Source organism: Silene latifolia, chromosome 2, assembly GCF_048544455.1.
Source record: "Silene latifolia isolate original U9 population chromosome 2, ASM4854445v1, whole genome shotgun sequence".
NCBI lineage: Eukaryota > Viridiplantae > Streptophyta > Magnoliopsida > Caryophyllales > Caryophyllaceae > Silene > Silene latifolia.
In genome coordinates this window covers 70,846,851-70,918,939 of record NC_133527.1, presented here as the reverse complement: position 1 = coordinate 70,918,939, position 72,089 = coordinate 70,846,851, and the positions used below count along the sequence as shown (strand labels likewise).

Sequence of the window (72,089 nt, the reverse complement as noted above, 5' to 3'; positions counted from 1 at the left end):
TTAGAGGTTCTTACCCAAAATGACAAAGAAGGTTTCACCGACTTCCTAAGTCGGTGGAGGAAGACTAGTACTCAACTTGTTGAACGTCCAGATGAAACTAACCTCGTGGAGAAGTTTGTGGACAACCTCAAGCCCATCTATCCAAGCCATTTGAGGTACCAAAACATTAAGACCTTCAAAGACTTAACCGTACTAGGAACAAGGATCGAAGATGACATCCGTAAAGGGCTCTTGTCCAAAATGGTAGGTCGTGGATATCAAGGCTCAACAAGTCGTTCTTATGGCCCTACTAGCAAAACTGATCAAGTTAACCTTCTCGAGCCATCTAAGAAGAGTACCCCACCAAGGAAATTCACAAATCTTGGGGACACATATTCCAATGCTCTAAAAAGGTTGATGAAACTGGGTAAACTTCAACCAATAGGCCCTACATCTGAAGCAGAAAAGAAATCAAAGTTCTGGGATGAGAATTCGTACTGCGAATACCATAGAGGCAAGGGACATGATACAGAGAAATGCTACAAACTGAAAAATTTATTTCAAGACATGATTGAAGACGGTCGCCTACCAATACCACCTGGAGGTAAGCCTAACAACACTCAGAATCTTCTTGGAATTCTAGTGATTACAAGTGAAGAATCTACCATAGATTGTTCACACCTCATTTCTCCAGTCGAAGATGAAATTCATGCAATACAGAATGAAGGGAACTACTCTACCATTTCCCCAACCATCACCGATTTCATTGCATAGGCAAAGAGTGTGAATAGGCAAGTCATGGAACTAGAGAGTGCAGTGGCAACCCTACGTGATCCCAACGCAACACCTAAAGAACATGCACCACTAGTCTTCTCTTAAAACACTACAATGCAAGAAGTAGTAGCCATGGTTGATGAACTAGTCGACCAAATTATCCAATTGGAGGCCAAAATCATAAGAATGAGGGAACTTGCTACTGTCAATGGAATATGGGCCGATGATGATGAAGACGAGTATCTCACTAAACACTACTTAGTCAAAGTCAATGAGGAAATAGTTCAAAATTGTGAAGATCAGGATGTGGACCACCTTACTCATTCGGGACGCCCATACCAAAACACTTCTCAAAATGGTCCTATAGCAAATGGTCCAACCAATGTGGTCACACCAAATGATAATGAAGATGGCTCCACCGACCATTTGCTAAAACAACTGCAGAAGACAAAGGCTGATCTTTCAGTCTGGCAACTAGTGGCAAGCTCATTCCCACATCGCCAAGCTTTACTGCAAGCCTTGGCCAAACTAAATGTGGCACATAACTCCACACCCGATGACGTAGTCAACTTGGTCTTCCAAGAATAACCAAAGCTAATAATCCTATCACTTTCTCGGATGAAGATTTGCCACCCTTTGGTGCTAGTCATAACTTGGCTCTTTATATCACTGTCATTTGCTTAAAGAAGAATATGCCAATGACTTTGGTAGATGATGGCTCTGCAGTCAACGTCATACCCTTGAAAACGGCATACAAATTGGGCATGAAAGAATCGGATTGGACCCCTACCAACCAAGTGTTCGCGCATATGGTAGTAGGACTTGTTAACCTAACCATAGCCACATGGCCGATTGAACGAAAAGTCAACTTCCAAATAGTGGACATTGAAGCATCCTTTAACATTCTTCTGGGAAGACCTTGGATTCACGCTTCCAAAGCGGTAACATCCACCCTCCACCAGAAAATCAAAATCCCACTAAATGGTAAAGTGGTGATGATCACTTCGTCGCCCATCAAGGCAATAATCGAAAAGAAGTCAAGTAATCAAGTCCTTGCGGATCCAGTACATGAACTTGGAGGCTTCCATATCATAAATGTCATAGAAAGTGAGTTGGCACCCTTATACTTTAATCCCTACTCCAATTTAGTGGTCAACCACATGCTCAAATCCCAGGGATACTTCCCTGGAATGCCTTTGAATCCTACCCGAAGAAACACATTTGCACCCTACAAAGAAGGCAACTCACAAAGAACACTACTTGGACTAGGATACAAACCCACTAAAGAGGAAGTTCTCGAGATGCTTGCTCAAGTTCAAAACCGCAAGAATGTGGGAATCCAAATGCGACCCTACCTCCCTACCCTAAATGGATACTTCATTAGGGAAGGAAGTCAAGATGTCTTTCATGGATTTCCCGAACCTTGGCACTATCTCGAAAAGAAGCTAGCCGAAATCGAGATCTTTCACGATTGCTACTTCATTCCTCCGGAAACGGTTCCTACTGTCAAGACTCGTCAAGCACCTTGCTTAGATGAACATGCTGTTAGTCTAGTATTTGGGGAAGATCGATTTGTTAGAGCCGCGTAGGATGAGATCATTACCATGATACTTCAAGACGATCACTTCAACCCTACCGCCTTAATCACAGAAACCAAAACCAATCAGCAGAAAGGATGGATAAAGTCGATAGTGGACAAACAATCAAGGAAGACTCTTCAAGCTCACCACTGGAGAAGGAGAGATGTTCAAAGGAGAACCAGAAGACGATGAATTCGACTCAGAGTCAGAGTCGGAGTCAGAGTCGGACTCTAGAGAAGTTCCTAGAGAGTCTCCTCCTATCGTCATTCCCACTCCCCTTGTTTCTCCTAGCTTAGTATCAAGTAGTAACAGTAGTTCGGGAAATGTCCCAACGGCTGTCCCTTTACCGCCACTGACTATAGATCAGATGTCTTCTTTGTTTCAACTTTTCTCAAACTTTAATATGAATAAATCAGGTTCTGCTTACTCTTCGTGTTATCTTGAATGCAATTCTTTTTACGATGATAATGAGGATGACCCAGACCCAGACTCAATACCTCCCTATATAGCCAAAGAAATACTACAAGAGGGGGAAGGGGGACCTGTAATAGAAAAAACTGAACCCATCAACGTAGGAACTGAACTAGAACCCCAAGAACTTAGGATAGGGACGACCTTGAGCCCTACCGAAAGGGCCAGTTTCACAGACATCCTGCACGAGTTGAAAGACGTTTTTACTTGGTCCTACAAAGACATGCCAGGGATCGACATGGACATCGCAGAGCATAGAATCCCAATCAAACCAGGTTTCAAACTCGCGAAATAGAAGCTTCGTCGAATGAGGACAGAATGGGCTCTCAAGATCAAAGAAGAAGTCGATAAACAGTTCAAAGCCGGGTTCATCAAAGTTTCCGAGTACTCAGACTGGGTAGCTAACATAGTACCCGTACCCAAAAAGGATGGGAGAATCGTGTTTATGTTGATTTTAGAGACTTAAACAAAGCAAGTCCTAAGGATGACTTTCCTCTACCACATATCGACATATTGGTGGGTAATACAGCAGATCACGCGTTACTATCCTTCATGGATGGATATGTAGGATATAACCAGATTAAGATGGCCATAGAAGATATGCATAAGACCGCCTTCGTCACTCAATGGGGAACCTATTGCTACACGGTTATGCCGTTTGGCTTAATTAACGCCGGAGCTACATACCAACGCACCGCAACTACGCTCTTACATGACATGATGCATAAGGAAGTTGTGGTATATGTAGATGACATGATTGTCAAGTTCAAGGATAGAGAGGGGCACATTGCAAACCTTCGCAAATTCTTCTCAAGGCTACAGAAGTACAATATGAGACTCAATCCTCAGAAATGCGCATTCGGAGTAACATCTGGTAAACTCCTGGGATACGTTGTTAGCCAACGAAGAATAGAAATAGACCCTTCTAAGATCAAAGCTCTAATCGAAATGCCTCAACCTCAAACGGAGAAATAATTTAGAGAATTCCTAGGCAAGGTGCAATACATAAGTCGATTCATATCGAAACTCACCATGATCTGCGAACCTATCTTCAAGAAGTTAAAGAAAACAGATCACACAATGTGGGATGATGATTGTCAGAAGGCTTTCGACCGAATCAAGGAAATTTTAGCCAAACCACCAGTGCTCATGCCACCTCAACGAGATCAACCTCTTGGTTTATATCCCACCGTAACCGAAACGGCCATGGGCGCCATACTAGCTCAAACCGTAGGAAAAGAAGAAAGAGCTATCTACTACCTTAGTAAGAAGTTCTTGGAGTACGAGTGCAAATACACGCCACTCGAGAAGACATGCCTCGCTCTTGTGTGGGCAACAAAGAAGCTATGTCATTACATGCTTAGCTACTTCGTCAAAATATACTCTAAAATGGACCCTGTCAAATACCTCTTCGAGAAACCCGTTCTCAATGGACACTTAGCAAGATGGACTTTGATGCTCTCAGAGTTCGATCTCAAGTATGTACCTCTGAAAGTTATAAAAGGGCGCACCGTTGCCGAATTTTTCGCAGAAAATCCCATTAATGATACACAAACGATATACACCTGGTCATTTCGGATGAGGATATACTCCAAACCGATGTAGACTCCTGGGACCTTTATTTCAATGGAGCATCGAACTTAAGAGGATTTGGAATATGAGTGTTGCTCATTTCTCCTGAAGGCGAGCATACACCAATCTCTGTCAAACTCGACTTCGAGGTGACAAATAACGCTGCAGAATACGAGGCTTGTGTCATTGGATTGTAAGCGGCAGTAGGTTTAGGCATCAAGAATCTTCGAGTGAATGGGGATTCATCTTTGATCATCAACCAAATTACGGGATCTTGGAAAATCCGAAGTGAAAGCTTAGCACCTTATCAAGCCAGAATAGACCAAGTAGCCCAATTCTGCAATCAAGTAACCTACCTACACCTACCTCGAGAGGAGAATAAATTTGCAGATGCTCTTGCAAAACTTGTATCATTGATTAATATGCCGAACAGCATGGTAGAAATGCCTTAATGCATCGAACGATGATCAGAGCCAGCTTATGTGCACAAAATCACCGATGAAGAGGAAATTACAGAAGAGCCTTGGTTCCAAGAAATCCTAAACTTCAAACTCAACGACACCTATCCACCACAAATGGACATAAGGGGATAACGCGCTATCCGTTTGCTAGCTTCCCAATACGTCCTCATGCAAGGAGAGTTATACAAAAGAACACCTCTTGGTGTCATCCTAAGTTGTCTTGATCATTCACAGGCACGAAAAGTGATGGAAGAGGTACATGATGGAGAATGTGGCCCTCACATGAGTGGACCCATGATGGCAAAAAAAATCACACGTTTAGGATATTATTGGACCACGATGGAATCTGATTGCATCAAATATGTGAGACATTGCCATAATTGTCTGATCTTCGGGAATGTGCAAGATCACTCCAGCCGGAACAGGAGGTCACTGTTTCATCCTAGTAGCAATAGATTATTTCACCAAGTGGGTAGAAGCTGCTTCCTACACCAGTCTTATAGCCAAGAACGTGGCAAGGTTCATACAAACCAATATCATCTGTCGATATGGTTGCCCACATGAGATCATCAGTGACAATGGGTCACATTTCCAAGCTGAGACTGAACAATTGCTAGCCAAGTACAAAATCAAGCATCACCACTCCTCGCCATATAGACCACAAACCAATGGCACGGTAGAGGCAGCAAACAAAAACGTTGTCACAATTCTCAAGAAAATGATTGACAACTATAGAGATTGGCCAAGTAAGATACCCTTTGCTTTATGGGGATACCGTACATCCGTTAGGACGCCCACTGAGGCCACTCCATTCTATTTGACCTACGGCATGAAAGCCGTACAACCAGTCGAGCTAGAAATACCATCCTTGCGTATTTTACTCGAAAGCCAAATACCCGAAGCCGAGGGGAAGAGGGATAGATATGAAGAACTCATCCTCCTAGATGAACAAAGGTTGCGTGCATTACATAATGTGTAGGCATATCAGGCGCGTATCAAACGAGCCTTCAACAAAAGGGTTAAGCCAAGGAACATCAAAGAAGGAGACTTGGTCCTCAAATCCATTAGGGCTCTTTTACCTGTCGATCCACGAGGAGAATTTAAACACGAAATAAGCGGCCCTTGGTCAAGCTGAATCAAGCTAATGTCATCTTGCTCTTGCACTTTGACAATTTGTCATTCTCATATCATCAAATAAACTAAATTGCATTCTCAGAGTAAGTAAACCACATGCTTACTTTCTAAAGTTCATTACAAGCTCTTGCTTAGAACAATTATTCTTTTACATTTACTCGAACTACGCACAAGGGTTTGATTTCATTCTTTTAATGAATACGTAGGCAATCCTTCACGGGATACAACTCATTTAATCATTTTAAATGTAAATAGAAGGACATTTGCAAATGCATTTGAAATTCGACAAGAATAACGAAAAGAAAATCACAACGGTTTCATAACCAATCAACCTCTTTTATTTCATTAATAATAATAATACGTTACATAATAAAATCATAATAAAAATAAATAGGCTAGGATTCTAAAAATCCCTTCTTATTACAATAATAATAATAATAATAATAGATAATAGTAAAGACTTAGGCTACTCTTCCATTTTCCCTTTGCTTTTGTCATTCTTATCATACTTCTTATCACGACCTCGAGCGGGACGCTCCTGTGCCACTTCCGACCTAATCACCAATGGTCTCTCTCGGGGTCTTGCTTTGCCATTCTTGTCAACCACCATCTCGACGGCAGGATAAGTCTTCGACTTCTTCGAAGGATGAACAACTCGAAACCCGGCTTCTTCCTCTCCCTCAATCAGATGCGTCTCCTTCTCCTTTTCCACCTCACGAACCTTGTAGTCAACATGTTCACGCTTCCTCAGTCTCTCGCGCTCCTCCGGAGTGGTAGCTTTCCTCCACCGTATATTTGAATCTGACACCCATAGAGCACTGACAGAAGAATTCAAGAACCAAACATTCCTCTGAGCCCATTTGATGGCCCATTCTCGCCGACTCTCAGTAGTAAGCGCCACGGCAGTCTGCGGAAAGGAGTCGAGCTTCAGGATCCTCTGCTTCAATCCAACCTGCCTCATCAACCTCTCCGGGAAAATGCATATCATAAACTCCAAGCCGGGAACGCGAACAGATCGGGTAGGATCCAGGAAAGATACTCCAGTGACAGATTTAAGGTGCCACCATGGTACTGTTAGAATATGTGTCGTCTGACAATAATGCGATCACAACTGTTGATCATGATGATCACATGTTTAAGTCTCATTATAAAGAATACAATTGGGAAGTAATATTTTTACTGTCAACTGGTCCACACATATCGGTAGTGATTGGCTGACTAGAGTTTGACATTACTGTCGTGCGACGGTGGTGATCAGTTGATCCCCTAGGTCATACCTATAGGGCAACACTCTTAATCGATCATTTAATTGATCGTATAATGTTACGAGTCAATTAAATTATTTAAAATTGACGGACGATTTTGGAAGTCATATTTACGTGTCTCATTGAAATTTGATTAAATGAGATACGGTCTGAGTAATCGAATTGTTTCATTACTCTGATGAGATTATTGTTTAAGGAAACAATTAAATTGAATGAATTATTATAAATACAAGTTATTGTGATTTATAATTGGTAAAATATTTTGGTACAAGTAATTATGAATTACTAAGTCGATTTTTGTATATGACGTATTTTTATTAATACGTTGATTTTTAATATGTTAAAAATACATAACAAATTTATGTAACATATGACATGTGACATAAGACAAATTGACATTTTGACAAAGATAATATGGAGTCCATATTATCTATATGTGCCGAAATTAGGAGGTGGATTAGGCAAAAATTAAGTTGATTTTGTTAGTGGTAAGCACAATGATTACCTACTAAACTAGCCATGCAAACTAGTTGTCATTGTGAAGACAAACTCAAGCATGCATTGGCTCCCCTCCCTTCCTCTTACCCGGTTTTGGACAAGGGTAAAACCAAGGGTTTTGCTTTATAATTTAAGATATACACATGATAATATCTTAGAACATATTCATTCATTCACTCATAAAAAAAAATATTTTAGAGAGATAATCTTTGGTAAACAATTGCCCGTAATATTCACACATAATATTAAGGAAAACCAAATTATTCCGTTATTCCATAAACTAAACACGAAAATCTTTCTTCCGCAGGAGGAAACCACCTGGGAAAGGACGCAGCAGGTGCTGCGCCTCTTCCAAAAGACGCAGTGCCTGCTGCGCCTCTTCCCAAGTCCTTTTCTGCGTATTTTTCGTATCTTTTTCATATCTTTTCGAGATTCACTTCCAAAGTTTCTCCGAAAACCCTAATTTCGTGATTTGTATAAATAGAGACCTTCGGTCTCACATATTTCTCACGCGAGTGTCCTCCCTTCTCTTCTCCCTTTGCATTCTAGACCACGTTCTTACTTTTTGGCGTCTACGTGCTTGAACTTTCGACCACGTAAGCTCGGATTCTTCTGAGTACCAGCCTCGTTTTGCATGACCGACCAATTTCACCAACTCTACAATAATCAACTTTAATTAATCTTAATCGTTTTCCTCTTACGAGGGCACTTTCGTTTACATTCGAGTCGAGCATCACTAATCGTAAACGTTGTTCATCTCGTTTCGTCAAAAATGTAAGTCTGAGGGTGTAAATCTCTCTTTTATTTATTGTTCTTTATTTTTGTAATGATATTGTAAGATTTATGTTGAAAATATAATTAAAACCGATTTCTAAAACCCTTTGTTTAATCCCTTTTTACGGATTAACAGGAGACAGACGTCGAGAAGGGACGCGGCAACAGCTGCGCCTCTTGGAAAGGACGCAACACTTGCTGCGCCTCTTCCTGAGGTTGCCGCCGTTCCTGCTTCTCTTCTTCTTCCTTCGTCTTCTGTTGATTTTGTCCTTTTGTTTTCTTTCGTCTTAGTTTGTTCCTATTTCATTCACATGATAATTTAACATATTGTTCATCATCGTTAACATATAATCCATCATAAATTCCCGACTTAAATCTCAAATAACCAATATTTGCGGGTTTTCGTCATTGAAGTCAAACCGGGTTGTAGAAATTCGATTCATTCATATTGAGTTTCTGGAATTCGACCTTTGATATATTTCCACATGTTTATTATCATGTTCATCATTAGTCCATCATTAATTCGCCATATTTAATCTAATTAGTTCATCAATTTGCTCATTAAACCTCCTTAATCTTGTAATTAATTCGTATTAATCGGTTTCATCCATGTTTATTGCTTTTATGACCGTCAATCATATGTAAATAATCTACTAATCACTTCCATCCGAGTAAATATTATTAATCAATCATTAAATTCACCAACGAACATTAACGACTTGCAATTCCGGCTTCACAGCCAGAACTGAGCCAAGGAACAGACGCAACGACTACTGCGCCTCTTCCAGAGGACGTAGCTCTGCTGCGCCTATTCCTGGTTGATTTCTGTCTCAAAACTCCCATGTTGCCTTGACTTAGTTTTTTAGTTACGTATTAATTAACTATTACTCGTATTATCACCCTTAATTCCTGTTCGTTAATTCCTTTATTCTTTCTTTTTCTCAAATTATCCGTTTTAAAGGTATTTTCGACATAAATCATTAAACCCGTTGTAATTATTGTAATTCTCCATTATTGTATCTATTATTGTATTTCTTTATTATATATCACTTGCATGCCTTCACATGTAATTGAACTTAAATCCCAACTTTGACCCAAAAGCATGTTAAATTACGTGTTTACCGACTTAGTCTAATTCTTCACATGTTAGGATTAAAACGTTGGATGTTGCATTGCATGCATATAATCGACAATATATCGAGTATAGACAATTTCCCTAATCATTAGTAGAGGACTCTATCGAGGCGGGCGGGATTAGGTGTTCGATCAAAAGAGCTTCCTAATACGTACCCTCACCCCTTACTCCAGATCTATGTGAACATCCGTGTTCATTGACATCCACGAGAGTCATTCTAGACATAGAATGCTAAGGGTAACGAGTTCTTGGTGTTCATGTCACTACTTTGTGTCTTGACATGACACGAGGTATTCGAACGGTTTCCAATTTTCCACAATAAATTGATGGCGACTCCACGAATGCAAACGCTTTTTCTTTCCTAAGCGCCCCCGTGGGCCCATTGTCCACATGTGGTGTATAAAGAGCTTAGATTGAGTTATGCAGAGATGTGGGTTTGCAGATAACGAGTGAGTTTGGGAATTTGTATTATCAAGAGGTAAAACTAATGTGTGATTTCCTTGGACAAGTAACGGTATGAAATGGTGATGGGTGATCAGTGTGAGTGATAACATGAGATGGTCAGGACTGATTGGTGATAACTGTGAGTGATAGCATGATAAGAGAGGATCCAGGGTAAGAAGGAGTGAGAAGATATCGATAAGAAATAATAGGATTTGAGTTTGGAGAAATGAGAAGGTAACCGGAGTACTAAAGAGTTAGGAAGAAGTAATAAGGAGTTGAATGGTTAATTGATTTTGTCGAGTGTAAAAGAAAAGAATGAGAGGAGTAAAACTAGGAAAATGTCCACCGAGGTTATGTGATATAAAAGTAAGGAATCGTCGAGATGTGTAATACTATCACGAGGATGCTAGTTAATGATTATATAGGAGTTTCAGGACAACATGAAAATCATGCGTTTTGAGGAATTAAGGAAAGTAAAGGTTGGGTAAATTATTTGCATGATACGAGGTTTTGGTGGAGAGTTAGATGACGATATAATTACGAATAGTATTGGGAATGATGTTGAGGTAATTTTGTTGAGGGGTTTGATGTCGTGATTTAGGATGTTAGCCAAAGATAGGAAAGAAATCATAATGTTTAGAGATGGGTGTAGGAGGTTTGATGTCTGAACGGTGGTAGTGTTGAGGTTTTGTTGCTAGTGATTAAGAGCGATGATAGATAAGAAAGATGACAACTCTAAAGAGGTTGATTTTGTAGAGGCTGGATTAATATGTACATTTAGGAGGGAGTATAAGATGTGGTTATATGAGGTGGGTGATTGAGATGAATATTAAGGGCATGGTTATACTTGGCATGAGGTGATGGTTATGCGAAAGGGAGAATATGTTATGAGGGGCATATGAGTTAAGCTCGGGCGACAGGTAACCTTTATCGAGTGGTAACTTACGTGATTAGGATTAACTAGTTGGATGTCATTATGGGTCTAAGATGTATATAAATGTTGGTGTGAGGTTCTGACCTCACGAGAAGCGGTATTGTGTGATAGTCATAAAGTTGTTATCTGAATGCTCTGTAATATATGTTGGATACGGTTACTTAATGGAATGATGTTCAAAAGTGATAGTTTGGGTGATTTGGCATGACTGGTTATACTTGTATGTGTATTCATGATATATGTTTATTCCGTAAAAAGGTAGGGATAGTATTCATGAGATTCTTGTCTATTTATTCCGTATAATATATTGTGTTGTGATCTAGTAAAGCAGTCTTGAGTAAGTTTTATTGTCCGGAAAGTTATTCTGAGTCAGTGTTTAGGGGTAATTGTATGTAGTTGTGATGTCTATCGATGTGGTTGTTGTGCCTCGGGTGGTGATCCGAGCACGATACTTAGTGTTGTGATGCGGGTATTTTCGCACTGCGGTGTGCATGTTGGTGGCGATGTTGCGATGCCGTCACCGGTTGTGGTGGAGTAGGCGAGATGATTATGACACGAGTTCTCAAAAGTACATATCAATTATACATAGATTGTTGTTTTGTTTGATGTTGCTCCCTGTGAGTTTCAGTTTGTACAGATAGACAGTTGTTTTGTTTATTGATGTTTCTTGCAAGTTTCAGTTTGAGAATGAGTGTAGAGTATGATATAAAAGAGAGTTGTGTATGTTTTCGTTGTTGTCATGGTATAGTAATATTCTGTTGATGGGACATAGTGGTGAGAGGTTGTTACAGTAATTTTGATATTGTTTTAAGATGAGGCATCGATAGACATAGTCGTGGTAAGCTATTTGTGGAACATGTGTTGTACTGATCTGAAAGCTGCAGGTGATTCATAATCTTTTGTTGACACAATGAGTGTAGGGTGTTGGGAGTTAGTTTCATGTAAAGTTTTGTATGAGTTTTGCGGTAATGAAAGAAAAGAACTTGAGGATTTAGTGTGAGTGTACGTAACAAGTGTGGATCGTGAGTTATGCTTTTGGCGATAGGAGTTTTATATAGTTTATATAGAGAGGTATGTCGTGTAGCGGTAATGTGGATGAGTTGGAGTGTTGGTTATGATAAGGATTTTGTGGTATTTGTTAGATGAAGTGCAGAATGAATTGAGGTGTGAGAACTGTTTAAGTAAGAGAGCCTTAGAAATAGGAATGGTTATAGGTGTTGAGGTCTTAGGTGGTTATCCTTGACGTGTGGTGGTGATGAAGATAATGAAAAGATATAGCTAAGGATCTAGTATTAGTGAGTTACGAGGACGTAACATTTATCTTAAGAGGAGTAGGATGCGACAAAGAGAGTTTAATGGTTGTACAGGTTGTAGTAGATTTGGAAGTTTGAGTCTTGATGTAGAATAAAAGATTGATTTGTGTTGTGGTTGATTTTGTTGAAGGTCATGACCGTGCTTCTAGTGGTGTGATGTCTAGGAGTGCGAGAATACTTCGATAGTTTTGGCAGTTGGATGATGATGTTTAGGAGTGTGTGTAAACTTCGAGGACAAATTTCCTTTTAAGGGTGGTAGAATGTAACATTCCGTTTGATGTCTATGAGTGTCTTGATATTAGATTTGCTAGTGGATGATATATTACGGAGCTAGCAGCGTTTGTGGACGGTAGTTGGTAGTGTATGGAGTTAGTGTCGAAAGAGATATAATGTGGTTGATACGATATCGTGAGACATGTTGTGGAGGTAGGCATAGTTGGTGGAGTTGGTGTTAAGAGTTCATGTGTTATAGGGTGAGGTTTTGTTTTGAGTTTTTAGTTGCGTTGTTCTGTCTTAATCGAGTACGTAGGTTTGTTTTTATGTATGGGTTGAACTTCAGGGACGAAGTTCTTTTTAAGGAGGGAAGACTGTAATACTACAGTTTTATGAGTCTTTGGGTACTCTATCGAGTAGGGCTTACTCTGTCGAGTAAGTAGTTTTTGACGCAAATAAGTAGTCTGCCTGTAGGGTACTCGATCGAGTAAGTTGGGTACTCGATCGAGTAGGGGGCACTCGATCGATTAAGTTTGTTTGACGGGTTTGTTTTGACGGGGTTTGCTAATAACGCGAGATTAATATAAAAGGCTTCCGTCATTTTCTTTAATCACTTTTCACCTTTCTAAACCTTTCAAAAGAAAAAGAAGTTACGTAGTTCTCTCTCGTCGCATTGTTGGCAAATCCTAAGGGCTAGAGTCATCGGATCGTTGTGTTCTTTACGCCGTTGAGACCGTCGTATTGTGGGTAATGTCCTAGTACAATTTTTATGTTGATTCATTGATTTTAGTTGAAACCCTAATTGGGTAATTTGGGGGTTTTGGGAGTATTGTGTTTATTAGATGTTGATTGTATGATTGTATGTTTGATAGGAGGTGATTGTATTGAAGAACGATTTTGATTAGCTGCTAGACCGTCTGTGGTGGTTACATTCCAGGTAAGGTTTCCTTACTCAGTATTAGTTACATGATGTGTGTGGTGGTTGTGCTGTAGTTAGTGATTGTTGATTGATTCAGACGGTTGTGATTTCATATTGTTGATTGATTAAGACAGTTGTTGATGTTGTATTGTGGTTGCTGTTTATCTGTCTATGTTCTTCGGGGTGCGTCCCTGGCTGAGTGGAGTCACTTGCGGGAGTGGCTTCACGCCCTTGATTCGCCTTCTGTGGAACCCGCCACAGAAGGGATGTGAACATTAATGAACATGGGTTTATCGCTCGATGGAGATGAGCGAGGCTTAGGTGGGAACAACTGCGGTCCCCCACTGGCGGCGAGGAGTATCTGTTGCGATGGGTACTCTGGCAGGGCTATACACTTTAGTGTGTATTCAGTTACGAGGTGATTGGAGATGGAGACTTGGATTGTGTGTGAGCTGTTTGTATGATTGTTTCAGTGTGGCTTTGATTGTCTAATTAGTACTGACCCCGTTTAAATGTTTTAAAAACTGTGGTGATCTTTTCGGGGATGGTGAGCAGTTATTGAGCAGGTATGATATGACGCGTATGGGATAGCTGGGATGAGTCATCACGTGGCATTTAGAAGTCTTCCGCTGTGTCAGACGATGTTTTATAGCTTTGATAGTTTTATCACTAGACCGTCTTAGAACCTTGTATTTCAGTTTAACAGTTTTGGTGTTGAACATGTAATCACTTTAAACTATATTGTTATTTAAATTATGTTTCTTCATTGTCATTTGATTATCATTGCCTCGGGTAACCGAGATGGTGACGTTCTCATACCTTAAGTGGTCCTGGTAAGGCACTTGGAGTATGGGGGTGTCACACCCGCTCGAGCAGAGCTCAGGTCGGGCGTCCCCATGGCTTAAGAAAAAATCCCGATTCAAAATCCGCCCGTCCCAATTAGGAGCCGCCCGTCCCGGCCTGCTCTTATACCAAAAACACGGGACCTTTACTCTTCATTCTTCATTTCTATCTTTCTTCAAACATAAACACAACAAAATCCCTCACTATAAACATCAACCCCATCATCCAAAAACACTAATTTCTCAACCAAATTCATCCAAATCAATTGTGAACTTGCTAATAATAAAAACAAATCACTCCTTTGTCAACAAAAACACCTTCTAACATCAAAATATCCCCAAAATCAATCAAAATGTCTAGGGTTAGGGTTTGACCCGTGTGAGTCGGGATTTGAATTTCGAGTCGGTTTTTGGCTCGGTGTCGGTTTTGACTCTAAATAGGGTCATTTTAATGGAAATGACATGATAAAGACATTCATGGCATTATTTTTGACATTCGAGATTTGGGTTGACTCAGGTTGACTCGAGTTGCGGGTTTCTAAGTCGGTTTTGGGTCCGAAGGCGGTTTTAACTCTAAATAGAGTTATTTTAATGGAAATGACACGATGAAGACATTCATGGCATTATTTTTGACATTCGAGATTTGGGTTGAATCGGGTTGACTCAGGTTGACTCGAGTTGTCGGTTTTGAGTCGGAAGACGGTTTTAACTCTAAATAGCGTTATTTTAATGCAAATGAAGTTAGAAAACTTTTGAAATCATTTTTCATATCCGAGTAGTGCATTAAACCGTCTCATGTATAGCCAATCCACGCACGCATATCAAAAACACGTTATAGTCCGATCATCATCGGGTGGTTTTTGGAAGGTGCAGATACTGGGTATCTACAACAAGATCTTATGCATTCAAACTAAAAACAAGATTAGAGAAGAAATCGTCAATCTTATTTTGGGATTTCGGATCAAAGGGCACTAGCAAGTTCACCTCCTTACTAGTTCTTGACCTTTCCAAAGATGGAAGAATAAGATTCAAGTGGAGAATCTCTCCCAAGGAATTATACCCAAAGTAACACCCTTAATAGTTTTAATTAAGATGAGACTAGTATTAACTAAAACTAACTTAAAAATTGACACAAAATAATTTGTATTTTACTCTTGAATATTTCGGTCAAAGAGGGAGTATTTTTGTGAGGTTTTTATTTTTCTAAAATTCTTCAAAAAAGTAGAGAATAAAAATGATTTTTCTTACACTAGAAAACTTAGGTAGTAAAGATATGAATAATGGTTATTAAAAGTTGATGATGATGATGATCTGTTGATGTTCTCTAAGGGTAATGCTTCTTCTATCATGTGGTTATTAAAAGCTTTCTCCTCTTTCTCTAAAGCAAGTGGTCTCTGTTTGAACAAGGAGAAATTAGATATTTATTTTAATGGGGTGCAAGGGTCTCTTATGAATGATATAATGCAAGTTTCTGGATTTAGAAAAGGTGATCTTCCATTTAAATATTTGGGGGTCCCTATCTCATCTAAGAAACTCAGTAAGAATGAAGGCATGCAACTTACTGATAGAATAACTGCAAGAATCAGATCTTGGGGGGCTAAGCACCTTTCCTATGCTGGAAGGTTGGCTCTTGTCAATTCTGTTTTAACCTCCCTGCATTCATATTGGTCTAGCATGGTTCTCATTCCCAATGGCATTTTAAACAAAATTGATGCTTTATGTATGATGTGACCATTATTTGAGCATATTTAGTCCCCTAATTGAGCTTATTTTGTATACTATTATAACATTCTACGACCATTTTATCCGTCAAATGCTTTCTATTTCACTTTCCTAGTGCATTTCGTATGTTTTGTAGGAAAGAAGATAATAAGGCGGAAATTTCCGTCTTTCGTGCGTATTCGGAAGCTATTTGACGATGTTTGACGGACTAGTATAAAGAGGAAGTGGGAACTAAAGACCAATCCTACAAGAATAAAAAGAAAGTGAAGAGAAAGGATTCTGTCACAGAAGACGAGTGGCTTGCACACAAGACGCCCGTCCTGAAGTGACAACCCGTGCGTCCAAGAAACAAAGACCCCCGGATTCCTCCAAAGAATCCGAGCGGATTCCCATGAAGACGCCCGTGCCCAATCTCATGAATCCGAGCATCTTCCCTCCTGGACGGACGGACCGCGACATCTTCCACCGAGATGCTCATCCTTCCAAAAAGACTAGCGTTTCCATGCTCTAAACTCAAAAATGTAATTACTAATTTAGCCTTAGCTAACCTAATGAAGCTCTACTATAAATACCCCATTTGTAAATAATCAAAGGGAGCTTTTATGGTGTTTTAGATTAGGTTTAGCCTCCATATTAAGAATCCTTCTTAGATTAGAATAGGAGTAGATTAGCATAGACTACTCTTTAATCTTTCACAAATCTCACATTAATCTCTCCTTAATTATTGTTCAAGTTTGTTACTTTTGGGTAATTGAAGATTATTGGGTTATTCTTGGAGGATTGACAACCCTCCATCAATCAATCAAGTTTATTCTATTATTCTTTGCTTTATTATTTGGATCATCTCAAGTTTGGTATAATTCCTTTACTCTTTAAGCTTTATTGTTCATTTCTTCATTCTATTATCATGCTTATACTTGTTGTGATGATTGACACCATTAATGACATGTTTCCTATGATAATGAGTGAGTAGTCTTTTAGCTAGGATTAGTGGGTAATTAGGGGAAACCAACATGGGATTGATTCATGCTTAATCTAATACGTTTTCATAATCAAATTGCTTGCTTGTTGTGATGTCAACTTTATGCACATGTTATGTTTGATGAAATGCTAAGCCTATGAATCCTTGCATTTTTACTATCTCTTATCTACTCAACTTGACTTGTAAGATATAAACCAACTCGAGTCTTGTTAAACCATGCATAGAAGTTGAATAGGAGGAAAGTAAGTCGACTTGTAGGTGTTGTACAATCTAATCGATTCGGCTACGGGACCCAACTCTTCCTATGAACCGTAAGACATAAACCAACTCGGTTGCTCCACAACATTAATTGCTTGCAACTTTATAAACATGTTTGTATGATCAACACCATGAATCCCCTATGAACCCATGATATCCTAGCATTTTTAATCATTTGTCTACATCTTTCTTTTTATTGCTTGTTTTACGTTATTGCTTTTATTAGTCTAAAACACAACTACAAATCCCATCAATTGTGACACTAGCATAAATTGAGATAGATAGACTTATAACCCAAAGCACACCGTCCCATGGATCGACCTCGACTTAACCACTAACTAGTTGTTTGTTGAGAATATAAATGTGTCTGATTGGATGTGACCCGACGACATCATTGTCCATCAAAATGGCACCGTTGCCGGGGATGGTGCTATGTGATTAAGTTCTTACTTGTTTGTCTATTTTAATTTTGCTCTCACCTTGAGGAACTTGTTCCTCAAGGATTGTTCTTACCGTTTTTGTGTAGTTTCCATGCTTGTAGTTGCTTTCTTATCTTAGCTATGATAGCCCAAGACTTGGTACATGGAGTATGTGGTGGATTCTTTGAGTATGAGTATGGGTATGGGGAGTTTGAGGAGCAAGTCAACACAAACCTACCTTACTATTTGTACAATGAAAATCCTAACTACTACCCCAACTTTTCCCACCAAAACTACCACATCCAATATCAACAACGACCACCCACCCAAAACTCACTTTGCAACCAATTCCAAATGCCACAATACAACCATTTTCACACTTACCCACAACAAGAAGACGAACCCATTCAAAATGTGATTCTCCAAATGATGAGAGATCTACAAAACTTCTTCAAACAAATGCCACAGGAGACCCAAAACAGGGATAATGTTCTTCAAGGCATTGTTGCCCAAGGTGAGGAATTGGAGATTCAAATTGCCCAAATGAAAGAATCCCAAGCAATCACTCCCCACCGTTCTTTGGACATTGAGCATGAATGCGAATTTGAAGTAGTAACTTTTGACATGAAAAGTGAAGAATGGGAAGAGCCAATCTCCTTGAGCTCTTGTGACTATGAAAGTGTTGTGTTCGATGAGGAAGACATGAGGTTGAGTAAGCCAAATACTCTTAGCCTTTGTGAGTATGAGGGGTTGTCCTTTGAAGTGAATGTTGAGACATTGGAGAAAGAGTTAAATGAAGCCCCCATTTATGATTCATATGAAGATAGCAACAATGATGATGAGTTTAAGGGATGGACTCGTAATATCACCTTGCTTGAGGAGCCTATCCTTGAGACATTTGAGATACCCTATCATGATGAAGAACGTCCTTCCCCTATTCTTCATAAAGACCACTTGACACCTATCATGGAGCCAATGATCATTGAGGAAGATATGGTAGACCTTCTCCAAAAGGCCAAAGTATCATACATAAGCTACTTGGTGAAAAAGCTCAAAGAGAAGCTTGCTCGTGAAGCTACTTGTGGAGACTTGGCACCCACAATGACAACTTCTAAGGAACTCGATCATCAATGCCATAAAAATTCTCCTTCTACTATTGAAGGATTGACAAATTCAAATGCTATCATCATTACCGAAATTGAAGAAGAGGTTGGTGAGTGGAAGTCTACGGATGAAAATGAACCATACTTCGTGGGAAAGAATCATGGGCTTGTTTATTGAAAACATTGGGAAAGCTCTAATGCCGAGTACAAAGCAAAAGAAAAACATTTTACAAGCTTCCTTGGCCAAATTTCATGTTCAAATGGATCAACCCATACTTGTGTCTATTTGGAGCTTGTTCGCAAGCTTTTGATCTCTTGTTAAGAGCCTTGAACTCTATGGACAAGAATTTCTACAACTTGAACTAGTTTGGTGGAGTCCTATCTTAAACCACCATTTGTATGATATTTCTTGGACCCCTTACTTTGTATAAAATTGTACATTCTTGCATTTTCATTTGATTTCTTGCATGAGAGTAGTGAGAGAGAGAGTCATCTTATATTTTTATTGAGCAAATTTCAGAAAAAGATAAGGAGGAATAGCAAATTGGTGAAAGGGTATGATTGTGCAAGGAAAAGAAAGAAAAAGAAGAAAAGGAGCTGAAGGCGCCCGTCTCGAGGCCTGGACGCCCGTCCAGGATCCTCGTCACTTAACTGGCTGGCACTGTCTCAAAATTCGGGCGGATTCGGCACAAGACGCCCGTCCTAAAAGAAGACGCTCGTATTCTCCACGGGACCCCCGTCCTGAATGTCATCTGAAACAAGATTTTGAAACTGCCAAGAAATCCGAGCGGATTCTTGAAAATCCGCCCGTCCCGAGTGAGCCGCCCGTCTCAACGCATAAGACAACCGTCTTCTTCCTGCTCCCAAATTAGCTGAGGCCCTATCTTAAAATCCGCGCGAATTTGAAGGAAGACGCCCGTCTTCTACAAGCTAAAGCCGCCCGTCCCGCAGCAAAGACGTTCGGATTGGGCCCTCTTTCTCGAGCAATCCGGCCAGGTCCCACCCTTATCCGCTCGGATTCCCCATTCTTCTATAAAATCACCTCCTTTCTCCCTCATTTCTTCACCTTATCAAACCCTAAAACACTCATCTCCATCCTCAAAAACACTCCCCTCACACCAAAAGCCAACAAAACCCCCATTTCCTCAGCTTCAAGATGATGAACCTCAAGGGCAAGGCTAAGAAGTTGGTTGAATCCACCGGAAGGAAACGCAAGGGATCATCCTCCTCAACTCCGCGAGAGGTAGCGCTACCAAGGAACTTCCGTCCCATAATGAGAGGAGGAAATGAACAACTTGAGTACTTCCAAGAGGTGCTTTTTGAATCCGATGACCACCGCAAGAACTTTGTCAAATTGCTAGGTAAAAACTATGAATCCACTCAATTCATAGATACTAGGGTGTTGGAAACCCTTAGGATAAGGTACCCTACCGAGATGTTCTTTGATTGCCTAGGGATTGGAAAACTTTTCCATGCCCATGAGGAGACGTACCTTAGTCTCACACTTGAATTTTTGAGTAGCCTTCGCATTGTAACGAATACTCGAACAACTGTGGGCATGGAGTTTAGGTTGTGCAACCTAGACCATAATGTTTCCCTTGACCAATTTGCCTACATTTTAGGTCTTGAAGTGCCCACCAACTATACCGATAAACCCGATAATTTCGATGTGGACCATCTTTGGAGGGCTATTTCAGGGAGGAATTTTACCGGTTTAAAGCAATGCTATACCTTCGCCATCCAACATCCGGTGATTCGAATCACCGAGCGCTTTGTGTCCGGTACCATCAATGGGAGGTACAAACAAGATAGGTGTACTCTCATTGATTTAACTTTTCTTGAGTCCTATTTGAATGTTCGAGGGACGAGGCGCTATAACTTCAACACACCCCTTGAGATACTTACTAGGTTTCATGATTTTGGTCAAGGGACCACCCAACTCAAGACCTTCGTAATGGGAGGTCTAATTACTATTTTGGCCAACTACCTTTGCCCCGGGTTCAATGCCCGTGGGATCTATACTCCTCTTGAGGGGAGGACTTTGATTGATGAGCACACCGTCTTCAACCATCACCGGTGGTGTAACTACACTCAAGACGGGAGTGTAGAATGGTACACCAAAGGATGCACCTCAATCATCCTTGAGGGTTGGAAGATACCGGGCATTGACCCAAGATTGAGCCCATACTCGCCTCCACCAAGCTACCTCCTTGATATCCAAATTCTCGACAATCCCCCCCAAAGGGAAGAGCTGCCCCGCCAACAACAAGTACCTCGTGGGGTACCGGGAAGGCCTACTCGCCCACCTTCCTATGTGCCTATCCCACCATACCCTACTCCTTATAACGAATTCCGACCGGAAATCCCCAATACCTCGGGTATTAATGATTTGATGAAACTCATGAATAGAGTGGACCTCGGGGTACATGAAGGTAGGGTCGACAACTACTTGGCCCTTTATCCCCAATACTATAACATGGCTCAACAAGGGTATATTGACCCCAATGGTCCTAAGCCCTCTTGGGCACAACCACAACACTTGTTCCCTAATCAAGGGAACCAAGCTTGGGATCGCGACGGCGGAGAGCATTCTAACCAAGGTGGAGGGTACTCGGGTCAAGGAAGAGAGTTTGACCAATGAGGGTATTGGGGCCAAGCAAGAGGGTATGACCAAGCCGGGAGCTCTCACCAATATGGTTACCAAGATGAAGAGGATGACGAGTGAAAGAGGCCTACCTCACCACCTCCATTTGTATGATACTCCTCTCTCCCTCTCTCTTTTGTATATACATTGCATTTAGTGTAGTTTTCGCATGCATTTGTATCATATCTCATTTGCATTAGTTAGTTCATATAGTATAGTTGCATTGTAATATATTTCACATGACTCATGTAGATAGTTGCATATAGATTAGAATTCATGCATAGTCACTAATGGCCAAACCTATTCATTTCTACACTAGAAATAGTGTTTAAATCGGTTTGGGGAGGTTTGATCATAGGTGACCATAGTTTACTAGAAATCATGCATCATATAATATAGTTTAGATTGCATTCATTTGTTATATATGTCATATAGAATTGTATTTAGTTAGAGCATGCATTCATTCATATCATATAATTGCATTTGTACTTTATTTCAAAAAAAGTCAAAAATTCAAAAACGTGTATTCCCTTTTTATTCCTACTCCTACATGTACATTGAGGACAATGTCCAAAATAAAGTGGGGGATGGGAATTTATATTCCAAAATGCATAAAAATTGAAAAATATCGAAAAATCACAAAATATGTCTTTTAATTTCATAAAACAAAAATCCATAAAAATTTGAAAATTTGAAAAATCAAAAACATGTTCTTTAATTTAGTAGTGTAGAATTGTATATACTTGTGCTTTTGTTCTCTTCTCACATAGATACAACACTATATTTGAGGCATTAGCAAGGGAAAATGAAGACCGCTTGGTATGATCGTTCTAATCTCTATTTCCCTTCCATTTCTTTTTTCATTATATGAGGAGGATGGGCTTACATGTCAAGGAGGATGTGGTGTATTTTGTTATTGCGGTTTGTGTATCTATGTGTTGTTAGGAGTTGCATTTAGTTTATATGACATATTTGTTGGTAGAATCATATGCATTAGGATGTATATGTGATAGTTGCATCATGGCATGTATTTTGCATGTTAGAAAAATTTTGCGAAACCGTCTACTTGGGAAGCTTGACAAGTGTAATAGGCCCTAGTAGATGCTTTTTCTTCTGAAGACTTTGCTTTTTAGAATACTTGTAAACCACCCTAGGATGTGTCATGCTAGTATCCTTTGACCCATAGATTAAAGCCTGTCAAGAGTACCTTGTGGTGTGATAACTCCTTGGCTACCGTTTATTCCAAGGTGACCCTTGAGACCATGCATGCAACCATAATCCATGTTCTACCACATTTTTGTCATCAAAGGGAATGGGCACAAAAAGAAATCAATTTGAGTTCAATGAAATGAAAAGTGAAATAAAGTTTGCAAAAATGCATCAAATGAAAAGAGGAGCAAAAATAGAACTCCTATGCTTCAAATATAAGGCACCCTCACTACATATGGGGTGACTTTGAAAATGTTCAAAAATAAATGCAAAGAAAAGTTGAAAGTTGTCAAGTATTGAAATGCCAAAAATAAAAAAGAAATGGCAAGGAAGTGTTCTCAAATGTCAAATGCCACAAGAAATTGGGGGGAAAATGAAAACAAAAGCAAACTCCCAAAGTGAAACTCAAATATCTATTGATCCCTTTATCCATCGTATCCATTTTTGTGCATGGTAGAGAGGGGACGACCCTTCTTCTTGCTTAGGCAAGAGGGGGAATTCCGCGATCCTCCAGTGTTTCTAACACCATAGGGAGTCTATTCTTGACAAAAGCATTTAACGATTGAAGACAAAGGTACCCTAGCTTGACACAATTTGGAGGTGATTTATTGGTATCCTTCTAGGCTTAGTAGTTTGAAGAAATTGCATCTATGAAGGAGTGTGTACCCGTGAATTGCTTCCCTTATAGATAATTTCCGCCACTTAGATGAGGAAAGTGGCTATTCTTTTGTAGATGCATCAATTACTTGATTTTATGTGCTTTAATGCTTGGATGTGTCGCCATTTTGGCAAGACCCACCTTGCCTTGCAAGAAGGCATCCTACCTCATGGTTGTCTTGTTGTGAGTTGAAGGGGCGGAGTGAGACCCGCTAATTGTCTCATATCGGCCATATTATTAGGATAGTTTAAATAAAGGTCTAGTTCTTGTCACCTCTTTACTCGGGACGAGTAAGGGTTCGGTTTGGGGATATTTGATGTGACCATTATTTGAGCATATTTAGTCCCCTAATTGAGCCTATTTTGCATACTATTATAACATTCTACGACCATTTTATCCGTCAAATGCTTTCTATTTTGCTTTCCTAGTGCATTTCGTATGTTTTGTAGGAAAGAAGATAATAAGGCAGAAATTCCCGTCTCTCGTGCGTATTCGGAAGCTATTTGACGATGTTTGATGGACTAGTATAAAGAGGAAGCGGAAACTAAATACCAATCCTACAAGAATAAAAAGAAAGTAAATAGAAAGGATTCTGTCACAGAAGACGAGCGACTTGCACACAAGACGCCCGTCCTGAAGTGACAACCTGTGCGTCCAAGAAACAAAGACGCCCGGATTCCTCCAAAGAATCCGAGCGGATTCCCAAGAAGACGCCCGTGCCCAATCTCATGAATCCGAGCGTCTTCCCTTCTGGACGGACGGACCGCGACATCTTCCACCGAGATGCTCATCCTTCCAAAAAGACTAGCGTTTCCCTGCTCTAAACTCAAAGATGTAATTACTAATTTAGCCTTAGCTAACCTAATGAAGCTCTACTATAAATACCCCATTTGTAAATAATCAAAGGGAGCTTTTATGGAGTTTTAGATTAGGTTAAGCCTCCATATTAAGAATCCTTCTTAGATTATAATAGGAGTAGATTAGAATAGACTACTCTTTAATCTTTCACAAATCTCACATTAATCTCTCCTTAATTATTGTTCAAGTTTGTTACTTTTGGGTATTTGAAGATTATTGGGTTATTCTTGGAGGATTGACAACCCTCCATCAATCAATCAAGTTTCTTCTATTATTCTTTGCTTTATTATTTGGATCATCTCAAGTTTGGTATAATTCCTTTACTCTTTAAGCTTTATTGTTCATTTCTTCATTCTATTATCATGCTTATACTTGTTGTGATGATTGACACCATTAATGACATGTTTTCTATGATAATGAGTGAGTAGTCTTTTAGCTAGGATTAGTGGGTAATTAGGGGAAACCAACATGGGATTGATTCATGCTTAATCTAATACGTTTTCATAATCAAATTGCTTGCTTGTTGTGATGTCAACTTTATGCACATGTTATGTTTGATGAAATGCTAAGCCTATGAATCCTTGCATTTTTACCATCTCTTATCTACTCAACTTGACTTGTAAGATATAAACCAACTCGAGTCTTGTTAAACCATGCATATAAGTTGAATAGGAGGAAAGTAAGTTGACTTGTAGGTGTTGTACAATCTAATCGATTCGGCTCCGGGACCCAACTCTTCCTATGAACCGTAAGACATAAACCAACTCGTTTCCTCAACAACATTAATTGCTTGCAACTTTATAAACATGTTTGTATGATCAACACCATGAATCCCCTATGAACCCATGATATCCTAGCATTTTTAATCATTTGTCTACATCTTTCCTTTTATTGCTTGTTTTACTTTATTGCTTTTATTAGTCTAGAACACAACTACAAACCCCATCAATTGTGACACTAGCATAAATTGAGATAGATAGACTTAGAACCCAAAGCACACCGTCCCATGTATCGACCTCGACTTAACCACTAACTAGTTGTTTGTTGAGAATATAAATGTGTTTGTTTGGATGTGACCTGACGACATAATTGTCCATCAATGTAGAAATTATTTGTGGAGTGGCAAAGATTCTTATATGAGGGCTCCTAATTTGAGTTGGGATCACTGTTGTACTCCTAAAGAGGAAGGTGGATTGGGAATCAAAGCTTTAAAAATCTGGAACAAGGCTTTGGTGGGCAAATACATATGGTGGCTTGCTAATAAAAAGGACCATTTATGGGTTCGTTGGGTAAATCATGTTTATATGAAAGGAATCCATTGTTCCAGCTATAGTCCTCCTCTTGATTGTATCTGGACATGGAAGAAGATTGCTCATACAATGGTCACTTTCAAGCAAGCCTACCATAATGATCAATGGTTGGATACTGATAAAGCATACAGTGTTTTTGATGGCTACCACTGGTTAAGACAGAAGAGAAGTAAAGTGTCATGGAGACACGTTTGCTGGAATTCATTGAATGTCCCAAAATGGTCCTTCATATTCTGGGCAGCTCAGTTGCAGAGACTTCTTACTCGTGATAGGATGGCTCATATGGGTTTTGGACAGGAAACAGTGTGCTTCTTATGCAACTCTGATGATGAGAGTCATATGCATCTGTTCTACTCTTGTCAGTTTAGTACCAGGTGTGTGAATCTTCTGCAACATCCCCTTCTATGTTAGTGCAATGGAGTACCAGTGGCAGGACACGAAGTATGCTGCAAAGGAAGATTATCTGTTTGTGTCATGTTGGTCTTACTTATGCTATATGGGCTGCAAGAAACAAGGCTAGAGTTGAAAGTTTTGTATCTCATCCTCGTTTTATTGTTAGGAAAATTGTGGACGATGTAATTTCTAAATTCTGGGATAGAAAAACTAATGTCATATCTAGTAGAGATAAAGCATGGATTTTGAGCATTAAAGGCTAGAATTAGCTTGTACATGTTAGGGAAAACTCTAGATGATGTAATTATTTTTTTATATAATATACTTACCTTTACCAAAAAAAAACAAAAAGATATGAATAATAAAACAAAAGCCCTTTCTTTTCTATGCATAAAACCGGTTGGGGGAGGGAAGAGGGCCAATGCATGAGCTTCACATTCTACCCAAGGAAAATTAGGTATGCATGGTTATATATAGAGTATAATCATTGTGTTTCCCATTAAAATAAACAACACAATATAAACTCTAATACTCCCTCCAATTTTCGGCACAACCATAAAATGGAAGATCCATTTTATTTTGTCATTTGTCAATTTTGTCATGTGTGACATGTTACATGACATGTAACACTATAGTGTATTTTTAACATATTAAAAATCAACATATTAATAAAATATGTCACATACAAAATTCAATTAGTAATTCTTGATTACTTGTACCAAAAATGGGTCATATAATTATGAACTACAATAACTTGTATTTATAATAAATTATTCATTCTATTTTTAATTGTTTCATAAACAATAAATTAATCCAAGTAATAAAACAATTCGATTACTTAGACCGGATCTTATTTAATCAAATTAAAATAAGACACGTTATTTTACTCACAAAATCACTCGTCAATTTTAAGGAATTTAATCAACCCGTATCAGCATACGATTAATTAAATAATCAATTAAGAGCATTACTCTATAGGTATGACCTTAGGGAATCAACTGGTCACCACCGTCGTACGACAGTAATGTCAAACTCTAGTCAGCCAATCTTTACCGATATGTGTGGACCAGTTGACTGTAAAATATTACTTCCCACATGTATTCTTAAATATGAGATTTAAACATGTGATCATTATGATCGACAGTTGTGATCGCATTATCGTCGGAGGACACTTATTCCAACACCTTCATCCTACCTCGAATCACCTCAATCTGCGTGCGGGTTTCTTGTAACAGTTCAGGACCAAGGGTCGCAACTTCACTCGAATCGTTCCAACATATCGGACTACGACACTTTCTCCCATAAAGTGCCTCATAAGGAGCCATCCCGATGCTAGCATGATAGCTATTGTTGTAAGAGAACTCCACCAAAGGTAAACTCTTCTCCCAACCCACGTGAAATTCCGGTGTACAAGCCCTTAACATGTCTTCTAAAGTTTGAATTGTTCTTTCAGTTTGTCCATCTGTCGCTGCGTGGAATATCGTGCTAAACCTCAATTCACTACCAAGAGCTAACTGCAGCTTTTTCCAAAATTGCGAACAAAACCAAGGATCTCCATCGGAGATAATATCTTTCGGTACTCCATGTAACCGGATGATCTCGCGCTGATATGCATTGGCTAACTCTTGTAGGATCCATGACTCCTTTATGGGAACAAAATGAGCGCTTTTAGTTAACCTGTCCACAATTACCCAAATAGAATCCATTTCCCTGCTGTCTTAGGAAGTGCCATCACAAAATCCATAGATATAGATTCCCATTTCCAAGTCCGAATCTCCAGTGGTTTCAGCAGGCCACTGGGTCTCCTATGCTCAATTTTCACCTTTTGACATGTAATACATCGAGCCACGTAGTCAACTATCTATTTTCTCATGTTAGGCCACCAATACATTAGCTTCAAATCCTGGTACATTTTATCACCCCCCGGATGTACAGAATAAGGTGTCATATGCGCCTCCCGCATAATCTTCCTTTTAAATTCAGTATCGTTAGGTACACACCACCTTTCCTGAAACTTTAAAACGCCATCAGAGTCAATCTTAAATCCTGGAGATTTGCCTTGACTCAAATTCACCTAAAACCTCCTAAAATCACATCATCCTTTAGCTTATCTCTAATCTCCTGAAATAAATCAGGCTCAACCACCATAGATGACAAACGAGTATCCCCTGGGTGTACTACTTCTAAATTCATTCTCCGAAATTCTCTACACAACTCATTGGGTAGAACTATGATAGAATTAGCAGAATGCTCCACCTTCCGGCTTAAAGCATCAGCAACGACATTACCCTTGCCTTCATGGTAGTGAATCTCCAAGTCATAGTCACTTGCTAGCTCTAACCATCTTCTTTGTCTCGGGTTCAAGTCTTTCTGAGTAAAGATATATTTTAGGCTCTTGTGATCTCTAAACACTCGACTTGGTACTCTAATCAAATACTGACGCCAAATCTTAAGAGCATGAATTACCACTGCCAACTCTAGATCATGGGTTGGGTAATTAACTTCATGAACCCTCAATTGCCTTGAAGCATAAGCAATCACCTTACCCTGTTGCATGAGCACACACCCTAAACCTAGCTTAGAGGCGTCACTGTAAATCTTGAAATCAATGCCATCCTCGGGAAGGGTCAAAACTGGAGCCGTAGTTAATCACTCCTTAAGCTCCTCGTAAGCTTCCTCACAGGATTCAGTCCAAATGAACTTCGACTCCTTCTTTAGTAGCTGAGTCATTGGCCTAGCCAGCTTGGAGAAATCCTTTACAAACCTACGGTAGTAACCAGCCAAACCTAAAAAGCTTCTTACCTCATTTACATTAACTGGACTTTTCTAATCCATCACTGCTCGAATCTTAGCTGGATCCACCTTAACCCCTTCACCCGAAATTACGTGACCCAAGAAAGCCACTTCACTTAGCCAGAACTCGTACTTAGAGAACTTAGCGTACCACTTTTGTCTCTGAAGTGTCTCTAGAATAATCCTCAAGTGTGTCTCATGTCCCGTCTCATCCTTAGAGTAGACTAAGATGTCATCAATAAACACGACTACACATTTATCAAGGTATTCACTGAAGGTATGGTTCATCTGGTCCATGAATATAGCTGGGGCGTTGGTTAACCCAAACGACATCACATTGAATTCATAGTGGCCATATCTGGATCTAAAAGCAGTCTTAGGAATATCCTCTTTCCTAACTGGAATCTGATGATACCCCGATCTCAAGTCAATTTTAGAGAAGACACTCACACCCTTCAATTGGTCAAATAAATCCTCAATCCTCGGCAAAGGGTACCTATTCTTAATGGTTACCCGGTTTGGCTCGCGATAATCTATGCAAAGACGCAAGCTACCATCTTTCTTCTTTACGAATTACACTGGAGCACCCCATGGTGAAGCACTCGGTCTAATAAACCCTTTCTCGATCATTTCTTGAAGTTGCTTCTTTAACTATTGCATTTCTGTTGGGGCCATGCGGTACGGAGCCTTGGAAACGGACTTGTCCCCGGAATCAAATCAATTGTAAACTCTACATCCATTTCAGGTGGAATACTGGGAAGCTCATCAGGAAAAATATCAGCAAAGTCACGAACCACTCTGATTTCTTCCAACTTGGGAGTTGCTAACAAATCAGTGACACTACACAAGTACAGCTCATACCCCTTTCTCTTCATACTGGCCATCTTCATGGCTGACACCAACTTGATCCCTTGCTTCACTCGTACACCTTTATAAGTTATCCTAGCACCAGATGGGCTCTTCAAAAGAATTCTAGAATCCCGACATTGAAATCTTGCATCGTACATAGCTAGCTAGTCCATGCCCAAGATGACATCAAAGTCGGCAAGATGAAATTGAATTAAGTTGGCTCGAAGGATAGACCCCGCAATGGAGATGGGGACATCCCGGAATAGAGTAGAACAAGGAATGACTTCCCCCGTGGGTAAAGACATAACAGTATCCACGGTGGCACTTGAAGTGAGAATAGCCTTTTCGGCGAAGGAATAAGACACAAACGACATGGATGCACCCGTATAAAAAAAAAAAGAGCAGGAAGATCACAGATAAGAAATGTACCCGTATTAACATCTGGATTCGCCTCTGCCTCAACTCGACTCATAAAGAACAACCGTCCAACCTTAGGAGTTGTAGTGACTCCAGATGACGTAGTCATAGAGGAAGTGGTAGCTGGTTTCTATGGGCACTCAAAACTCCTATGACCCTGAGCATTGCATTTAAAGCAGGTATAAGGATTCCCCTTACAATCCTCTCCTTTATGAAATGGCTTCCGACACGTAAAACATATCATTTCCTTCTTTGGTTGTCCTAAGTCCCGGTTCACAGCAGGCCGGCTATCAGACTTTCCTTTCTTTTGTTGATTCTGGTAAGTGGGAGGTGGTACGTAAGGCCTCTTCCCAGACTGGTTCTTGTTACTCTCCTTTGTGAGATCTTCAACTGCACCACCAACTATTACAGCACGATCATAAGCGAATTGAAAAGTCTCAGCCGGTGCACCAGCAATATGAGTGCGGATAGTGGCAGTGAAACATCGCTCATAAAAAGTAACACGATCTTGTTCCGTCGGAATGATGTTCCCAACGAACAGAGCAAGTTAATTAAACTTTTCAGTGTATGCCTGCACCAACATGGACCCCTGAGTTAAATCCATAAACTCTCTCTGCTTTTTCATGCGAAGTTCTTGAGGGTAAACCTCAAATTAAGCATATTCTTGAATTGGATCCAACCAAATCCGTGCTGATTTATAGCAGTATCTCGAGCCACTGCCCACCATCTATCAGCATCCTCCTTCAGGTAATGAGCAGCAATATCCACCTTACGGCCTTCTGGAACTTCATGAATAATGAACAACTTTTCCCACTCCCAAAGCCAGTTTGCCAGTGCTACAGAATCAACCACCCCATGGAAGCTAGGAGGTCGAAGGCGATCAATACGTTCAATAAGAGTACACCTGCTTGTTCCCATCATTGTTGTTTCTATCATTCATCAATTTCATGAGGGCTTCTTGCATAAGCCTATTACTTTCTTCCTGAAGTCTGTTCCTCTCAATATCCAGGTTGTGGCCATTGTGATTATTGTTAACGTTAACCATCTATAGCACCAAGTGAATTAGTTATTAAGCGGGAGAAATACTATTTCCACCACTACACGTTACTACTCCGTTAAGATCGAACAAGAAGAATAATGTCCTTAATGGTTTCTAGCCATCTCTCATACAATTATTTTAATTTGTTTACATATTATTTGGGTTTCCGAGTAAGTGTTTACATAATTAGTTTTTCTATTTTTAGGAAAGGCCATACTAGGAAATTGATTTTCTTTACATTTTTTATTTTATATGTTTGCATGCATGCCAAATCGTCATAACATCTCATGCATTTTTATATCGAATCATCGACCTTGTCAATTATAATTATCGATAGATCAGTAATTTAGTTCACTTAAAAGAGATAGATGATAAGTTGACAAGATCTCTCACATTTTAATAAAATTGAGACTTAGCCTTACCAAATAGTAGGAACTCATGAATCCCAATTTCATTAGGGGTACAATACGGTATTTTACTATACCGGGGTGCTTTCTTTTTACGTTAGGTAATTGGAGTAATAAAAAATTATTACATTTCGAAATTTGGTTGATCTCAACGGGAAGTATTAGGGACCATTGTCTCAATAGGTTCGGACTAGAGATGAACTTAATGTAATTTCATCGACTGAGAGTTCTATGTGTAGAATCGGTTAAATGAGTTAACCTACCAAATTATATTAGTAAGGGTGTAGAGGGCCCATTGGCTCACAACCGATTTAATATGAATTTGGGTCTCGGAATCATTTATATAATTGGGTGGAGGTCATTATATAAATGTTAAAACTTGCTAAAATGTTTACAATTCTAATATAACGATGAATGTTTGTTTTCCCACTATTTCGTTGTTTTAATATTGTTCTACATCATTACTTCTATACATATACGATATGAATTTCGATTGTACTAGAAGTCTCCATTAATCCACTATCGCTTAAGAGAAATAGAATCTCTTTTTAAAAGCCTCAAATGGACCGTTCAAATAGGGCATGAACTAGCTTCATAAGGAATCGTTCTATTCCATAGAACTCCATAGGAATCATCCTATGTAATATAAGATTAGCATCTTAAAATTCCTTTCATACCTATATATGATCTCTTATGAAGAAGTATGAATAGAAGTTATAATTAGTCAAAATATGTTTTGATAATGTCTTCTATACATTCACGGTTGAAAGGTCTTATTGGTCAACCTAAACACTTGTCATCAAGCACTTAAATAGTTAAGAACATGACAATATTGAAAATAAATTGGTAAATTGATTTGTTAGAAATCTTGATTGACCAAGTGCCATAAATGCTTCATAAAGTTGACCCTAATGAGGGTTTAGCTAGGAATTAAAATAAGAAATGTCTTCATCGAGTAGAATTTCTTAGAAGTGAGTGGGAGCAATAAGAAGAACGTGTCTATCTTGAATTGTTAAAGATAGAACCGAGTTCGAAAGGGAAAGTGTTAGACACTAAAATAGATGCAACCCAGAATAAGTAAAGATCAAGGAAGTTGGTTGTATGACCCCAATAGATTCCTTCTTAAATATCTATGACATTGACATTGCATTCTTGCTTAAATATCACATCATGAGTATTTGATACAAATTTGTAGATTCCATCATAATATTTGATATAATCGTATGCCGACTAGCAAGCATAAATGTAGAAATTTACATGAGTGGAACTAAGGTAGTTGCCACTTCATCCATAGACATATAAATGTTATAGTGTACTCAATCTAGTTTTGGACTTAGAATTGTACCTCAATAATTGTTATGAAGTACAGTAACTCTAAATAAGAATAGAATTCAAGTTTTGCTTGAAACACAAAGGGTTTCACTATTATGAAATTAAACAAGCGTTTTGCCCTTATATACCACGATTAGGCTCATGGTTAGACCATACAAATTAAGGTAATTATATTCTAATTCAAACTAGAAATAAATGTCATATATATTTTATAAAAGACTCAAGTTGGTGACCCCTATCATTTCTCAATTCTTGATTGAAAATCGCATTTAGAAACTAATTTTGACTAGTATACCAAACCATTTTGATTCGGAATCTCATGGAATATGCGGATCTTGTATTTAAAGCAAGATGATTCGTGACTTTTTCTTGAAAAAGATATCGAATAGACTATGTTATTCACCTTATTTACACTTTAATGTGTATGGTCGAATTGGTCGAGCCCTCTTGAGAGGTTTAGTTTTCGGTACTTGTTGTTAGGAGCACCTAGACCAAAACAATATTTATAACTCCACAAACAACTCTACTATTAGTAAAGAGGCAAGTAAATGTCACATCCCAAGGGACGGGTATTGAAGTGAGATTTTCAATTGTATGTAGCGGTGTCTAGGGGTGTCACAATTTGGGGTTGGAATAGAAGATCAGTAAACTAAATAGTAATGAAAGTAAACAAGCAAGATGATTAAAAAGGGGTGTGAACAATTGATAAAAGGCACTAGGGGGTCATGGGGTCATAGGGGATTCATGGGAATTGATCATAGAAACATATTCTCAAAATATAAGCAAGCAATTATTGTTGTGATGGATCGAGTTGGTTTATATCTTACAATCCTAGGAAAGTTTGGGTCCCGAAGCCGAATCGATTAGATTGTACAACACCTACAAGTCGACTTAATCTTTCCTACTCAACTATATGCATGGTCTAATGAGACTCGAGTTGGTTTATGTCTTACAAGTCTCATTGAAAAGGTAAGTGATGGGTTAAAAATGCAAGGATTCATAGGCTCGCATTTCATCAAACATAACATGTCCATAAGTTGAGATCACAACAAGCAAGCAAATAAACTATGAAAACATATTATATTAAGCATGAATCATCCCCCATGTTGATTTCCCCTAATTACCCATTAACCCTAGTTAAGGAAACTACTCACTCATAATCATGTCGAACATGCTAGCAAGGTTGTCAATCATACCAACAAAGTAAAACATGATGAATAAATGAAGATGATTAACAATAATTAAAAAGGGATTAAGAGAATTATACCTACTAATGATTCCAATAATAAAGCAAAGAATAATAGAAGTATTTGATGATTGATTGGAAGGTTGTCAATCTCCCAATAATAACCCAAATAATCTTCAATTACCCAAAATAAAAGATGAACAAAAGAGAGATTAAGAAAATGAGATTTGTATTAAGACTTGATTAAAAGTTGATTACAAGATTAAAGAGAGATTAGATTGATATAAACTACACTAAAGATTGATAAGAAGAACATGATTATCTAATTAGACTAATGGGGTATTTATAGTGGGGATTAGGTACACAAATTAGGGTTTACTAAGGGCTTAAATGACGATTAAGTGCTTGAGGAATCGCTCCTCTCAGAAAAATATGCGAGTCTACTTTTTGCTAGTCTTTCCGAGATATGCGCATCCTTCATAGAACAAGAAGAAAACGGAATAGCTGTAACACAATCCGAGCGTCTAAGGCAAGGGACGAGCGGATTGTCTGGCTTTTGGACGAGAGAATTCATTGGCTGGACGGGCGGATTGTGGAGCTTTTGGACGAGCGTCCCTCTGAAGAAGACGCTCGGATTCCTGGTCTTGGACGGGCGTCCAGAGGGCAATCCGCTCGGATTCTGAGTCAGCTTCTTCCCTTCTTCTTTTCTTCCTCCTTCTTCCAATAATCCTCGGGGATTTTGTCGGAGATGCAAGGATCTTTTCTCATCATTGCCCAACTACTATAATATGTACAAAGGCCTTCTAGTCTTGTCTTCTCTTTGATGCTTGGTCATTGAATTCAATCAATTTAGCTCTATTTTTCCATGAAAATGGAAGGTTTGCACTTCTTTCCTACCAAGGGATCAAAACCTCAAAGAATATGCAAAACAAAGGACTAAAGACAATAAATGACCTAAATACGCACTAAAAAGCATGGGAACAAGGCTAATTCGGGGACTAAATAAGCTCAAATAATGGTCATATCAAATATCCCGAAACCGAACCTTCGCTCGTCCCGAGTAAAGAGGTGACAAAGACTAGGAGCATTATTTAAACTAACCTAATAGCATAGCCTATATGAGATAATTAGCGGGTCTCACTCCGCCCCTTCAACTCACAACAAGACAACCATGAGGTAGGATGCCTTCTTCCAAGGCAAGGTGGGTCTTGCCAAAATGGCGACACATCCAAGCATTAAAGCACATAAAATCAAGTAATGGATGCATCTACAAAAGAATAGCCACTTTCCTTATCTAAGTGGCGGAAATTATCTACAAGGGAAGCAATTCAAGGGTACACACTCCTTCATAGATGCAATTTCTTCAAACTACTAAGCCTAGAAGTATACCAATAAATCACCTCCAAATTGTGTCAAGCTAGGGTACCTTTGTCCTCAATCGTTAAATGCTTTTGTCAAGAATAGACTCCCTATGGTGTTAGAAATACTGGAGGATCGCGGAATTCCCCCTCTTGCCTAGACAAGAAGAAGGGTCGTCCCCTTTCTACCATGCACAAAAATGGATACGATGGATAAAGGGATCGATAGAATTTGAGTTTCACTTGCGAGTTTGCTTTTGTTGTTGTTTTTCCCCCCCAATTTCTTGTGGCATATAACATTTGAGAACACTTTCTTTTTACCATTTCTTTTGATTTTTGGCATTTCAACACTTGACAACTTTCAACTTTTTGCATTTTTCTTTTGAACATTTTCAAAGTCACCCCATATGTAGTGAGGGTGCTTTATATTTGAAGCATAGGAGTTTTCATTTCTGTTACTCCTCTTTTCATTTTGATGCATTTTGCAAATTTTCTTTCACTTTTCATTTCATTTCTTGAACTGAAATCAATTTCTTTTTGTGCCTATTCCCTTTGATGACAAAAATGTATGGTAAAACATGGATGAATGATAGTTGCATGGTTTCAAGGGTCACCTTCGAATAAACGGTAGCCAAAGAGTTATCACACCACAAGGTACTCTTGACTAGGCCTTAATCCATGGGTCAAAGGATACTAGCATGACACATCTTAGGGTGTTTTACAAGTATTCTAACAAGCAAAGTCTTAAGAAGAAAAAGCATCTACTAGGGCCTATATACACTTGTCAAGCTTCCCAAGTAGATGGTTTCACAAAATTTTCTCACATGCAACTACATGCCATGATGCAACTAACATATATACATCCTAATGCATATGATTCTACTAACTAATATGCCAAATAATCTAAATGCAAGTCCTAAATTCACATTGTTTATACCGCATCAATCAAAATAAAGCCACATAGTCTTTAACATAAAGAGGAAAAAGGAGATTGGAAAGATCATACCATGCGGTCTTCAATATCCTCATGTCTCGGATGTGGCGTAGTCGATCAATGTGAACAAGGATAGACAAACATAATATATATACAAACAATATATACAAGACTACACTACAAAGGAAATGAACTTGTTTTTGGATTTTCAATTTTTCAATTTTTTTTATTTTTCGAAATTTTTGATTTTTTTGGATTTTTGAATAAAAGTCAAGTTAGAATTTCCCATCCCCACACTAATATGGGCATTGTCCTCAATGGCCAATATGATAGGAAATTATGCAAAGATGATGCATGATTTCTATACTAAATGCAAGCTATACTAGGCTACACTACATGATGTATGGGCTTTTGTTTATGACGGAGAGTGTAATTTAGATTACCTCCCGTTGCTATGCACGTACTTCCGTAAACTAAAGTAGACATTATTTCTAATGTCTTAAATTTCGGGGTAGTTCATGCACACGAAATGCAATGCATGAAACTATATATTGTCATTTTGGATTTTTCATGTGGGAACAATAAAAAGAACACCTCAATGGGGCCAAGGTGTTAGTCCTCGTGTTGCTAGGACTCTCCAAACTATGATCAAGATAAAATAAAGAAAACAAAGAAAGAAGTAGACAAACCTCAAGAGGGTAGGAGCCTCCAAAGTTTGCTAATCCTCCATCATATCATCATTGTCATCATTTTCCTCCATGGAAGTGGAATCATCTCCACTCCCATCTTCACTTCCTTGATCTTGCACACTTTCCTCATCATCTTCATTAGCCTCTTCTTCTTCATCTACCTCTTCATCAACACCCTCATCATCAACAACCTCATTATCGACATTCTCATCTTCACCGTGTCTTTCACCACTAGATGTGCTTGGAAAGAAAACTTACCTATCCGCCCAACTAGGCAAAGGACATGATGGATCAAGTAGTCCTTGCCTAGCTAAATGAAGGAGGGGTGGATATTGGGCCAAGTATGCATCTACTCGATTATTATAAGCTTGTTTATGCAGTTCTCTCATGAGTAGGGTGATGTAATCATTTCCCACTTCAACATCTTTGGGTTTGAACTCTTGATATTTGAATGGGTAGGGTAGTGTGACAATGGAGGAGGAGGGCTCTTCAATCTCGCCCCTTTGTTGACGGATGATGTACTCGGCTCCCTTGGAGAGTGAAAGAAGGTAGTTTGTCCGGTGGGCACTCAATCGGCAAATTTTGGAAGGCAAAGTGAAAGATCTACCATCATTGGTTAGCCACCCATAGTTGGTGTCAAGAGAATTATGCTTGACCCACTTATACTTGTTAATCATGGCGTCCATATCAATGAGATGACCCCCTTTGATTGCCACATAGGTGTTATCTTTGTTGAAGTTTGGATCAAAGTGCTTGGCCAAGAGAGTAACTAGACCTCCATTTAAAATATGAGCGGTGCCTTCCTTACCACAATCGACATTAAGCCATCTTTCCATAAAAAGCCTTAAAGCATTGTAGGGTTTAGTGAATTCCCTTCCTACATTCAAGGCCGACTCAAGTAGAACACAATCGAGCTTGGTAAAGTCATTAGTGCCATTTCTTGATATTATAGTATTCCCGATGACCTTGTGCCACACTCTAATGTCCGGATGGTGGACTAATAGAGCGCGACAAGAATGAAAGCTCACAAATTTCTTGCCGAAAATTGCCTCCCAAAGAGGAGCGCGGTCATACTTTTCGGTGGGCAAGATGGCTTTCTTAGCATACTTGGCAAATATATCCCTATGAGAGTTAGAAATGAAAATTACCTCCGGATAGTTGGATAATTGAGCGATTTCCGGAGTTGTTGATGTTGTTGCTTCCAAGGGAGGATCTTGTTGTTGAACTTCCATGTTTGCATTAGAAACCGCCATAGCCGTTGAAGCTTTCCTTGCTTGAAGGATTTGTTGCCTTTTTGAAAGTGTTTTTGCTTTGAGTGCCTTTGTTGCTCCTTTTGTTCTTGCCATTGTTGATTATACAAAGAAAAGATTGAAAATCTTCAATTTCTAATTATACCCAAATAGATTTAAGATGAAAGGATTTTGCTTTGTTTTTCAAAAATCGACTCAAAGGTTGAAGATTTTGGTGCTCGAATCAATTATTGTTGCAAAAGGAGTGATTAATTGTTGTTGTGAGGAAGTTTTAATTTGATTTTGTGGAATTTGGTTGAGGAAATCTTGTTTTTGGTGATGGAGAGGGTGAGGGTTTTGGGGTTTATGGGTAGTTTTTGAATGTTTGAATAAATGAAATGAATGTGGGAAGGGGTATTAAAACACCCGAAAAATTCAAAACAGCAGCGGAAAGACGAGCGGATTCCCGTCGGGACGCTCGGTTCTGCTCAAATGGGCTTCAGGAAAACTCGCCTAAAGACGAGCGTCTTTCAGAGAAGACGAGCGGATTCTGCAATTTAGGATGAGCGGCTTTCCTTGAAGACGAGCAGATTCTCATACAGGAACTTTGCTTAATGTGCACTGGCAGAAAGACGAGCGTCTTTCTACAAAGACGAGCGGCCAGTTTCAGACGAGCGTCTTCTCAGCTGGGACGCTCGGATTCTCTTACAGACCAAATTTTTTGATTTTTGCAGCTCATTTAGACGGACGGATTCCTCCACAGATGCTCAGATTCCTGTAAGACGAGCGGATTCTCTTTAAGCCGCTCGGATTCCTCCTGGTCTACCCGGATTCAGGTCCATCCGTGCACTTGCATAACCCGTGTCATTTTCATTCTTCAAATCCCGTGTTCTTCATTGTAGGGGTACTACAAAGGCATGAATAGCCTAGGCAATTGCTATCCCCACACTAAGTTAAAGCACTACACATCAATAAAATCATTAGTCCCTCCCTCACTTCTCTAAAAATGATGAATATCTTGATCAAGGCATAAAAATCCAAAAATGACAAGAAAAATGCAATGTAAGAATTAAAATGCAAGTTAGGGAGTTAGAAATATTTACAAATGGTGGTTTAGAGAGGACTCCACCAAACTCTCATCCTTAGTGAGATGTCATGGGGGCATGGCCAAGGTGTTGTTGATGTTACTCAACACCTTGAAGAAGTAGTCAAAAGCTTTTTCATTATCATGATAAAGATCCTCAATAGATCTTTGCACTTGTTATCCTTCATGTTGGTCTTGATCGATAGCATTACCAATATAGGGATTGAAAATCCCTTCAAACTCATCATCCCAAAGACCGCAAACTTCGTCTACTTTATCATTAAAAATCTCTTGAGTTGATAGAGACAACTCTCCTCCTTTCTTGATTTCGCCAATGAGGCCATCCTCTTCACTTGTCATGGGTGAGCTTTTCAAGCTCTCTTTGTTGCTATTCTCTTGCTCGTTTGATGGAGCATCATCAACTTTCTTTTTCCATTGGAATTCCGACTTCTTCCTATCATCCTTCCGGCTATAATGATCAACCATAAAACATGGTTCATGCAAACGGGGAGCTCTCATGGTCTTGTCAAGATTGAAAGTTATGCTCTCATCTCCCACCTCTAGAGTGAGCTCTCCATGCTTCACATCTATCACCACACCCGCGGTGTGCAAGAAAGGTCAACCTAGAATGATTGGAATATTGGAGTCTTCTTCCATGTCAACAATGACAAAGTCCACCGGGATGAAAAATTTCACAACTCTTACGGGAACATCTTTTCATATCCCTAATGGTGTCTTCGTCGATCTATAGGCCATTTGGAGTCTGATGTTGGTACATTTAAGCTCTCCCATCCCCAACCTTTTACTCACCGAATACGGCATAACACTCACACTAGCCCCTAGATCACATATGGCTTTATTGATCGTTGTGTCGCCAATGGTACACGGTATTGAGAAGCTTCCCGGATCTTTAAGTTTCGGAGGTGAACTCCCTTAAAGGATTGCACTACTCACCTTAGTGAAGGCGATAGTCTCAAGCTTCCGGATCGAATTCTTTTTCGTAAGGATGTCCTTCCTGTACTTTGCATAAGCCGGCACGTGATTGATTAATTCCGTAAAAGGATTAAACTACTCACCTGATGTGCCTCTTCGTGAGGCTGTCGCAGTTCCTGCTTCCTTTCTTCTTCCCTCGTCTTCTGTCAATTCGTTGTTCATTATTTGTTTTTGTTTTTTCTTCAATTCTTTGACGTAATAGCACAATAATTTCACATGTATATTGTCTATCATCATTAATACGAATAATTCATCGTAAATACCGACTTAAATCCCAAGTAATCCAATATTTGCGGGTTTTCGTTATTAAAATCAATCCGGGTTGTAGAGATTAAATTCTTTCATATTGAGTTTCTGGAATTCGACCTTTGGTATATTTCCATCTGTCTATTCATCATTAATTAGTCATTAATTTGTCGTATTTAACCTTTTTAGTTCACCTATGTCACTAATCAACCTTTCATTCATGTAATTAATTCGTTTACATTTGTCTCATCCATGTTTTTATAGCTTTTATGACCTATTCGCATGTAATTAATCCATTAAATCACTTTCATCTGAGTCTAATATCGTAATCAATCCTTAAATTCACCAATTAACATTAACGATTCGCAGTTCCGGCTTCACAGCCAGAACTCACCCTTGGAACAGACGCAGCAACTGCTGCGCCTCTTCCAGAGGGCGCAGCTCTGCTGCGCCTGTTCCAGGTTGATTTCTGTCTCTGAACTTCCAATCTGCCTTGACCTAGATTAATTAGCTTACGTATTTAATTAACTATTAATCGTATTATCGCCCAATTCCTGTTCGCTTATTCCTTTATTCTTTTCTTTCTCAAAATTATCCGTTTTGGAAGTATTTTCGACATAAATCAATTGAATCCATTGTAATTATTGTAATTTTCTTTATTGTATTCTATTGTATTTCTTTTATTGTATCATTTGTATGCCTTCACTTTTAATTGAGCTTAAATTCCTACTTCGACCTAATATATGCTAAATTACGTGTTAACCGACTTAGTATCAATCTTCACATGCTAGGATTAAAACTTGGATGTTGCATTGCATGCATATAATCGACGATATATCGAGTATAGATAACTTCCCTAATCATTAGTAGAGGCCGCTATCGAGGCGGGCGAGATTAGGTGTTCGATCAAAAGAGCTTCCTACTACGTACCCTCACCCCTTACTCCAGATCTCTGTGAACATCCGTGTTCATTGGCATCCACGAGAGTCATTCTAGATATAGAATGCTAAGAGTAACGAGTTCTTGGTGTTCATGTCACTACTTCGTGTCTTGACATGGCATGAGGTATTCGAACTGTTTCCAATTTTCCACAATAAATTAGTGGCGACTCCACAAATGGAAACGCTTGTTTCCGAAGCGCCCCCGTGGCCCATGTCCACAGTTTGGCGACTCCGCTGGGCATAATACACTTACGTGTAGCCAAAGGGTGAAACTTGAACAAGGTTAGGGAATAGTTTTACAAGATAATTGTCGGTTTTCATAACTCGGTCTTCCTAGATCATTTCATTCGGCCTTCCTAGGCCCAACCCAACCCATTCGACCAATCCTCCCGTCTAAACAGTCCTAATTCTAATTTGGGCCTAAGGATGGATAGCGATTGACGTCATCTATACCATGGTACTTACTCTTGTTTGTATCAAGGAATTTCACTACTTGAGGAAATGGACTAGGAATCGGCCTTACTCTTGTTTGGTACGAGCCTCTCCACAGACTTCGGGTTTGATCGTTCGGTATGGCAACCCACCCTTTAAACCAAAACCATTTTAAATGCACTCAGCATCCCGTTATAATGCCTGTATGTTTGTATCATATGTGATCACCATTTTCTAAACAAAACCATGACGAAATTTTGTAAAATAAAATCCTTTTCAAAATGTAATCATTTTCAAAACAGCGCAAAACAAAGCCGAAACCCTGTCCAAGTGTCGAGTCAAACGTCGGGCCTAAAACCCATTTCAAAACCCGTATAAAAAAAAAAGAAAAAAAGTCCAAAAAAATAACCAAAAAAAAAAGTCCGAAAAAAAAAAAACAAAATATTTTTCAAAATATGTAAATGTGAATATGTAAATTCAATTAGGCTAAGTTAGAGTCAAAATCCAAATCGACTATATCCTAGTCAGAACTCTGTCGAGTCATAAACCCGTCTTCCTTTACAGTTTAATCAAGTCCTAAGGCGTCACGCCGTCATTTTGGACCCCCTACCCCATTTCAGTTATGATCTAAACATTTCCACACCTCGACTAACACACTCGAGGCTAACACATCAATCCGTTTCTTGAATTCTCCTAATGACATGTTCGGGACACACATACCCGAACCTCGAGTCAAGTCTGTCTTGAACAACACAAATTAGAATTAACATGTGCCATCAATCCCGTCAATAAGGTCAATCATATAAGGGTCACTCCATCAAAGTCAACACTCGAGTCTAAATTAAAGTCAAACACCGTGAGTCCAAACACGAGAAGTCGCTCACGACGTTTCATGATTTCACAAGTCGACGTCTAGATTTGTCATCTTGTCCCTTCCTTTGTTTGTTGCCTTAGTATGCGTGATCCCATGTCGAATCGAGTTGGTAATGCGCATCATTTCTGTCGAGTACGAATCCAGCAAGTTCCATCAATCAGCAAGGTCACGAAGCAGCTCAAGCCACCATCACCGTGTCTCTCCAAGATGTTTATGCCATGGTCATAGGAGTTCAAGCTACAGTGGAAAATTTGAGCATTCGCGTCCTCACCCTCGAGAATGGAATGGTGGAAAAGAACACACCACCTAGAGAAACCTCTAGTCTAGGTCGTCCAAAGCTTACCTCTTGCAATAACTATCGTCCTAAAAAGCTGAAAACAGCTGAAAGGAAACCTGGGAGGCATCAAAGGGTGCTTACCGATTTAGGCATATCTTATGCCGATTCTTTGAAGAGACTCTCTGCCCAAGGCAAGCTACATCCAATAGGGCCGACGACAGATCCACCTTTAGAGAAACAGGTGAACCTATGGAAGGGTAACAAATACAGCTTATATCACCAAGGTAGAGGCCATGATATTGAAGAGTGTTTTCTCTTTAAACACACCATCCAAGATATAATCAAAGAAGGCAAGCTTCCTAAGCCTCCTTCTGTCGCGCAATCTAAGAAAATCGACCCTCTTGGGTCTAATATCATTAAACATGACGAAGAATCATCTCTAGACTGTTATCACCTCCTCAATCCTCGTGACAATGAAGAAATCAATGTCCTCGAAGACGAAGATATCCAAAATGGAATGCTCATGCTTTCTATTGCCTTCAACAACAAATTTTCCAAAATAGAGGGGGCTATTGATAGCCGAAACTCTCAGATTTCAAACACAGAAAACCAGTTCACCGAAATGGGTAAGAAGCTTGATGCCCAACTTCTCAAAAGGAAAAATATCAAGACAAACCCTCAACCTGACTGTCCTAAGGAGAAAGCAACAAGTTGACAATCCATTCCTAGTTCTTCTCATCCAAGGATCAAAATCAACAAAGGCAACCTCATGGACCCTTCGTCAAAGAAACCTAAAAACTCTCCAAGTTCATTTACAAAGGCTTCCGAAAATAAGGGCACACCTCCTAGGAAATTTACCAACATTGGTATTAGATACGCCGATGCCTTTCAGAGACTCATGGAACAACGAATGTTGAAGCCTATAGGACCTACGCCTGACCCAGAGAAGAAATCCAAGTTATGGGATGAGAATGCCTACTGCAAATACCATAGAGGCAAAAGGCATGATACAGAGAAATGTTACAAATTAAAACATGTCATTCAGGATATGATTGAAAGTGGGAGGTTGTCCCTCTCAACCTTTAACCCACAAGCTAGCTTAGGCAATCCTCATGGATATACCACTTATCAGGAAACTCTTCTTGACTGTTATCCTTCCAATGTTCCCAATAATGAGGACGGGGTGCTCAAATGGGTGAATGCTCAAAGTCAGATGCCGAAGTCAGTTGCTAGAAGAGAAAATGTTCAAGCATGGGCCGATGATTACGAGTCTGGATCTAAGATAGCGTCAAAGTCCGAGTCCGAGTCCGAGTCTTAGGCTTTCTGTCTCATATTTGTTCTAGCTCTTTCTTCATTTCCATTTCTAGTGGCAATCTGGGGGTTGTCCCATGAGTCACGTGTCTCCTCGAGTCTATGTTAAATACATTCATTATTCATTTCAATAAAAGTACACTTTTCAGTCCACATATTCTATCCTATATTATATTTTATCCTTCTTAAGTGACAACAAGAATTGATTTGAGACTTTTTTGTTAAGAAAAATAATAACGAGCAACGCATGACACTCGATGTGAGTGCGCTTAGATGATATTCCATTCCAAGTTGTAGAGAACCTGAAACTCTGTGTTCATTTTTCTTTACCTATTCCATGTCTGGCAATAGAAACCTTGCTATACCCTAGTCTAGGACGAGCCTATCTCAAGAGATTCTAGGACGAATCCAGACCTTCTCCCTTGTTGACAATCCATGACGGAAGGCAAGCCCATTCCCCACAATAAACAACCCGTGTTACTAAAGACCAACTCGTTTTACACCAAAGGTGCTAGTCTGACCCAAATCCATGGTAGCAAGCAAATCCAAGATGATATGAGCCATGATGAAAGATAAAAGGCTCATTCAAGAGAAATGACCAAGATCAATATCCAAAGCTGTAGTTATGCCTATAGCCCCAGACAAAAGAGTCAAAAGAAGAAGGCTCAATCAAACCAGTCAATATCGAAAGTCAATGTTATCCTAAAAAAACCGAATCAAAAATCTGAGCAAGAAGCCGAGATATATTCTAGACCAAGAATCTGAGTCTGAATCAAGAACAATATTAAACGGAATACTCCTGAAGTCTATTTAGAATCAAGTTACAGTATAGAATCAAGACATTAATGAAGATGGTTAGCTAACACCGTCACTTAGCCTTTCACACATCATACCGTAAGTCCTTCTTGAGACCGTTATAGGGAGATAGTTAGGAATTTTGAGAATCCTCTCAAGCTTGTCAAATATACCCATCCTTTAGGGCCAAGACATGGAAACTTGATCCCACGTCATTTTAACCTACCTTTATGTGCTCAGGTTACATCAAGCCAAGAGACTTCATTTCCAAGCCATATTACAAGACATAACCCCATTAAGCCTTAACTCTACAAAATCAAGCTCCAGAGATTTGTTCATCAAAGCCTTATATTACCGAGCTCCACATTCTAAATATCCAATCCAGTTTCACCTTGACCCAGACACGGAGTCTTCAAATACTTTGATACCTAGGACGGGACATACCCATACCATCCTTAGGGTCCACTTTTAGGTGTGCTCACATAACAAGGAAATTTTTACCAGCTTAGTCATACCTCTTTGGTCTATGATCAGAGGGAGTTATCTCAAATCGATTCTTCGAGTCACCAAAGGAATATTACCCTTGTGACACATGCACTTTAAGGTCCTAACAACATAGCTTAGGCACACACTTGAACTACGAGCGTGGTTTGATTTCACCTTTTCAGGTGGATACGTAGGCAGTCTTATACAAGAAGGATACAACCACAACACCCAAACAAAATTAACCAAACCTCAGAACTACGATCTGGTTTGATTCACTTCACATGAATACGTAGGCAGTCCTCATAGACACAACTATCCCCACTTCCAACTTTCAATCTCAATTATCAACCATCTCAACCATCACAATTTTCAACCCTCCAGCCTCAATTAACATCCCTTCCACAACCAACACCTCTATACTGGGGGCTCCTTATTGTCGCCCAGCCTCTTTTTACCAAATTCCAGAGCCATCTTCTCGTTCTGGGGGCTTCTCTTCCGAGATGCCACCCTTCCTTTATTCCTCTAAGTATAGCTAGTACTCGGTCCGGACAATGACAAAGATCTTAGATCGATTCTCCAAGTTATCGTGCCTCAAGAGGGCTCTCTTTTACAGCAAACGGTGGTAAAAGAAGTCCTAGTAGACAGATGATCCATGGCTCATGCCTTGCCTTTATATGCCTTCATCATTCTTGCAATTCTTATACCTTTGGAACTGATAAGCATTGTCACCCACACTTGGCTAGGGGTTGCGCATGAAGGAAATGTAGATTCATATACATACTAACATACTCATATATGTCGAAATTAATTTGTCATAAAATTAAATACGGATTTTATGCATGCAAACAATATAATAAAATAGAGAAGAAATCATATCCTTACATTAAAATTTCGGTTCAAATGGGCACAAAAGAAATCTCCCTTTCTTTTGTTCTTGAGCTTTCCTTTTATGGAAGAACAAGATCCAAGTGCAGGATCTCTCCTTAGGAATAATACCCAAAGCTAACTCTTAATCTAATTAATATTATTTGAGCTAGTATAATATTAATCTAGTGAAAAATTGAACCAAAATTGTTTGGTTTTTTTGGGTTCTCAAAACCGGTTGAGAGAGGGATTTTTGGAGGATTTTATCTTTCTAAAACTTAATCTTTTTAGAAGTTGGATGAATGAATAATCTTACACACTATTACATGTAGTGTATGGCAAAAAATAAAAGACAAAACTCTTTTCCTTTTTCTTTTTCCAACCGTGTAAGAGGAGAGGAGAGGGGAAGAAAAAGACCCAATGCATGCATTAGTTTGCCTTCACAAGGTAAATAGGGTTGCATGGCTATTCTCCCTTTTAATCATTATGTTTACCACTTAATTATAAACACAATATTAAGCCTAATACTCCTCCAATTTTTCGGCACATTGTGTAATATGGATTCCATATTATTTTTGTCAATTGTCAATATGTCACATGTCACATGTCACATAAATTTGTTATGTATTTTTAACATATTAAAAATCAACGTATTATCAAAAATACGTCACATACAAAATCGACTTAGTAATTCATAATTACTTGTACCAAAATATTTTATCGTTTATAAATCGCATTTATAATAATTCATTCAAATTTAATTGTTTCCTTAAACAATAATTTCATCCGAGTAATGATACAATTCAATTACTCAGACCGTATCTCATTTAATCACATTTCAATTTGATACATAAATTTTACTTCCAAAATCGTCCGTCAATTTTTCAAGTAATTTAATTAACTCGTAACATTATACGATTAATTAAATGATCAATTAAGAGTATTGCCCTATAGGTATGACCTAGGGGGTCAACTGATCACCACCGTCACACGACAGTAATGTCAAACTCTAGTCAGCCAATCATTACCGATATATGTTGACCAGTTGACAGTATAAATACTTCCCAATTGTATTATTTAAAATGAGATTTTAATAATGATATTTAAATCATATGATCGCACTATTGTTGAGGACACATTTCCCAACAATCTCCCACTTGTCCTCGACAAGTGTGCGTCACCAATTCTCTTGTCCTATTACTATCTCCCACTCAATGCAAGGTGTCTTTCAGGTCATACTTGCAAGTGATCATATCAAGAGTGGTTTCCTCGATCTGGAGAATAACTGATTGACCGGATTTATCTATCATAGATACATTCCGAGCGTGGCCACGCATTTCCAGTTCATTACTCCTCGAGTGGCCCTGAGATATTGTTATAACCCTGACAAGGGGGTGGACAATTCCTATTGCACTTATTCCCTTCGACTAGCCACAGCCATCATAACCCAAAATATGCCCATTTGACCCCATTTACGAAGGTCGTAGTAACACAAATCAAAGCTAATCTGAAACTGTGCCATCTTAGGTGAATAGTCTTTAGTCAAAAGAATCGACTCATTTGAATACTATAGCAGCTCTCGCCACGACCAGGCTATATAAATTTGCCAGAACTCTATAAGCGGTCATAAGGCCCGACAAAACGTTCCTAACAGTCTGCCTATGTGATCGACTAGTCATCTCACATGACTCTATGACACTTGAACTTGCCATCAATCGCATCACACTCTAGTCACTTCGAGACGTCACCTCATACAAGTAACTATGGGCAAATACAATGTTAATCCGTGTTCACTTTAACGGGGTTCAATTGTCTCCACAACCCGTTTGGATGTAACAAAGTATAATAAAAGAGTTTTAAAATAAAACTCGAACGACAAATGTGATTATCACATATGAATAGTCAATGCCTGATTACTATTTCATATTCTATAATCTAATTTGATCTAGTACGTAGTTGTTCATTTCAATTCAATTGAAATGACATGACTCATCATGTTTAGCCTTTGAGAAGGCTTTGGTTAGTAGCTTTTATCAACTTCTTGTACCTTACTCAACCTTACTACATACTCGTTTCCCTTTGTAATGTATACATTTGCATTACAAAACTTTCTGAGTACGTGTCGAGATCCAATCAAGATATAGGCCCTCTAGCCTAAGAATAGCTCCCACTGTTTTCACAGTGTGCGGGACTCATCCTTCTTGCACATCTCATGATCACAAGTGTACTCAATTTCCGTTATAAATATCACTCATTGTTCTTTATTGCCTAGAACGATTCTAGAAAATATACTTCTTAATTAACATTGCCACAATGGTATCTTAACCATCCTAATGTGTTTTGATTATGGTTTTGTCGGAAACCATGCGCAATCTCAATTGTCAATTGTCACTTGTGTAACATCCTTACACAACATTGCATCATAAACACTTTGCTTTACTTCCTTAATGCTTCTGCAAGCACTTAAGGGTAATATTTATTGCTTACTTGGTAAATATTACTTAAATTCGATTTGAAATAATTCATCATACTCAAAGTATATGAAGTGTTATACATCATTTCCTATTTAATTGATTCGGCAGCGGAAGCAAATGGAATCAATCAAATATGTTCAATTCGATTGAACTAGTCATGAATATTATCAACATAAGACTCCTTATTTGACATTAATATCATGTAGATTTATCTCCATAAATCAGGATATTAAAGATGTACTATATTTCTCCAAAGTCTTAAATCATTCGCAATGATCAATATGTCATCCACATATAAGACTATTAAAATTTCCGTAACTCCCACTAAACTTCATGTATAAACAAAACTTCTCGACTTATCGGATAAAATTTTATACCATGATCAAATCATTGATTCCAACTCATTAATGTCCTACTCAAGACCATCTCTTAAGTTGCACATTATCTTAGGATTGCAAAAACTCATAACATGTATCGAATACATTTCTTCTTTGAAGAAGTGAGTTTTTGGATTCACTTGCTATATATCTCATAATAAAACACAATTCCTTAGAAGATCCGAATAGACTTAAGCATTTCAACTAGTGCAAAACCCTTTGCCACCAATCAAGCTTTGATATCTCTCTCTGATATCCAAGAATTCCACTTGGAATTTATTTCGGATTTTCATGGCTCTAAGCCTTGTATTGAGTTGTGACTTAAACACTCTCATGTAACTCATATGTTTATTACTTTCCAGAAGTAATTAACTTGAATCAAACAATTTCTTTGTAAGTTGTAAGCTCTTTACTTTCTTAAAAGTAACATGAATTCATCATCTTCAACAAGTGATGACTTTAACCTCTTAGGTTTTGAAGAAACAACGTCTTACACAAAACGTCTCAAGTAGCCAAGAAAGACCAGTTTCTTGCGACATAACATTCTTTGTGGCTCTTGAATAATTTCTCCCACTCTGTCTTCTAGAAATAACCTTGTATTCTAGAAAGACAGCTTCACGAGCCACAATCCCATTGTACTCGTGATTATAGTAAGGAAAAATGAGCATTTTTTTCTTTTGAAAACTTACAAACATGGTACCCTACCATTTCATATCTCATATGATTTGTTTTAGATTTAGTGGAAAAATAATTTAGACAAAATGATAAAATCCCCAACAGGATCAAGTAACTCAAAGTAACTTGATTGAAGTCCAAACCATATCGAATAGCGTTTTATTTCTTATCCAACCACACATTATCCCATAATGTGTGTTAAGAGAGATTAACTTGTGATATTATATCACATTTCATTTGGCTTATATCAAAGTCTTCACTTTGATAATCCCATCACGACTAAATCGTGATTCCTTGAACTCTTTGAACTTCTTTAAAGATTTTAAATCGTTGATAAAAGAGAATGATCAACCTATTTTGGATCAATGATTTACAACTTCGATCTCCTTTTCAACCAAAAGGCACGAGACATCTTTCTTTGAATACAAGATACGCATATACCATTAACAATCTAATGGTTTCAAGAGTACTCGATAACTCTTTACGTTCATCATTCCAAAATTTAAGGTTTAATCTTGGGTTACCAATTTGAATCTTACATCATCTACATGATATATCATTCTAGTTTGTTTTAGAATATAATCACCTTGATAATGGGCTAGCCATACATCAAATCGTGGTATATAGGGTCACAAAAGTGAAAACCCTTTTTGTATCTTAACAAGTTTATATTCTTATTTAGAGTTTATGCACTTAATAGTCACAATTAAGTACAACTTTAAATCCAAAAACTAGATTGAGTACACAATTAATCTATCTCTCGACATTATTGTTGCTAGTCGTCATATTCTAATCATCCTATGTATCAAGTACAATGATGAAAACCTCCACTTGTTTCTAATATTGATTTAAGTGGTACTAGCAAAATTTATGTTTAATCAAATAAACATTTAAAGAAGAAGGTCCCATTAGATGTCCCACAACTAACTTGTTGATTCTTCAATAATTCGGGGCAGTTTCCTTTCTTGTGTCTAACATTTAAGACAATGGAAACTTTATTGGTCGGGATTGATAGGTTTTAGTATCGTCATTCCTCAATGACTTTACTTTCAACATTACCTTGTATCAATTCCATTATTATCTTTACTTCTTGAACCTCGTCCTCATCTTAACGGTTTAAGAGAATGCTCCCACTTATTTCAATGAGTCTTTGCTTTTGAGAAGCAAAATTGAATTCACGAAGATCACTCTTCATTTGTTCGTTTTAGTCTTAAAACTTTCATTGAAGTGGTTGCGTTATTTTGGTCAATTACGAATTCTTGACAAAACTAATTACCAAAACAATTTATCGCTTCAAGGTACTTAATTCATTTAAGTACATGAAAAATAATCCATTGTAAGTAGATGTGTTAGTCAAGAATCAAAAACCTGTTTGATAATGAATAACTTCAATCTATACTCTTTACAAGAGATCCTTAGCAATGGTTCATATGAGGTTTTAGAAGCAAATTCATATTTGTCTTTAGTTACGATGTTTTAATGGAGATTTGAGTCAAAATCGAAATGATATCGTATATGAATTGTGGTAAAGAAATAGAACAATATAAAAAACGGAATAGTGGAAAACTTAACATTTATCGTTTTATTAATACTTGAAAAACAAGTATGGCATTTACATAGTGACCTCTACCCAACTATGATAAATGATTCCAAGACCCAAATTCATATTGACTTAGGCACGGTGGGGCCGATACATCCTTTATCAATATAACTCGGTGGATTAACGTTTAATCGATTCTACTTTTAGAACTCTTGGTCGATAACATTACATTAACAATTATCTATAGCCCAAAACACATCGACAAGGGCACGGTGGGGCCGATACATCCCTTATCAAATACTTTTGTTGAGTTCAATCCAAATTTCGAATAAATGTGTCCATGATCCAAACCCACATTAACTTGGGCATGGTGTGGCCGATACATCCCTTATCAACATGAATTCGGTGGATTAACATTCATCACCCATTTCCCCTACGTAACAAGGTTTGTACCCCGGTGGGGCCGAGCGCACTCCCTCGCGAAATAGGTTTTCATGGTTTCTACTATTTGGTAAGGCTATGTCTCAATTAATTGTTTTAGCGAGAGGTCATGTCAATTTATTATCTATCACGTTTTAAGTGAACTAAAGCGGTGAACTACGATAATTCTAATTGACACGGTCAATAAACTCGATAAAATAACAATGCATGTTTAGTTATGGCGATTTAGCGATGCATGTGACATAAAATAAAATGCAAGCATAAAGATAAATAAATCCTAGTATGGCCTTTCCTAAAATAGAAAAAACATTTATCTATTACATATTCGGAAACCAACTCCATTGGTCCCTTGAACTTCGGTTGTGGCACGCATCTCGAGGTAACACCGTCTTTATGTATCGCCATTCTTGAAGAAATCCGTCTTTTGGAACTCCGGAATGAATAAAATTACATAATAAATTACATAATTTCCTATTATACATTTGTAACTAAAATAAAATAAATCTATTAAATTACAAAACGGTGATACGAGATCACAATAAAATTACAACCGAATCGATATTCCCATACATTTCGGGAAATACCAATTAAATCTAAGGCCATACTAAGTAAAATTACATAATTCAAAATTACATAAATTAAAATTATGACAATCATAAAGAAAATGCAGCATTATAATATGTATGAACATGCCCAATTTTATGCTAAATCGCCTTTAATTAGCCAATATCGTATATTACTCGGTTTTTACGGATTTGCGTGATTTCAACATTTTTATAATCACAAAAATAGATAAACTCATATTTATGCATAAGTTAATTACCCTAACCTCTTAGGACTCAAAATATAGTCTTCACTAATAATTTGACCATAATTAACCCATATTTTATAAAATTGCTAAAAATTACAAAAATAAGCTATTAAACTTCAAATAAACCACCAAATTTCAAATAAATTCAAAATTTGAAATTTAAACTCATGAACATTCTGGAAAATTTCCATGACACTCATAATTTTCAAAATCTTAGGTTAAAAATTTCGAAATTTTTCCGGAAAAACAATGTTGCGGTTTATCGATTTTAATAAAATAATCATAAAACCATGGAAAAATTATTTTCATTAAATTTTCAATTTTAGATCTGAAAAATATAATAAAATGCAACATTAGACGTTTTTCCTAAGTCATAGATTATGTTTTATTAATTTTCCACTAATAATGTCACTATTTATGCTATTTTTCTTCAAAAATCCATAAATCATGCAAAAAGACTTCTTTATAGCCAATTATTTTACACACATCTTGTAAAATTGCATGTGACAACATATTAATTTTCTATGACCAGATTCAAAATTTAACTCATATTAACCTATTTTTCACCTAAATCCGAATTTAATAATGAAAAATCCATTTTTCGAGCATAACAAGTCCAAAAATTATGAAAATTTACAGGTTATCTCAAAATAATATATGTGACAACATATCCAAAAATCAATGGAAAATTCGAAGTATAGCTAATTTTAGACCAAAAATGACATTTTTACTCATAAAATCACATTTAAATGCCATTATTGTAAATTATGAACAATAAAAATCCGAAAAATTAACCAAAATATCCTAAAACATTTTAGGATCAGAAATATTAACATGCATGGATTAATTTCGTGATATCTCATAATAACACAAATTTTACAAGTTTTATTTGTTATTCTTATAACTCGGAAAAACTTTTAACCGATTTGCATGCAAACAACCGTGGCTCTGATACCAATTGAAGGAAATGTAGATTCATATACATACTAACATACTCATATATGTCGAAATTAATTTGTCATAAAATTAAATACGGATTTTATGCATGCAAACAATATAATAAAATAGAGAAGAAATCATATCCTTACATTGAAATTTCGGTTCAAATGGGCACAAAAGAAATCTCCTTTTCTTTTGTTCTTGAGCTTTCCTTTTATGGAAGAACAAGATCCAAGTGTAGGATCTCTCCTTAGGAATAATACCCAAAGCTAACTCTTAATCTAATTAATATTATTTGAGCTAGTATAATATTAATCTAGTGAAAAATTGAACCAAAATTGTTTGGTTTTTTTGGGTTCTCAAAACCGGTTGAGAGAGGGATTTTTGGAGGATTTTATCTTTCTAAAACTTAATCTTTTTAGAAGTTGGATGAATGAATAATCTTACACACTATTACATGTAGTGTATGGCAAAAAATAAAAGACAAAACCCTTTTCCTTTTTCTTTTTCCAACCGTGTAAGAGGAGAGGAGAGGGGAAGAAAAAGACCCAATGCATGCATTAGTTTGCCTTCACAAGGTAAATAGGGTTGCATGGCTATTCTCCCTTTTAATCATTATGTTTACCACTTAATTATAAACACAATATTAAGCCTAATACTCCTCCAATTTTTCGGCACATTGTGTAATATGGATTCCATATTATTTTTGTCAATTGTCAATATGTCACATGTCACATGTCACATAAATTTGTTATGTATTTTTAACATATTAAAAATCAACGTATTATCAAAAATACGTCACATACAAAATCGACTTAGTAATTCATAATTACTTGTACCAAAATATTTTATCGTTTATAAATCGCATTTATAATAATTCATTCAAATTTAATTGTTTCCTTAAACAATAATTTCATCCGAGTAATGATACAATTCAATTACTCAGACCGTATCTCATTTAATCACATTTCAATTTGATACGTAAATTTTACTTCCAAAATCGTCCGTCAATTTTTCAAGTAATTTAATTAACTCGTAACATTATACGATTAATTAAATGATCAATTAAGAGTATTGCCCTATAGGTATGACCTAGGGGGTCAACTGATCACCACCGTCACACGACAGTAATGTCAAACTCTAGTCAGCCAATCATTACCGATATATGTTGACCAGTTGACAGTATAAATACTTCCCAATTGTATTCTTTAAAATGAGATTTTAATAATGATATTTAAATCATATGATCGCACTATTGTTGAGGACACATTTCCCAACAGCGCATACTTAAACAAAGTCTGTCAAAGTCATCCCTGTGTCGCGTTAAATCTAAGTTAGTGTCGCGTCAGTCAAACCTAAGTCTACATTTAGCGTCGCGTCGTAGTAGATCTGTGTCATGTCAAGGCCTATGTCTAAAGCCCATTGAATATGCATAACGCATTACAAACGATAAATTTCTTCGAACAAGTTCTAAAAGACTTTTAAAAAGAAGCAACTTTTGCAAAACCTATGTGTTTCCTCATTAGAGGTCTATGTGATAATCGCTTACGTGCATATATTAGATTGCATTTTTGTGTGGCTACTAACCATGCAGGTAAGTATCAGAAGCAGTACTTTATCAAGACCTCGCTTGCCACAACGAGCGAATATTCTTTGACAGGTGTTTCGACACACCTCTATTCTATTCCCCCAGCGAGAGTACACGGACAGACATTCCCTCTCAAGACATGGAGATTAGTTCCCGATTATGTTCCCTCAGCGAGAGTACACGGACAGACAATCCCTCTCGAGACATGGAGATCAATTCCCGATTATGTTCGCCCAACGAGAGTACACGGACAGACAATCATCCCTCTCAATACGTGGAGATCAACATCAACCCCAAGACTTATCGAAGTTTGTTTGAAGACGACCCAAGCAGCTTCCCCAGCAGTTCCCGCTTACGTCCTTCTACCCTTGACATTTTTGTTTCCTCATAGAGTTCGGCAAAGGTGTCGTTCTCCAGAAGTACCCAAACCAGAGCCTCCTTCCTTAGGTTCGTAAACCCAAAGTTAGGATTCTTACCCCTAGATTCTTAGATCCCAAAATGGCTTCCCTTAGGTTCATAAGCCTTTAAGCCCTTACACCAACGACTTTAGGTTCATAAACCCATAAATTCTTTTGGAGTTCTCATACATAAGAAAGCTTAAGCGCACGCGTTTAAAACAAAAATTAGTAACCCAGTAGTTCCTAAATTTAACCCTAGGATCCCAAATCCTCTTAGGTTCACAAGCCTTTAAGTTCCCATACCAGCCGTCCTTTTAAGTTCATATACCCAGGTTCACACACCTAGCTTCTTTTAGGTTCCCAAACTCCCTAAAGTTCATACACTTTTTCTCCTTAGGATCATATTTCTTTAGGATCGCCTTGTCCCTTTAGGACCACATTTCTTTAGGATCACATTTCCTCTTTAGGATCATAATCCTTTAGGATCACTTTTTTCTTAGATTTCCTACACCTAAACTTTGGTTATCCCTTAGGTTGAACTTATATTTGGCCTCCTTCCCGTCGATGTTTTCCTTTAGGGTCCCATACCCTAGCACAAACCTCTATATATCTTTTAGGTCTTACCTTAGGCTCCTACGCTTATCTTTAGCTCCTATGCACCTCCGGAAGCATCTCTCAAGAAGTTTCAGGTATGGTCTCTTCTTATGGCTGGTGAGCCTCCTTACGTAGTCTAATGGACTTTAAACGACCCTCCCCGATAGTCGACAGACTCTAAAATGTTCGCGACGACAGGTCCTTGGTTCAGACCCCTTGAACCGCCTCGCGTCGCCATAGTCGTCAGGTTGTAATCTTCGATTGACCTGATGGCTATACTTTGACTTTCGCCTTGTCCAAGCCTCAGTCAAAGTGGGGCTCTGTAGATACCTCATTTATGCACCTCCCGCAAACCACCCGGTGATGATTGGGCCGCATGTTTGGTACGCGGAACGATTTGTGACAGTTCTTAAGTTTATCGTCAAGTGATTGATCAAACATTGATGTCTACCTCTTAATTGTCATCTACACGCTGATACGGTCGTTTTGACAGTAATTAGAGTACATTTGGAGTCCAGGCCTAAAACCGTCTTCATTTTCTTTTAACCGTTAAATCCCGAGTCAGAATGTTCTGGAATGTTCCGGATATTTCTATCCCATATTTTATAAATCCTTCACAATCTTTTAATCTTTGGTAAACAATTTCCCGTAATATTCATACAAAATATTAAGGAAAATAAGATTATTCCGTTATTCCATAAACCAAACACGGAAATCTTTCTTCCGCATGAGGAAACCACTTGGGAACAGACGCAGCAGGTGTTGCGCCTCTTCCCAGGTCCTTTTCTGCGTATTTTTCGTATCTTTTCATATCTTTTCGAGATTCACTTCCGCAGTTTCTCCGAAAACCCTATTCCTTCACGTGATTAACTCGTAACATTATACGATTAATTAAATGATCAATTAAGAGTATTGCCCTATAGGTATGACCTAGGGGGTCAACTGATCACCACCGTCACACGACAGTAATGTCAAACTCTAGTCAGCCAATCATTACCGATATATGTTGACCAGTTGACAGTATAAATACTTCCCAATTGTATTATTTAAAATGAGATTTTAATAATGATATTTAAATCATATGATCGCACTATTGTTGAGGACACATTTCCCAACAATCTCCCACTTGTCTTCAACAAGTGTGCGTCACCAATTCTCTTGTCCTATTACTATCTCTCACTCAATGCAAGGTGTCTTTCAGGTCATACTTGCAAGTGATCATATCAAGAGTGGTTTCCTCGATCTGGAGAATAACTGATTGACCGGATTTATCTATCATAGATACATTCCGAGCGTGGCCACGCATTTCCAGTTCATTACTCCTCGAGTGGCCCTGAGATATTGTTATAACCCTGACAAGGGGGTGGACAATTCCTATTGCACTTATTCCCCTTCGACTAGCCACAGCCATCATAACCCAAAATATGCCCATTTGACCCCATTTACGAAAGTCGTAGTAACACAAATCAAAGTTAATCTGAAACTGTGCCATCTTAGGTGAATAGTCTTTAGTCAAAAGAATCGACTCATTTGAATACTATAGCAGCTCTCGCCACGACCAGGCTATATAAATTTGCCAGAACTCTATAAGCGGTCATAAGGCCCGACAAAACGTTCCTAACAGTCTGCCTATGTGATCGACTAGTCATCTCACATGACTCTATGGCACTTGAACTTGCCATCAATCGCATCACACTCTAGTCACTTCGAGACGTCACCTCATACAAGTAACTATGGGCAAATACAATGTTAATCCGTGTTCACTTTAACGGGGTTCAATTGTCTCCACAACCCGTTTGGATGTAACAAAGTATAATAAAAGAGTTTTAAAATAAAACTCGAACGACAAATGTGATTATCACATATGAATAGTCAATGCCTGATTACTATTTCATATTCTATAATCTAATTTAATCTTGTACGTAGTTGTTCATTTCAATTCAATTGAAATGACATGACTCATCATGTTTAGCCTTTGAGAAGGCTTTGGTTAGTAGGTTTTATCAACTTCTTGTACCTTACTCAACCTTACTACATACTCGTTTCCCTTTGTAATGTATATATTTGCATTACAAAACTTTCTGAGTACGTGTCGAGATCCAATCAAGATATAGGCCCTCTAGCCTAAGAATAGCTCCCACTGTTATCACAGTGTGCGGGACTCATCCTTCTTGCACATCTCATGATCACAAGTGTACTCAATTTCCGTTATAAATATCACTCATTGTTCTTTATTGCCTAGAACGATTCTAGAAAATCTACTTCTTAATTAACATTGCCACAATGGTATCTTAACCATCCTAATGTGTTTTGATTATGGTTTTGTCGGAAACCATGCGCAATCTCAATTGTCAATTGTCACTTGTGTAACACCCTTACACAACATTGCATCATAAACACTTTGCTTTACTTCCTTAATGCTTCTGCAAGCACTTAAGGGTAATATTTATTGCTTACTTGGTAAATATTACTTAAATTCGATTTGAAATAATTCATCATACTCAAAGTATATGAAGTGTTATACATCATTTCCTATTTAATTGATTCGGCAGCGGAAGCAAATGGAATCAATCAAATATGTTCAATTCGATTGAACTAGTCATGAATATTATCAACATAAGACTCCTTATTTGACATTAATATCATGTAGATTTATCTCCATAAATCAGGATATTAAAGATGTACTATATTTCTCCAAAGTCTTAAATCATTCGCAATGATCAATATGTCATCCACATATAAGACTATTAAAATTTCCGTAACTCCCACTAAACTTCATGTATAAACAAAACTTCTCGACTTATCGGATAAAATTTTATACCATGATCAAATCATTGATTCCAACTCATTAATGTCCTACTCAAGACCATCTCTTAAGTTGCACATTATCTTAGGATTGCAAAAACTCATAACATGTATCGAATACATTTCTTCTTTGAAGAAGTGGGTTTTTGGATTCACTTGCTATATATCTCATAATAAAACACAATTCCTTAGAAGATCCGAATAGACTTAAGCATTTCAAGTAGTGCAAAAACCTTTGCCACCAATCAAGCTTTGATATCTCTCTCTGATATCCAAGAATTCCACTTGGAATTTATTTCGAATTTTCATGGCTCTAAGCCTTGTATTGAGTTGTGACTTAAACACTCTCATGTAACTCATATGTTTATTACTTTCCAGAAGTAATTAACTTGAATCAAACAATTTCTTTGTAAGTTGTAAGCTCTTTACTTTCTTAAAAGTAACATGAATTCATCATCTTCAACAAGTGATGACTTTAACCTCTTAGGTTTTGAAGAAACAACGTCTTACACAAAACGTCTCAAGTAGCCAAGAAAGACCAGTTTCTTGCGACATAACATTCTTTGTGGCTCTTGAATAATTTCTCCCACTCTGTCTTCTAGAAATAACCTTGTATTCTAGAAAGACAGCTTCACGAGCCACAATCCCATTGTACTCGTGATTATAGTAAGGAAAAATGAGCATTTTTTTCTTTTGAAAACTTACAAACATGGTACCCTACCATTTCATATCTCATATGATTTGTTTTAGATTTAGTGGAAAAATAATTTAGACAAAATGATAAAATCCCCAAAAGGATCAAGTAACTCAAAGTAACTTGATTGAAGTCCAAACCATATCGAATAGCGTTTTATTTCTTATCCAACCACACATTATCCCATAATGTGTGTTAAGAGAGATTAACTTGTGATATTATATAACATTTCATTTGGCTTATATCAAAGTCTTCACTTTGATAATCCCATCACGACTAAATCGTGATTCCTTGAACTCTTTGAACTTCTTTAAAGATTTTAAATCGTTGATAAAAGAGAATGATCAACCTATTTTGGATCAATGATTTACAACCTCGATCTCCTTTTCAACCAAAAGGCACGAGACATCTTGCTTTGAATACAAGATACGCATATACCATTAACAATCTAATGGTTTCAAGAGTACTCGATAACTCTTTACGTTCATCATTCCAAAATTTAAGGTTTAATCTTGGGTTACCAATTTGAATCTTACATCATCTACATGATATATCATTCTAGTTTGTTTTAGAATATAATCACCTTGATAATGGGCTAGCCATACATCAAATCGTGGTGTATAGGGTCACAAAAGTGAAAACCCTTTTTGTATCTTAACAAGTTTATATTCTTATTTAGAGTTTATGCACTTAATAGTCACAATTAAGTACAACTTTAAATCCAAAAACTAGATTGAGTACACAATTACTCTATCTCTCGACATTATTGTTGCTAGTCGTCATATTCTAATCATCCTATGTATCAAGTACAATGATGAAAACCTCCACTGGTTTCTAATATTGACGAAGTGGTACTAGCAAAATTTATGTTTAATCAAATAAACATTTAAAGAAGAAGGTCCCATTAGATGTCCCACAACTAACTTGTTGATTCTTCAATAATTCGGGGCAGTTTCCTTTCTTGTGTCCAACATTTAAGACAATGGAAACTTTATTGGTCGGGATTGATAGGTTTTAGTATCGTCATTCCTCAATGACTTTACTTTCAACATTACCTTGTATCAATTCCATTATTATCTTTACTTCTTGAACCTCGTCCTCATCTTAACGGTTTAAGAGAATGCTCCCACTTATTTCAATGAGTCTTTGCTTTTGAGAAGCAAAATTGAATTCACGAAGATCACTCTTCATTTGTTCGTTTTAGTCTTAAAACTTTCATTGAAGTGGTTGCGTTATTTTGGTCAATTACGAATTCTTGACAAAACTAATTACCAAAACAATTTATCGCTTCAAGGTACTTAATTCATTTAAGTACATGAAAAATAATCCATTGTAAGTAGATGTGTTAGTCAAGAATCAAAAACCTGTTTGATAATGAATAACTTCAATCTATACTCTTTACAAGAGATCCTTAGCAATGGTTCATATGAGGTTTTAGAAGCAAATTCATATTTGTCTTTAGTTACGATGTTTTAATGGAGATTTGAGTTAAAATCGAAATGATATCGTATATGAATTGTGGTAAAGAAATAGAACAATATAAAAAACGGAATAGTGGAAAACTTAACATTTATCGTTTTATTAATACTTGAAAAACAAGTATAGCATTTACATAGTGACCTCTACCCAACTATGATAAATGATTCCAAGACCCAAATTCATATTGACTTAGGCACGGTGGGGCCGATACATCCTTTATCAATATAACTCGGTGGATTAACGTTTAATCGATTCTAGTTTTAGAACTCTTGGTCGATAACATTACATTAACAATTATCTATAGCCCAAAACACATCGACAAGGGCACGGTGGGGCCGATACATCCCTTATCAAATACTTTTGTTGAGTTCAATCCAAATTTCGAATAAATGTGTCCATGATCCAAACCCACATTAACTTGGGCACGGTGTGGCCGATACATCCCTTATCAACATGAATTCGGTGGATTAACATTCATCACCCACTTCCCCTACGTAACAAGGTTTGTACCCCGGTGGGGCCGAGCGTACTCCCTCGCGAAATAGGTTTTCATGGTTTCTACTATTTGGTAAGGCTATGTCTCAATTAATTGTTTTAGCGAGAGGTCATGTCAATTTATCATCTATCACGTTTTAAGTGAACTAAAGCGGTGAACTACGATAATTCTAATTGACACGGTCGATAAACTCGATAAAATAACAATGCATGTTTAGTTATGGCGATTTAGCGATGCATGTGACATAAAATAAAATGCAAGCATAAAGATAAATAAATCCTAGTATGGCCTTTCCTAAAATAGAAAAAATATTTATCTATTACATATTCGGAAACCAACTCCATTGGTCCCTTGAACTTCGGTTGTGGCACGCATCTCGAGGTAACACCGTCTTTATGTATCGCCATTCTTGAAGAAATCCGTCTTTTGGAACTCCGGAATGAATAAAATTACATAATAAATTACATAATTTCCTATTATACATTTGTAACTAAAATAAAATAAATCTATTAAATTACAAAACGGTGATACGAGATCACAATAAAATTACAACCGAATCGATATTCCCATACATTTCGGGAAATACCAATTAAATCTAAGGCCATACTAAGTAAAATTACATAATTCAAAATTACATAAATTAAAATTATGACAATCATAAAGAAAATGCAGCATTATAATATGTATGAACATGCTCAATTTTATGCTAAATCGCCTTTAATTAGCCAATATCGTATATTACTCGGTTTTTACGGCTTTGCGTGATTTCAACATTTTTATAATCACAAAAATACATAAACTCATATTTATGCATAAGTTAATTACCCTAACCTCTTAGGACTCAAAATATAGTCTTCACTAATAATTTGACCATAATTAACCCATATTTTATAAAATTGTTCATAAATGGACTAAAAATTACAAAAATAAGCTATTAAACTTCAAATAAACCACAAAATTTCAAATAAATTTGAAATTTGAAATTTAAACTCATGAACATTCTGGAAAATTTCCATGACACTCATAATGTTAAAAATCTTAGGTTAAAAATTTCGAAATTTTTCCGGAAAAACAATGTTGCGGTTTATCGATTTTAATAAAATAATCATAAAAACATGGAAAAATTATTTTCATTAACTTTTCAATTTTGGATCTGAAAAATATAATAAAATGCAACATTAGACGTTTTTCCTAAGTCATAGATTATGTTTTATTAATTTTCCACTAATAATGTCACTATTTATGCTATTTTTCTTCAAAAATCCATAAATCATGCAAAAAGACTTCTTTATAGCCAATTATTTTACACATATCTTGTAAAATTGCATGTGACAACATATTAATTTTCTATGACCAGATTCGAAATTTAACTCATATTAACCTATTTTTTACCTAAATCCGAATTTAATAATGAAAAATCCATTTTTCGAGCATAACAAGTCCAAAAATTATGAAAATTTACAGGTTATCTCAAAATAATATATGTGACAACATATCCAAAAATCAATGGTAAATTCGAAGTATAGCTAATTTTAGACCAAAAATGACATTTTTACTCATAAAATCACATTTAAATGCCATTATTGTAAATTATGAACAATAAAAATCCGAAAAATTAACCAAAATATCCTAAAACATTTTAGGACCATAAATATTAACATGCATGGATTAATTTCGTGATATCTCATAATAACACAAATTTTACAAGTTTTATTTGTTATTCTTATGACTCGGAAAAACTTTTAACCGATTTGCATGCAAACAACCGTGGCTCTGATACCAATTGAAGGAAATGTAGATTCATATACATACTAACATACTCATATATGTCGAAATTAATTTGTCATAAAATTAAATACGGATTTTATGCATGCAAACAATATAATAAAATAGAGAAGAAATCATATCCTTACATTGAAATTTCGGTTCAAATGGGCACAAGAGAAATCTCCTTTTCTTTTGTTCTTGAGCTTTCCTTTTATGGAAGAACAAGATCCAAGTGTAGGATCTCTCCTTAGGAATAATACCCAAAGCTAACTCTTAATCTAATTAATATTATTTGAGCTAGTATAATATTAATCTAGTGAAAAATTGAACCAAAATTGTTTGGTTTTTTTGGGTTCTCAAAACCGGTTGAGAGAGGGATTTTTGGAGGATTTTATCTTTCTAAAACTTAATCTTTTTAGAAGTTGGATGAATGAATAATCTTACACACTATTACATGTAGTGTATGGCAAAAAATAAAAGACAAAACCCTTTTCCTTTTTCTTTTTCCAACCGTGTAAGAGGAGAGGAGAGGGGAAGAAAAAGACCCAATGCATGCATTAGTTTGCCTTCACAAGGTAAATAGGGTTGCATGGCTATTCTCCCTTTTAATCATTATGTTTACCACTTAATTATAAACACAATATTAAGCCTAATACTCCTCCAATTTTTTAAGCACATTGTGTAATATGGATTCCATATTATTTTTGTCAATTGTCAATATGTCACATGTCACATGTCACATAAATTTGTTATGTATTTTTAACATATTAAAAATCAACGTATTATCAAAAATACGTCACATACAAAATCGACTTAGTAATTCATAATTACTTGTACTAAAATATTTTATCGTTTATAAATCGCATTTATAATAATTCATTCAAATTTAATTGTTTCCTTAAACAATAATTTCATCCGAGTAATGATACAATTCAATTACTCAGACCGTATCTCATTTAATCACATTTCAATTTGATACGTAAATTTTACTTCCAAAATCGTCCGTCAATTTTTCAAGTAATTTAATTAACTCGTAACATTATACGATTAATTAAATGATCAATTAAGAGTATTGCCCTATAGGTATGACCTAGGGGTCAATCGATCACCACCGTCACACGACAGTAATGTCAAACTCTAGTCACCTAATCATTACCGATATATGTTGACCGGTTGACAAAGTATAAATACTTCCCAATTGTATTCTTTAAAATGAGATTTTAATAATGATATTTAAATCATATGATCGCACTATTGTTGAGGACACATTTCCCAACAATAAGCATACTTAAACAAAGTCTGTCAAAGTCATCCCCGTGTCGCGTTAAATCTAAGTTAGTGTCGCGTCAGTCAAACCTAAGTCTACATTTAGCGTCGCGTCCTAGTAGATCTGTGTCATGTCAAGGCCTATGTCTAAAGCCCATTGAATATGCATAACGCATTACAAACGATAAATTTCTTCGAACAAGTTTTAAAAGACTTTTAAAAAGAAGCAACTTTTGCAAAACCTATGTGTTTCCTCATTAGAGGTCTATGTGATAATCGCTTACGTGCATATATTAGATTGCATTTTTGTGTGGCTACTAACCATGCAGGTAAGTATCAGAAGCAGTACTTTATCAAGACCTCGCTTGCCACAACGAGCGAATATTCTTTGACAGGTGTTTCGACACACCTCTATTCTATTCCCCCAGCGAGGGTACACGGACAGACATTCCCTCTCAAGACATGGAGATTAGTTCCCGATTATGTTCCCTCAGCGAGAGTACACGGACAGACAATCCCTCTCGAGACATGGAGATCAATTCCCGATTATGTTCACCCAACGAGAGTACACGGACAGACAATCATCCCTCTCAATACGTGGAGATCAACATCAACCCCAAGACTTATCGAAGTTTGTTTGAAGACGACCCACGCAGCTTCCCCAGCAGTTCCCGCTTTCGTCCTTCTACCCTTGACATTTTTGTTTCCTCATAGAGTTCGGCAAAGGTGTCGTTCTCCAGAAGTACCCAAACCAGAGCCTCCTTCCTTAGGTTCGTAAACCCAAAGTTAGGATTTTTACCCCTAGATTCTTAGATCCCAAAATGGCTTCCCTTAGGTTCATAAGCCTTTAAGCCCTTACACCAACGACTTTAGGTTCATAAACCCATAAATTCTTTTGGAGTTCTCATACATAAGAAAGCTTAAGCGCACGCGTTTAAAACAAGAATTAGTAACCCAGTAGTTCCTAAATTTAACCCTAGGATCCCAAATCCTCTTAGGTTCACAAGCCTTTAAGTTCCCATACCAGCCGTCCTTTTAGGTTCATATACCCAGGTTCACCCACCTAGCTTCTTTTAGGTTCCCAAACTCCCTAAAGTTCATACACTTTTTCTCCTTAGGATCATATTTCTTTAGGATCGCCTTGTCCCTTTAGGACCACATTTCTTTAGGATCACATTTCCTCTTTAGGATCATAATCCTTTAGGATCACTTTTTTCTTAGATTTCCTACACCCAAACTTTGGTTACCCCTTAGGTTGAACTTATATTTGGCCTCCTTCCCGTCGATGTTTTCCTTTAGGGTCCCATACCCTAGCACAAACCTCTATATATCTTTTAGGTCTTACCTTAGGCTCCTACGCTTATCTTTAGCTCCTATGCACCTCCGGAAGCATCTCTCAAGAAGTTTCAGGTATGGTCTCTTCTTATGGCTGGTGAGCCTCCTTACGTAGTCTAATGGACTTTAAACGACCCTCCCCGATAGTCGACAGACTCTAAAATGTTCGCGACGACAGGTCCTTGGTTCAGACCCCTTGAACCGCCTCGCGTCGCCATAGTCGTCAGGTTGTAATCTTCGATTGACCTGATGGCTATACTTTGACTTTCGCCTCGTCCAAGCCTCAGTCAAAGTGGGGCTCTGTAGATACCTCATTTATGCACCTCCCGCAAACCACTCGGTGATGATTGGGCCGCATGTTTGGTACGCGGAACGATTTGTGACAGTTCTTAAGTTTATCGTCAAGTGATTGATCAAACATTGATGTCTACCTCTTAATTGTCATCTACGCGCTGATACGGTCGTTTTGACAGTAATTAGAGTACATTTGGAGTCCGGGCCTAAAACCGTCTTCATTTTCTTTTAACCGTTAAATCCCGAGTCAGAATGTTCTGGAATGTTCCGGATATTTCTATCCCATATTTTATAAATCCTTCACAATCTTTTAATCTTTGGTAAACAATTTCCCGTAATATTCATACAAAATGTTAAGGAAAATAAGATTATTCCGTTATTCCATAAACCAAACACGGAAATCTTTCTTCCGCAGGAGGAAACCACTTGGGAACAGACGCAGCAGGTCTTTGCGCCTCTTCCAAAGAGACGCGATGATCGCCGCGCCTCTTCCCAGGTCCTTTTCTGCGTATTTTTCGTATCTTTTCATATCTTTTCGAGATTCACTTCCGCAGTTTCTCCGAAAACCCTATTCCTTCACGTGATTAGTATAAATAGGAGCCTTCGCTCCTCATATTTCTCACGCGAGTGTCCGCCCCTTCTCTTCTCCCTTTGCATTCTAGACCACGTTCTTACTTTTTGGCGTCTACGTGCTTGAACATTCGACCACGTAAGCTCGGATCCTTCTGAGTACCAGCCTCGTTTGCATGACCGACCAATTTGACCAACTCCACAATAATCAACTTAATTAATCTTAATTGTTTTCCTCTTACGAGGGCACTTTTGTTACATCCGAGTCGAGCATCACTAATCATAATCTTAGTTCATCTCGTTTCGTCAAACATGTAAGTCTGAGGGTGTAAATCTCTCTTTTATTATTGTTATTTACTTTTTGTATCATAATGTAAGGTTTATGTCAAAAATACTTCTTAAAACCGATTTATAAAACCATGCTTTAAAACCCTTTTTACGGATTACCAGAAGATGACCGTCGAGAAAGGACGCAGCAACTGCTGCGCCTCTTCGAAGGGACGCAGCACCTGCTGCGCCTCTTCGTGAGGCTGCCGCAGATCCTACTTCCTTTCTTCTTCGAATTAACATGTGTCATCAATCCCGTCAATAAGGTCAATCATATAAGGGTCACTCCGTCAAAGTCAACACTCGAGTTTAAATTAAAGTCAAACACCGTGAGTCCAAACACGAGAAGTCGCTCACGACGTTTCATGAATTCACAAGTCGACGTCTAGATTTGTCATTTTGTCCCTTCCTTTGTTTGTTGCCTTAGTATGCGTGATCCCATGTCGAATCGAGTTATCCCTTCAATTCGTTGTTCATTATCTTGTCCCTTCAATTCGTTGTTCATTATTTGTTTTCGTTTGTTCTTCAATTCTTTGACGTAATAGCACAATAATTTCACATGTATATTGTCTATCATCATTAATATGTATAATTCATCGAAAATCCTGACTTAAATCCCAAGTAATCCAATATTTGTGGGTTTTCGTCATTAAAATCAATCCGGGTTCAGAGATTCAATTCTTTCATATTGAGTTTCTGAAATTCGAACTTTGGTATATTTCCATCTGTCTATTCATCATTAATTCGTCATTAATTTGTCGTATTTAACCTTTTTAGTTCACCTATGTCACTAATCAACCTTTCATTCATGTAATTAATTCGTTTACATTTGTCTCATCCATGTTTTACTGCTTTTATGACCCATTCACATGTAATTAATCCATTAAATCACTTTCATCCGAGTCTAATATCGTAATCAATCCTTAAATTCACCAATTAACATTAACGATTCGCAGTTCCGGCTTCACAGCCAGAACTCACCCTTGGAACAGACACAGCAACTGCTGCGCCTCTTCCAGAGGGCGCAGCTCTGCTGCGCCTGTTCCAGGTTGATTTCTGTCTCTGAAATTCCGTTCTGCCTTGACCTAGTTTAATTAGCTTACGTATTTAATTAACTATTAATTGTATTATCGCCCAATTCCTGTTCGCTTATTCCTTTATTCTTTTCTTTCTCAAAATTATCCGTTTTGGAAGTATTTTTGACATAAATCAATTGAATCCATTGTAATTATTGTAATTTTCTTTATTGTATTCCATTGTATTTCTTTTATTGTATCATTTGTATGCCTTCACATATAATTGAGCTTAAATTCCTACTTCGACCTAATCTATGCTAAATTACGTGTTAACCGACTTAGTATCAATCTTCACATGCTAGGATTAAAACTTGGATGTTGCATTACATGCATATAATCGACGATATATCGAGTATACATAACTTCCCTAATCATTAGTAGAGGGCGCTATCGAGGCGGGCGGGATTAGGTGTTCGATCAAAAGAGCTTCCTAATACGTACCCTCACCCCTTACTCCAGATCTATGTGAACATCCGTATTCATTGGCATCCACGAGAGTCATTCTAGACATAGAATGCTAAGGGTAACGAGTTCTTGGTATTCATGTCACTACTTTGTGTCTTGACATCGCACGAGGTATTCGAACGGTTTCCAATTTTCCATAATAAATTGGTGGCGACTCCACATATGCAAACGCTTGTTCCCAAGCGCCCCCGTGGACCATGTCCACAAGTTTGGGTCCCGAAGCCGAATCGATTAGATTGTACAACACCTACAAGTCGACTTAATCTTTCCTACTCAACTATATGCATGGTCTAATGAGACTCGAGTTGGTTTATGTCTTACAAATCTCATTGAAAAGGTAAGTGATGGGTAAAAAATGCAAGGATTCATAGGCTCGCATTTCATTAAACATAACATGTGCATAGGTTGAGATCACAACTTGCTAGCAAATAAACTATGAAAACATATTAGATTAAGCGTGAATCATCCCCCATGTTGGTTTCTCCTAATTACCCATTAACCCTAGTTAAGGAAACTACTCACTCATTATCATGTCGAACATGCTAGCAAGGTTGTCAATCATACCAACAAAGTAAAACATGATGAATAAATGAAGATGATTAACAATAATTAAAAAGGGATTAAGAGAATTATACCTACTAATGTAACACCCGCCAATTTCCCATTTTAACATTTAAAATTTATTAAACCGTTTAACCACTTTATTATATATTTTTGAATTATTCAATTTAATTAATTTTATGTCAAACACGATTTTTATAAACGTATTATATAAAAGCTCGTTTATATAAAAATACGTACGATTAAACTATATTTTTAAGGCACGATTTATATAATAATAAATGTATACACATTTTTGGTCGGACAATAACAGTGACAGTAATAATAATAATTCCCTTCCTTTTTTTCGTCTAGCTATAGACCGTCACATTTCCACTTGTGAGTCTAACCTTTCTCGACCTATCCTATTTTGACAACACATCGCACCTACCTGACATCCTACACTCTACTTTTAAAATATCTTTATTATTATATATTATTATTATGTACTAGCATTATTATTATTTATTGTTGTGGACCATGTGTCTTTCCTCCTTCTCCTTCTTTTCGAATAAACAACAACAAGAACAAAGCACACACCCCACATTTATTATTATTATTATTATTATTATATATTATTATTAATATTATTGTTGTTGTGGTCCATACGCCCCACCTCCTACTTTCCTCTTTCTTTCTTTTCTCTTCTTCCTGCGTACAAACTCCAAATCAATTAGTATTATTATTATTATTATTACAATCAGTCTCCCTTGTGACGGATATTTTGTGAGATAAAAAGTTAACAAAATGGGTTAGTGGAGAAAGGGGACCATATAAATAGTGTTACAGAGAGATAAAAAGTGTGTATTTTGTAAGGTAAAATGGTATCCGTCACTCCAAGGTGACGGATATGTCATGTCTACACTGATAATTTGTGTTATTATTATTATTATTACTACTATATTATTGTTGTTGTTTGGTCATGCGTGACCCCATCCCCACTACATCTCTACTTTTCTTCTTCTTTTTCCTGCAAACAAGCACAGCAACAACAACAAAACAATAGAGTTCCTCCGTACGCCATTTTCGTCCCAGCCAAACCAAGATCCCGCCTTCATTTCTCAACCAAACTCCATTATTTTTGTACCATTAGCTTCCTCGTTCTTTGCTCGTTCTTTTAAGGTAAGAAATCTTCTATTTTGTTGAGGTTTCAAAATACCGTCTTAAAAGACAATTCGATTTCTTATCATAAAGCAACTCGTTTTTCCCTCCTTTTAGGTTGAAGATGAAGAGTAATTTGGGGTTTTAGAAGGTTTCTCAAGTTATTACTTGACTCTTTGCTAGTCTAAAGTAACCATTCCGAGTTACTCGACGAATTAATGTCACATTAAGTAGTTTTAAGTAGTTTTGGTTGTTGTTAGTAGTTGTATTTGTTGTTTGTTGTTGTTGTTGTTATTTGTTGTTGTTTGAGACGATCTTGTTGATAAATAAATAAATGGAGTAAGATGAGTATTATGTTATTGTTTAGAACAAATTTGGATGAGTAATTATTTGATGGGACAAATCCGCGTGTTGGCTGGAGCGTGTCAGTACCGGACCGAGACATTTTCCAATGTTTCCAAAAATATGACATATTGAACGGCGTCGAAAAATTAGGTGGTTTAGCCACTTGAATCACTCAATTCGGAGTCCGTATGAGTATTTGGCGTCGTTTTACCGAAAAATTTATAGAAAAGTTACTGTTCACAGACCCGTGGTACTGTTCACAGCAGTGAAACAGGCCCGTGACGGGCCGCGGCAGGCCCGTGCTTGGCCCGGGTCGGCCCGTTGCTTGTTTTCGCGAATTTTCCATGCGTTGTTCGGCTTTTCGGGTTTATTATTGTTATATTTAGTATAAGTAACATATGGGTAATCTTTTGAAATGAATAATGTTAGTAGTAAATATAATGTTGATGGTAAAATCATGCTTATATTGGTAGTTTGCACATGTTAGTATAGGTTATGATATGAAATTGTAATAAATAGGCTTGAAATGAATTTTATAGCGATAATTGCAATGTTTGGATGATTATGCCGAAAACTGAGCCCTTAATCCCTTTGACTGAATCGATGTCAGTCAATTGTGTGATTGGTCAACCGCGATTGAACCCGTACCTGTCGCAGGGCTGGGGTTGCGGGTAAAAATTCGGTTGGATGAAATTAATGTGTGAATTGGATAATTGGCCTTATTCTTGTTTTAGGCCATTAACTATGCTTTTATTTCACATATATTGTTGGTTGATTTGAATGGGTTCTTATGTTGTAGAAACGGCCTTAGATTCCCCGAAACCTTTAATATTGTTAATATTGCTGGAAATGGAATTGGTATTGAATACTTCTTGCAGGTTGTTGTGTTTGTCATAGATAGGCCTTTATAGTCTTTGACGAGTATATGTTCACTGCTTAATAGCCTTTGTGTTCCTGACTTGGTGGGATTATATCCAAGTTGGGGCATGACCTCGTTAATTATTTTGATAGTAAGTGGTCAGCTTAAGTACTAGCAAACCCTTTGGTGGACTCCTTAGGGTACTCACTTTGTTTTAGAAAAATTGTGGGTCTTGGGTGCGGTGGTGTGTATCCGCATGTCTAGGTCTCTTGTGATTTTAGGCTAGGGTTGTGTTGTGTCTTGGCCATGTTTTGATAGAACCCTCGAGCCATGATACCGGTTCGATTACCTTCCCTACCTCGTGGTATAGACT

The 72,089-nt window shown here is 37.7% G+C and overlaps 2 protein-coding genes and 1 long non-coding RNA gene across 3 annotated transcripts; 2 read left to right on the top strand and 1 right to left on the bottom strand.

Moving 5' to 3' along the window:
* Positions 1-25,297: 25,297 nt before the first annotated feature.
* On the top strand, positions 25,298-26,127 carry LOC141640949 (uncharacterized). The gene is made up of 2 exons (XM_074449628.1): positions 25,298-25,845; positions 26,031-26,127. The coding sequence occupies exons 1-2, from the start codon at positions 25,298-25,300 to the stop codon at positions 26,125-26,127; spliced, it is 645 nt and encodes a 214-aa protein (XP_074305729.1).
* Positions 26,128-28,690: 2,563 nt separating this feature from the next.
* On the bottom strand, positions 28,691-30,844 carry LOC141640948 (uncharacterized). Its single transcript, XM_074449627.1, has 4 exons — positions 30,604-30,844; positions 30,201-30,430; positions 29,392-29,670; positions 28,691-29,062 (listed from the first exon to the last, which is right to left on the bottom strand). Exons 1-4 carry the CDS (start codon positions 30,842-30,844, stop codon positions 28,691-28,693), a joined length of 1,122 nt encoding a protein of 373 aa, XP_074305728.1.
* A 39,266-nt stretch (positions 30,845-70,110) lies between these two features.
* On the top strand, positions 70,111-70,871 carry LOC141642799 (uncharacterized). Its single transcript, XR_012543443.1, has 2 exons — positions 70,111-70,533; positions 70,630-70,871. It is a non-coding gene; the product is annotated as an uncharacterized LOC141642799 (long non-coding RNA).
* Positions 70,872-72,089: the final 1,218 nt, after the last annotated feature.

Bases quoted from the DNA above. Each gene is read 5' to 3' on its own strand.
- LOC141640949 (XM_074449628.1), top strand. From the start codon at position 25,298: ATGAGGGCTCCTAATTTGAGTTGGGATCACTGTTGTACTCCTAAAGAG. The intron at 25,846-26,030 runs GTGTGTGAATCT...TTTTATTGTTAG, and splicing joins TCTTGTCAGTTTAGTACCAG to GAAAATTGTGGACGATGTAA.
- LOC141640948 (XM_074449627.1), bottom strand. From the start codon at position 30,844: ATGATGGGAACAAGCAGGTGTACTCTTATTGAACGTATTGATCGCCTT. The intron at 30,431-30,603 runs GTTGGATCCAAT...CGACGGAACAAG, and splicing joins TATAAATCAGCACGGATTTG to ATCGTGTTACTTTTTATGAG. The intron at 29,671-30,200 runs GTGAACCGGGAC...GGCATGGACTAG, and splicing joins AGTCTGATAGCCGGCCTGCT to CTAGCTATGTACGATGCAAG.